Below are 72089 nucleotides of genomic sequence, written 5' to 3'. Positions count from 1 at the left end.
GGTTCAATCCCCATATGGGCCATTCACTTAAGAGCTGGACTCGAGGATCCCTGTGGGTCCCTTGCAGCTCAGAGTATTCTGTGATTCCATGATTCTATGATTCCATGATCACTTCAGTGACCTGAGATAACACCTGTATTCTGGAAGTTGCATTAGGCATAACTAAATCTCATCTTCCTTGTAAGGAACTGACTGTTAAATAAATAGCACAAGAGAAATGCCTTCTTCCAGAGGTGTCACTGACTGTTGAAACTGTTGAAACAATCAAAACATTGCTCCTGCTAAAAAACATTTTATTCAGAATGAAGCATAGTCACACAGTCACACTCCAAGCCTGCTTGGAGTCTTTCAGCAGGGAGTTGTGCCCTCTGCTGCTGGCTTGAGCATAGTGAAGGACTAGCGGTAAGAAACAGCCTGAATACTTTAACCTGAAACATGGGTAAAATGGGACAGTTCAAAGACATGTGGTAACATAACTGTTTTTATAGGGTAAGGTAATCCAAAACCAATTTGTGATATTAGTATTTTAGTCAAAATGCTACAGAAAATTCGTGTGTGTTTGTAAGTTGCATTGGGTGGCTAAGAATATTTTTTTGTTTCTAGTCCCCTGAAAGACTCAGCAGTGAAAAGCAGGAGCAACAGAACTTTCAAGAAGGATTTTTTTTTCTTTTCTCAGTGATGAAGCATTAAAATTCATTATTTCTTCTGAAACAGTTGGTATAAAAGTTCTAACTCCTCTATCAAAACAGCAGAACAAAACAAAAGATTACTGAAAAGGTTATTTTTTTATTATTGAACCTTTTTTTATCAAATGCTGCATACAACTTGATTCAAAGCTTATTTGGCTATATTACTGGATGGTTATTCTACCTCTAATTTTCCATTTTAATTTTACTGTCCACGTTGGTGATAGTCACAGAGAATAATTCCCATGAGCCAGTGAGTGATAGAGGGCTTCTCTCACAGTTTCTCAAAAAGAGTTCTTAATAACAAAGTGACAGGGGGGGAAAAAAGCCATAATTTCAGTGTTGGCTGTTTTGCAGCGATTCTAAACAATTTTTCCCTTTGAGCTACTGAAGTTCTGAAAATGCACCTGCACAAGTAACACATTAAAGTTTAGTTACAAATGTAAAATGCAGATAAGTACCTATGGAAATAAGTGTATTTATGCACCATAACTATAGTTTAACTGATTTCCATTCTTAAGATTTTATTACACTAGCAGCGTTCTCTCCTTTTATGTTCCACATTAAATTCCACAAGGTGCAAGGTATAGAAGTAGGGGAGCAAAATCCCTCCCATGGTAAGAGATCAGGTTTGTGACCACTTGAGGAACCTGAACATATACAAGTCAATTGGATTATGATATACATCCCAAAGTCCCGAGGGAATTGGCTGATGTAGTTGCCAAGCCACACTCCATGGTATTTGAAAAATAATGGCAGTCAGGCGAAGTCCCAGGTGACTGGAAAATGGGAAACATTGCACCCCTTTTTATAAAGGGTATAAAGGAGGACCCTGGCAACCACCCACTTTTCAGCCTCACCACCTGGGAAGATCATGAAACAGAGTTAAAGACAGGGAGAATGAGTCGGAGATGTGGGCATTGCCTAGGGAAATTTGAACGTTGTTGTGCAATGATTTTTATAATTCATTACATTTGAATTAAGCCATACGTAGATAATGGCTGTTCTCTGAATTTTTATCTGTGGTGAAATCAATCATGTGAATAAAGTAAAACAGTCAACAGTCCAGAATTTATCACTTTGTTCAAATAAACTAACAGAATTGAGAGTTCAGATATGTGTATTTATAGCAAAAAACAGAGTATTCAGTAAGTAACTGTGAGGGATGTTGCAAGCCGGGGATGATCTCAGCTATTACAAACAGGAGACTAGTTCTAAATGAAGAGGATTATAAAAGCTATAATTAGCTAATGCTTCCTGAAAGCCTAACATAAACTGCTGTGTTTTTTTCCATTCCGAAGTGTAATACCATAGGGAGATCACATACCATGTAGTAAATTCAGACAGAAAAACAAATCTTATAAACACAGTATTATCTGCCATTATTTCAGGTCAATATTTTAAACTTTCTGAATCAGATACTTTTGCTTTTATGATGCTGTGATTGCTGAAGGACTGTTTACTTATTATAGTGGAAATAAAAAAAACACATCACAATTAAATGTCACCAAGTTATGTTACTTTTATTTACATGCTCACAGGTGATGCTTCTTTAATCTCTAACATGTGCTGTAAATTCTGAAGAAAGCAGATGGGTTGGTGAAGAAAACAGAATCCTTTGTTATGTAAAATCAAGCTTGCTTCTCTTGGGAGTGGTTTCATTGCTGGTTTATTTATTGTTTACAAGTATTCATGGTGTTAACTTAAAAACCTGATGAAGGATGGCTGTGTCTGTTCTGCGTGAATCTTATTCTCTGTCCCCAGAGAGTTTTCAAAGTGTGCAACTATGCAACGGTTCAAACACTGACTGAGAATAAGTGAAGGGGCACAGGAGACCCTTCTTCTCACAGAGGACCAGCAAATGTAGCCTGGCCTTTGTTGTTGACACGTGGGTAATGGACAGAACCATCAGAGAAGATGGAGGACTACTAGCAATGCAAAGGCTTTTCAGGAGCGTGGTTAATGCTGTCTTACAAAAGACAGGTGGTTTGTACCATCTGCTAGAGATGCAGGAGAACACAAAATGCCTTGCTGAGACACACATTGGCAAAATAGGGAAGTTCAGGCTTGATTCTCCCAAGTCCACCCCAGCACACCTGAAGAACATCTGGTAAGTTAATTCAGTAACAAGATCAAGTTCCATTAATTTTTGAAATAAGAGCATAATTTCGTCAAATGCAAAATTTTATATGAGTTTAAAAACAGACAGCTCTATTTAGCATAAAACTCCAATATCTAGAGTAACAAGAAAATGTTACTCACTCAAACTCTGTCTATAAAGTGTACAAGTGTGAGCACCCCAACTGAAATCAAGGGGACTGGTTATAAACTCTAAATTCTTCATGTGCTTAAATTCTCTGCTAGGTTGGGCTTGTGTGCTAGATGGATTAGCTGGCCAGCAGCAGTGCTTTTTTCTAGTTTGGGAAGTAGAGGAACATCTTGCAACCATTTTGTCTTATGTGGCACAAATCTGCCACTGTAACAGTGTATCAGTGGTCCACTGAACTCCTTTTTTCTCCCTCACTGTATTAAATATATGAAAGCTTTAGTTATTATGCCATAGAAGCACATGACTGACTGAATATCTAAGTGACTGTCTAATAACAGCAAATCTTACTTTTTCTGAGTGAATGCTAACAGTTATGATATGCTTGGATAATAGATGATAAATATATCATATATCTGTGATCCATAAGGAGTTTTTCTCCACAGGGAAGATGTCTTGCCTTCATTGAGGCACTGGAGCTATAGTGGTGACTGCTGAAGGAGAAACATCAGTTTCTAATGCATCTTCTTTCTGAAAACCAGCAAAACTCTCGTAATACCAAATGACTCATGGTCAGCATAGCTCCAGCAACTGGGTTCTGCATATAAGCATGACTGACTACTAAAATATAAACCTTTTGAGGAAAAACACCTTGCTACAAATATAAGCCTTTTATGGAAAAGCACATCCATAATGTCCATTTTCCAGTATTTCAGGATGCTTAGTAACCAGTGTTATTAGTCTGTAGACTACCACTCAGAAAAGGAAAGTCAAATAATATTGCCAAAAGCAAAAGACTGCTGTCAAAGTGGATAAATTCATCACAGTTAATGAAGGTGTTGTCCTGCACATGATGAAACAAAAAGATTTAATGTAACCTTTTAAAAAAACATTTGGGATTAGAGCATTGCTACTCCATATGAGATTAAGGTCTCAGAAATTGTGTTGAGTAAGGATTACTTGACTTCATGGACTATACATCCAGTTATTGAAATGAAATTTTTTTATTTGCTTGTGGTTTGGGTAGATTATCTGTTATTTTACCATACAAAATAATTGTTGGGCTTTTTTTGCAAGATTACAATTTATTATTTTATTATATTCAAAGATATTGTCAAACGCAGACCTCTAATAAACTCAGAGAAGTAGAAATGCAATGCATTCAGCATCTCTGAATTTATAGCTAAACAAATGCTACTGGTCCTTGAATACACAGATGAAAATTGTTGGCCTGTTGCCCAATTGTGTGTGTAAGACCTATAATTGAAACACTAGGTTCACTGCCTCTCTCAAAAAGGGTATAGTGATGCAAGGTTAGAAAAATATTTTCCATGTCTAATGCCTTAAAATACTTTGCTATAATTTTTATAGAGAACCTTTGCAAAAAGTATGTGGTTAAATCTGGAGCGCCCACCAGAAGCACATGGAAGAAGACTAAATAGCTGGATAGTGAAACTAGCTTTAAAACCACTGATGTTTAGAGACACAAACTCAGAAACACTAACATGAATTTCAGGTTGCTGTGGGTGCTCAATATGCTGTTTGTTCCACCCAGTATGCTGCTTGCAGACTATAACTTTGCAAGAAAATAATGAAATGAATTGGTGATGCTCTGAGAGGATACCCAGTAGAGATCAGATTTACCCCTTTGGTAAAGGTGTTCCTGTAATTAGCATTTGTGTGTCTGTTTTGACAAACAACAGAGTTTGCAGCAACCATACTATTCATCTTTAAGAAAGTCTTGTGAGGTAGAGAACAGGGTGCTACTCTCTGCACAACTACAACAATGTGATCTCGGCCAGGGAGTGACACAATTCCTCAGAGGACATCAGTGTTAAAGATAGGACTAGGTTTAATGGTTTCTCATTTTTTGTCATACCCCTTTCATTACAGCTGGGCTGTCCTGGAGGAATTTGTTTTGTGACTAGACGAGAAATCTTGTCTGTGTCAATGTGGAATGTCTGAGAAATTGGTACATACTGATTGATTATATAAGCTGCCAGTATGGATTTGCTTGAGACTTCTCATAGGCATTTACTGATCTATGATTCTTCATTATCATATATTTAATCCTCATTTCTCCATTTCAGCCCAGCATATCTCTTAAAACTAATCCATAACATCTTCTAAGGAATTAGGTTAGTTATATTTTGTATCCAAGTTGTGCAGTAGTGAACGGGTTCATTATTCATGTCCTCTGAGAGTGCATCTGTGTGAATCCTGATCACAAAGGTTTCATTGATCTTAACTCTGAACAAACCAAAAGCATTTCACAAGTCTAGAATGATTGGTTGACTATGCAGAGAGTTACTTGACATTACTAGAATTGAGGGAAATGCATCAACTTTGCACCAACCAAATGTGAAGAATCAAAGGGAATTTTTTGTATTCTCAACCACTTTCCACAGTCAAAAATGTGTTGTCCTCCAATTACAGTGACTAGGATATGTGCCTGTGACGAGCTGGGGAGGATGTACAATCACTGCTATTGGGAGGACCAGAGTCTGTAGTTCCAGATGGTGCATGTGGCTACCAGCATGCTCAGGGTTAGGGGTCCCAAGGTAGGATAATAAAAAGCGCTGCGCTGTTCACTATAACAGATCTCTTTATGTGTTGATTGTAAGCTGTGACCATTACTGTAGTAGCAGAAATAGCAAATACCAGAGGGCACCTTTCAGTGTCACTCCTTGGTATGATGCTGCTATTGCTTTGATAAAAGCCTGAAGTGCAGCACCATGCAGCAGTAGGCACTGTATTCATTGCAAGCATGAAACATAACTTCCTCATTTACCTCTAGCTTATCATATCAAGACCCTTACTAATCTTCTCTGCAGACAAGTTAAGAAGATCTGGAGTGTTTGTATCAGAAAATATTCTGTCCTTGTCTAGGAAGAACAATTCCACAATGACATAAAGGGTTTACTAATAAAAAAGCCCTCAAAATATCTAAAAGGTACCTATTATATTGATACCCTTTACTGCTTTTATAGAAAGCTCTGAAGCATCCTTAAGGTCAAGAGTAAAGAACTTAGTTCCAAAAGGGTCTGAGTATTTTGGCTCCATACTTCAAACAAATTTCTGTACCTTAGCACTACTCTGCGTATGTAAGTTCACTGAAATGATTATGAGAGAATGACAGAGTTTGATTGGATCACATAAAATATGTCTAGCATCTATCATTAAACCAACCATGAATCTTGGCATGCATTTAGGAGGAAAAAAAAAAAGAGTAGGGTTGTGGGGTTTTTTTTCAAAATACATAATGTAAACATGCATTGAGCAACCAACATATTTGTAGAGAATGGAGAGTAACAACGCAGAGAAAGTCAAAGAAATTTGAAAAAAGTGACAGAAGAACAGAAAGACTCAGGAAGGTAGGAATGGGGAGACAAACTAGCAAAATCTTTTGTGCTGGACAAAGCACTGTGCTGAGTCATCCTGAACTGTCAGAGCAACAGCATTTCTGTTAGTTGTACTGGCAACTTTATACTGCAGATGAGGTTTAGAATCCATAGCCCAAGCCTGTATGTGGTCATGCTAGAGAAAGCTGAACACAGCATAGGAGCCCATTGAGATGTATCAGTATAAATTCAGCTAAATGAGATTTAGAATGCACAGGATAGAATCTGAGGATTTTGTTCATAAGACTGCAATTTATTACTGACTGTAAAGTGAAGTGCTGCTCTATTACTGTATCATCAGATAGATTTTTAAAGATTGCATTGTAGAATCACTGCATATCTTTTTTTAGTCTACTTCTGTGGGATTTAAAAATGCATTTGATAGATAGTAAATTTCTTAAACTCTTTTGAGAAGATCATTTACATTTCCAGCCTATATAATTTCTAAGTTAGTGAAGGCTTTTTGTTATGGTTTTGTCCCCCCTCTCTTCTAGTAAGACCTGCTCTTCAAATATGTGCATGGGATTCCTTATACTGACTCCCTTTTTATTACATACTACTTACACTTCAATGCACATATAAATGTCTATATTTCCACATGTCCAGTTACCTTTCTGTTATCTACAGATGATTCTTTCAAAGATGCTTTGTGGTCTCAGGGTGAAATCTTGACTCCATCGAAGAGAAGTGCAATTGTTGATAGAAATGGGATGAGCCTTCGAAGTGCACAAATGGTACAGATTTGTAAGCAGTGACTCTCTTGGGAACAACAGATCCCAAGGGATTTCTGGAAGATGTTTATGAGACAAAAACTCTTCTGCCTGCAGAGAGCATATTTCAAGGGCTGGAAACACATCCAGTGATTTTGTCATAACATTCTCTTTCAGGGGGATGTATCTCACTGGAAAATATGCATGAAGTTTTTCCAATTTGCTTCATCATTAATTATGTAGCATATTTCATTGAGATGTTGTTTCTAAAGCACTTAGGAACTTCTCCAGCCATGTTAGCATTCCCATAGTCTGGTTAGGACTGTTCTCAGATAGATGCTACTGCCAGAGCATCACACAAGACAAAGGTCATACATAAAACTCTGCCTTGATATAGAAGAGTTGCCAATCTGCTAGAATTTCCAAATGGGCACGTACAGATCTTATAAAAGCAAACAGTACAGGTCAAATTCTCATACTTGGATTATTTCAAGTCAGACTGTGCCAGTGTATATAAAAGTAGACAACCCAGCTCAGATTTGGATTTCAGTGTGAGTGCCATACAAGTAAATCCCTATGGTAAAAAAGAGGAGAGTCATCTTCCTGCAGAGTTTATCAGTTTATTTTTTCAGCTCTGGAAGACACATCTGAAATAGGCAGGCTTGTTTTTTCATTTGTTTGGTTTTTGGTTGGTTGGTTTTTGTTTGGTTTTGGGTTGGTTTGTTTGGTTTTTTGTATCAGATCTGTATGTGATAAATAATAAATTTATTTTTTAAAATTTTTTTTTCTGCTACTGCTATTCCTTTAAGTCTATGCTCATTTTAATATATTGCCAGAAGGAAAATTGTTCATCTCTTAGTTTATTTTGCTAAATCTAAAGCCTGGTTTATTATTTCCATGTTTGTTGTGTCTCATTGACTGAATATTAAGTTCTGGAAATAGTAATGAATGTTCTGAGCCACAACAGGAGAATGGTGGGATTTTCCAAGCAAGGTCCTAGAGTCCAAACTGCAGACTGCTGAGTTACATGCCTTCTGAAATGGAAAGATGCATTAAAAGTCTGCCTAATGTTCGTCTAGATGTGCTACACAAATAAAGTGAATGTAGCTAAAAAACTCATTGTGTATAAAACAACAAAATTGACCCAATATGCTTCTCATTTTCCTTTGGCACATCTCCCAACATGATCTGGCTGTCAGTGGGGGTTTCCATTCATTCCTACAATGTTTTCCATAGCATGGCATCTCGGCAAAGTGGAAGGCATATGACAATTTGGCTTTTTGGCTATGGCATGCCACCATGGCATTCCTCAATCAAAAGCACTGAGTGACATGCCTTTCTTGCACTGCCTGGCATGCAATGTGCAATACGTCAAAAAACACTGCTGCCCCTTCCATATTGTGTATTATCAGATTCCTTTCTGTTGTATTGTGTTCTTCCAAAAGCTATTAAATATAGTGGAAGACATTTTATATTTAGATTGGCCACAGGCACTGAGTAAATGCTTTCGCTCATTTAACAATGTGTCCAATGTGGGCACATTCTGCACTCCAGTAAAGCCCTTTGCATGCAACCACCCATGGGAAATATCCCTGATCATGGAGGAACCTGGAAAACTTAGCATCGAGCAGGGGGATTCTTGAATTACATCCTGCTGGCATATTTACCTCTATGTGTCCTCTTATAGTCAGCCATTCCTAGCTGTCATGCTGGCTCCTGGACACAGCTGGAAATTGGCATGCTGAGATGAAGCAGCATTTTGATTGTTCTAGTTATGTCAAGGTATTGGCCAAGCTAGTCATAGCCGGCAGATCTCAAAGCCACTGCAAGTCACTTTTCCATGCATCATTCTTGTGTGTGTTTTGTGTGCTCTGGGTAAAGCCATGGTTCTGAGCTATTTTCCAGAGTCTGCTTAGTCCTGCTTTCCATTCTCAAAAAAGAAAGTCTCTACAATTTAAAGTATGGTATTTTATTAAGAGAGATCAGAATGATTATGCCTTTTGTTTGTTTAGCAGAACTAAATTCTGCATCTGAACTATAAGTCCAAGGGACAGTATTCCAGAGCTACTGCATGTTATTTACTACTGGTCCTCCTGTTTTGATCTTTCATTAAAGTGACAAATGTACAAAACCCTCTTTTGGACAGAGAATCTTATTGGTTAGGTATCCAACAGGACCACCACTGATAAGCTTTTGAAGTAAACTGTTGTCACCAGGTGCCCAGCTGTGATCCTGTGACTGGGTACCAGTTTCAGACGAGCAAGTCTGCAACTGCTGTGTAGGCTAAAACCTCTCACTTTTGGTCTTATTTCATCCCACTGCATTTCTCTTCAGTTACATGGGTGGTTTTATTACCGCAACAGAGAAGCAGTTTAGCACAGAGCTTGATGGTCTATATCTGCTGAGATTGGAGTATTCTGCTTTTTGATATTACATTTTTACAGATACAGCAGGGGTAGAAAGCTATCTGGCAGGCATCTTTCAAAGTGGAAGGTCAGCTGCTTTCTTTAATGACATCACTTTCCGTGCTACATCACTTGCTTTTTACTGAAGTCCTTTCATTATAATTCCTGTATTATTTGATCATTCTAAAAGTCTCAGAGAAGCCAAGTTTAGTATTTATTCAGCCTGCACTTCACCTAGCAATCTCCAGTTGTTGCTCAGATCACTTCTGAACAACACTTCCTTCTAGCTTTAAGGACAAAATCAGAACACTATGAATGGATGAACAGCTTTCCTTTTGCAACTAATACTTTTCAGCTCCAGCCATTAATGATGCTGCTGAAATCTGCCATTTGCTTTGGTCAGTTTAATGCCTGGATTTTCCTTTTACCTTTCTTTCCCTGATTTCTCAAACCTTATCTTCCTGATGAAACAGATGTCAACTTGCTGTGTCTTACAGTGCTACTGAGTATTACTGAATACAGATACAATCTTGAGCAAGTGTGAACTGATTAAAGCATAGAGTAAGGAAGGTTGAAGTGTATTCCCTGCTGTTTTGCAGTCTTCTCACATACTCAGAGGTAAGCAAATTCAGCCAGGATTTTTTAAATTGTAGGACAACTTTTATGAAAGCCATCCTTAAAAATATGGTACCACATTTCTCCACCTGAACAATGGATATAAACATAATTTCTTTTCAGAAGATATTGTGAAGATGCTTTCACTAGTGGCATACTGTGGGACTGTGGGTAAAGGCACTGCAGCTGGGCGCTCAGAAATCTTGAAAATTTTTATGAATGGTATAGCTTAATCTTGTTATGCTCTTGCCTTTGCTATTTCAGATGGCTGTTGGCTTTTAAAACTTGTCTAAGGTTTACAAAATAGAAACAAATCACTGTAATGAAGTTGTGGATGCACTAGGTAACACTGCTCTTCTTCAACGTTTAAAGCTGTGACCTTTTCTTAGTTATAACAGCACTTCCATGACAGAAGTATTTACTTCCTAAAGGAAGCAATGTTATACAAGTTAGATGATAATTAGTTTCTGAGCCAATATCAGAAGAAAAGGATAAATGTGAAGGTAGGTCCTAAGGGGTGCAAAAAAAATGTTATTCTGATTATCTGTTATTGCAGACAAAGCTACTACTCTACCTTTGATGAGGAAAGCAACAGCAAAAGAACACATTCAGTGAGATACTGTGATATGACTCAGTACCTAGGGTTGACTCCAAGTACCTACACTGTCAATCTGAACATTTCTCACTTACATGTAAGTCACTGCCTGGAAGCCATAATATGAAGACTTTTGCTGTTGGATGGGCCTCTCTATTTATACAATAGAGAAGATTGTATAAATTGTCACATAGAGCAATGAATTTAAATACTAGGGGAAGAATTGACTTGCACCTTTTTCTGTGTAAGACAAATTATGTCCCTTACCTAAATGGCTCCAATAAGCATTCCTTGTATATATGAAGCTGATTAAAGTCTCTCTGAGACTTCCATGAACAAGGCCACTAAAGCTGTCTGTTTATACAGACAGAAAATGAGCTGTTCCAATTAGAATTTCAGGAGCTCACAAATGTTTCTCTCTAGACAGATGAGATAGAAACCAATTCAAAAGGATTAATAGCTAAGCTTTCTGAATTAAAATTGCAACAGGTGTCAACTTTACATGCCTGCCCTTACAACAAATATGACATTATCCAATTGATTGATGACAGAGTAAAAAAGTGTATTTTCTTTTGTCTCAGAGTTCTCTTTTGAAAATGAAAGATGTAATTTTTCATAACATTGTACCTAAATCATCTCCTAATATTTTCTTAATAGAATTCTGCCAAAAGAAGATATGAGAAACTACTTGTTTTGAAGGATGCTTTGTTAATGAACACATCTTTGTATCCTTAAAGATGACAAGAGGATGCTTCTAAAATACTGTGTAAGTTGCTGAGGTTTTGTGAGTTTCAGTTTGACATATCTTCTCTATGTAAACATACGATACACCTTGCTACATAAATTTTCTCAGATACAGATTCCTAAGGGACAGATCTTGTCCTACCTTTCTCTCAAAGGATCAGGATGCCTACTTCGATTAAATTCAGAGCAAGAATTTACTAAACAAGTTCAATGAAATAATTTTAGTTATTCTAAACAAAGTCCATCTTTATTAGCCTAGCTACATACATAAACGAGAAGGGGAATCTCCACCTTTACCTTCCAGGTGGTTTTGGGACATGAAATATGACAAAACTAATCTTAGGCTCTGCATATTGCAGCTTCTTGGCCTTTTTTCTGTACTTCACTAATACAAAGGGTTTATAACCTCTAAAAACTGCATGTTTATTTCCATGCTGCATTCTACTGCTGATGGGTACAAGGATTTAAACAAGTTCACTGCAACTATGTTGGAAATCTCCATGTTTTGGGATGCTTCTTGGCTGACTCCCAAATATTTATCTTGGAATGGTATTTAACTAGAGTTGCATAGTTTGAGGTAGTATTTAGCTCAAGGTAGATACAGTGGCAGCAGTGTTAACGTGGAGCCAAGGGAGATTGCAGCAAAGCTGGCATTTGAGAAAAAATCTCTGAGCGTTCAACGTAGACGTGCAGACAAAGCCAACTAACACAACCATACTGATTGCTAACTCCCCATCATCTGAAAAACAAATGCTTTCCTGACCAAAATACCCACTACTAAGTTGCCTAATATGAGAAATGGACTCAGTGTAAAGCTCCCTGCATGAAGGAGACCTGACTGGACAACATAAAAAACCTGGATTTGAGCCAATGGTCAGGAATGCGTTCCCTGGTGCCGGCTCCCCGCGCTGGTACAGCCGGTGAGCGCTCCACGCTCTCAGCCCCCCATCGCCGCGGGGCTGCGGGGAGCGGCACCAGCACCTGCCCGCCCGCGCCGTCAGACCGTCTGTCCCCGGGCTGAGCCGTGCCTGCGGCAGCGGGATGAAGGGAGCCGCGGCGTCTCGCCGGCATCCCCCTGCCTTCTCCGGAGGGGAGAACACGCGTCTGCCCGCCCCCTCGGCTCCCACCGCCCCTCGGCCGCCCCCAGCCCTGCCCGCCCCGCAGCCTCCCGCCGCCGCCCTCCCCTGCCCTCCCTCTGGGGAGGACGCGAAGCCTCGGCGGTCTATAAAAAGCCCCCCGGGGCGGGAGGGAAGGAAGGAAGGGACCACCGCGCCAGCGGAGTCGCAGCGGAGGGAGCGGGACGAGGCGCGGGTAGCGGCACCATGGCCCAGTCTGTGTGGGGCTACGACAGCGACAATGGTGAGCGGGGCTCGGGGCCGTCGGGCGGGACGGGGCTGAGCCCGGCTGAGCCCGGTTGAGCCCGGTTGAGCCCGGTTGAGCCCGGCTGAGCCCGGCTGAGCCCGGCTGAGCCGGGGAGACGTCTCCTTTGCCTTTGTACCTCAGGACCCGAGCGCTGGCACGAAAACTACCCCCTTGCCAAGGGAGACAAGCAGTCGCCCATTGAGATCAACAGCAAGGACGTGCAGCACGACAGCTCTCTTCCCACTTGGCATGCGAGTTATGATCCCGGGGCAGCGAAAACCATCCTGAACAACGGGCGCACCTGCCGCGTCGTCTTCGACGACACTTTTGATCGATCAGGTCAGTTTCTGGTTTGGTTTTCTGACCTTGCTAGGAATCGAGGTTTGCAAAGCAGAAAGCATCCCCTAGTATCCAGCCTGCGCAGGTCAGCAGAGAAAAGTAAAAGGATGCTCCTGAGGTTTATTCTGGTGAATCTGTAGGTGGGACGGGGAGACTGCAGCTGCAGGGTCACCCCTGAAATACAGACTCAGCTGGAAGGTAGACTTCTCTCTATGTCATCTCCTTCAACACAGACACCATATCCTCAGGTTTTGTGTAAGGGAAAAGCATGGTGCCCAGAGAGATTTAGAATGCTCTGAGGCACCCTGTAAACAAAAAACTTGTACATATATTTCCACTGACTGTGATCTTGATTTCTTCTGTATGGGAATTCTTCAGGTACTCCATAGGCTAAAAAAGCTATTAAAATATCATTTATGAAAATAGCATTTCATAGTTTCTTGAAAGTTATGGCATGGCATTGCTATTTAACTGAGAGTGAGCAGTCTCGTATCTTTAAGCTAAATTTTTCAAACCTTGATTCCAGAACTATATCTGTGTAGCTCTGGATGCAGACAGGCAACAACTGTCAAAATGAATAATAAATTGACAACATAATATAATGCAAAGACATCTCAAGAGCATGCAGTATTGGCTGCAATCAAATTATCAAGCAATCTAATTAATGGAAAACAGTTACTTTCCTTTGCATTTTTCTCCATCTGCTTTGATGGCATTTGTATTGGGATTTTGTCCTTAGTAAGCTATATAATTAATGAAATATATCCATATTACATTGAAAGATCACTATCACTTGTGTTATCTTGATGAGATCATTGTTTCCTTGGATTTCTTTATTTACCATTACAGCTACCTGCTATTTTTTCATATGTCTCAGATGGAATCTAAACTATTTAGGACCAGGACCACGTCTAAGTTGTGTATTTGTATGGTCCTTTAGTATTTATTACCACAATTTCTACAGTGGTCTCAACATAAACTGCACTTTTATTATCATAGAATCACCAAATGGTCTGGGTTGAAAGATCATCTAGTTCCAACTACACCACCACCACCACTTTCCACTAGACAAGGTTGCTCAAAGCCCCATCTAACCTGGCCATGAACACTGCCAGGCATGGGGCACCCACAACTTCTCCAGCCAATCTATTCCAATGCCTCACCATCCTCACAGCAAATAATTTCTTCCTAATATCCAACTCAAAAAAAAAAGAGGAACTGCATGCCTAAAACTCAACAAGGCTTTTTTTCCATCCCTCCCCTTGATGGTTGTAACACCTACCAACTAAAAAGAGAAACTGCAAAGTTAAACCTCTTGCTCTGTGTAGGTATTCCAACACATATGATATCAAGAATTCATTTGAGACCATTGGGCAAAAGAGGATTTATTATTTCAATGTTAACTTTGAACTTCAAAGCTATTGGTAGAAGTTCAAACTTGAATGCTATTTAAACAAGGTCTTCTGGCACTGCAGTTGTGAACTACATTATCAGCTTTCTGTGTAAGGAAACACGACTCATTCCAACCTTAGGTAATGAATGAAAAATACATTTGAGAGCTTATCCTCTAAGCAGTCCCTGCTCAAAAGAATCTCCAGGCTGAAAGAGCAGGTGTGATTTTTTGAAAGTCAGAGTTGATGTCAACTGCCAGACTGATGCATGATCAGCATTATTTGGCTAAAGGCAGCTGAAGTAACAGCTTCTTAATTTGTTTCATTGGTGGCTTGAGAACAATTTAAACTTTATTGTCTTCCCTGACTTTCTAGAAATAGATGTCTTTTTTTTTTTAATTTTTACTTTTTTTTAGAAGCAGCAAACTATGCTGTAACCATTGTTTAGTTGTCTGAACTGTAAAAGGTATGCCAGTCATGGACTAGAGGTACTCTTCGAAGCATCTCTGGGTTAATTTAACAGCCCTAACCCCAATCCTTCTACAACAGACCCTTTCTTGACAAGAGTCATCTGTGAAAACCTTCCTTCTCTCTCCACATCATAAACTATAGTGTGTCCACTTGCCAAGAGAAAAAGGGCTTGTTGGCCAGGTGGGGTTTGATTCTATGCTTGTCTCACAGCAGTTTCCACAGTTTTCACATCAAACAGAACTCCTGAGTGATAACAGAATTTAGACCCAACCATGTGAACTGGTGAGTGTTGTGACGCCCCACTGCAATCTGCTGGATTTAAAGGAGGTGCTCCGGCGGGTCCCCGTTCAGTGACCGTGTGTGCCAGGGTTTTGTCGGCTGGTGCTGACGCAGGTTGTCCCTTGCAGTGCTGAGAGGGGGCCCGCTCACCGGCGCCTACAGGCTGCGGCAGCTGCACTTGCACTGGGGTTCCTCTGATGACCACGGCTCTGAGCATGTTATAGATGGGGTGAAATATGCAGCAGAGGTAGGACTGATTTTTAATAGTAGTATTCAGTGTTTACTGGAATTTGACTGATTTTGCATCTGAGCAGATTAACCGTTCTCCCTTTTTCTAGTATTTAGCCATTAATTTTTCTCTGTCTGTGGAACTTGTGAATATTGGTTAGCGTGCAGTGGGATAAGTTGCACCTGCCAATAAATGTGTCTTTGCAAGTATATACTAACACAGACTTCTTTTCTTCAAGCAAGAGTTTTTATGGTATTTTAGAATGTTTTAAAAATATTTTTCATAAACCAATTGGTTACTTTCAAATAGGAAGATTTGTTTTCTGCTGCTGTTTTTTAGCTTTTAGCCATTTCTGGTATAGCTTGGGTTACCAAGTTAGTTTCAGAAAGCATTATGAATTAATAGAAAAGCTTAGTAAAAGCACATTTGATAAACTGACATTCAAAATTAGATCCACCTCAAAACTGATTCAGAGTAGGTTTTAGTTTCTGGACATCTCTGCTTTAAAATAACTGGATTTATTTTCATGAACCATGGAAAATAGATTTTTTGTTTCTTTTTTTTTTTTTTAATGTAACCTACTGAAGGACTGTTGTCCAATTTTTCTAAAATTAATGCCTTTTTTAGGCCCTGAAGACTTCTTCAGGTCATAAATATAAGAAAATTAGCTGTTGATGCTAGTGAATTACTAGCAAATGTTGCCGCCTTCATCTTATTTGAAAATAGTCTCAAAATATATATCTATGCCCAAAAAAATCCTGCAGTAGTGTTTTCCTGCCTTACAACTATACCCTCAAGGTACAGAGCTTAGAGAGGCTTTGCCCACCTGTCACAGGACAAAACTGAGGCACATATTTTCAGGATCAGTACACACAAACATTGCAGAGATGACTGTGGGTGATGGCTTGGAAATTTTCTTCCTGTTCCTTAACCGCAGCCAAACCTTGCTAGTGCTCTACTTTCTGTGGCCAACTAAACAGAGGAATTCTGCTTCCTCAAACTATTTCTTGGTTAGCTCAAGCATAGACTTTTCATGTTACTTTTGTTAGCAGTACTTGTGTATTTATTGACAGGAGAAGAAAGTCTGGAATGTATGAAATTTTCCTACATTGCAAGCAAAGATATATGGTTGCTCCAACTTTATCCTTAGCAATAAAATCCTTATCCTCAAGAGAAAAGAAACAGAGAACAATACATTAATTACATTCAGGGCAAACTACTTTGTTGTCAATTTAAATGAACTTTAAGAAAAAGACTTTTTTTCCTGTATAACACTGAGTTGCAGATGCTACTTAGTCTGAGATTCCATACCACTGCTTGCAGCATTTGTAGCTATATGCATGAGCTACAGATTTTCTGGACAGAGACTGTAAAAATTCAAAATATATCCTGAAAATACATTATTGTTGAAAGTAGACAGAAGAAATGTCATATTAGTCTCCCCACTCCTGTCCAGTACAATGTGCCAAGAGTCATAAGAGATACAAAACAATAATGCATGCACTACGTACAACCCAGTGTAAATCCTTGAGCTGATATCTGCATAACCCGAAGATCTAAAAATGTACTTGAGATGAAGTGCATGTCAGTAGGTGTTTTATACACTGAATGTGTCCATGTCATGTGCTTGGGTTAAACTACCTATAGTTGCATTGTCTGATTACTGTGTAGGAAACTTCATTTTTTTTCTCATGCTTCAATTCAATGTGAAGCAATGCTTTATAGAAAGTGTGAGCATATAGAAGCATGGAAACAGCAGTTAGAAATATTTACATAGAGGTTTCATTTTCATGTCCATTCTTTTACTTGCTGTGTACTGGACACTTTTCTTTATTTAATTTAAAGTGAAGATTGTGCTGCTGGCAATTTCCTGTATTTATAACTGAAGTTTCATTGATTTTTAGTTACATATGGTGCACTGGAATCCAAAACATGGTAATTTTGCTGGAGCTTTGAAACAACCTGATGGTGTGGCTGTTGTGGGCATTTTTCTGAAAGTAAGTGGCAAATATTCAGTCTTTATAATTTCTGTGTTTTTCATCCTCCTCTAGTACCAGGGGAAAATGTTCCCATTGTTTTATCACGCAATGCATCGTTTTGCAGGAAAACATTCAAAGCAGTTGACTTCAGTACAGACTGAATTCACACATGCCCTTGGGCATTCACACACTCCAGATTCCATGCACTAACCCATTCAGAGCTGATTTCTGACACCATTTGTGATACCAGTGGCATGACGGGTATTGAACAAGAGATCCATAACTTCAAGCCTGGGACATTTGCTAACTTTGTCCCTGATAGCTGAGCAGCCCTTTACTGTGGTGTGCATTGAGTGGGGAGGACACTCTGCACCATATAAGTGTTTCCTCTTGCCTGTTGTCTGCTAGTAGGTGTTGCAGCTGCCTCTCAGCAAGGTATGTTGACTGATTCCCTTCCCTGGTCTCTGGTTGATTCCCACATAAGCTGGGAATCAAAAGGAGTTCAATGAACCTACTCCAAAAAGAAGTAATTCATGGTAAAAGAATTTCACTGAACATTCTAACCTTGAAATACAGCAGCTCCGTAACAAAATAACTTCGCACCAGTATTTCCTAACTGATTTTTTAAAAAACTTAACAGAAAGAAAGCAATCCTAGTATCAAATCTGCACATGGTCTAGGACATTGAGAAACACTAACAGGCACACAGCCTAATAGCGATAAATTATGCAAACTTCAGATATGTGGCTGTCCTTTTACCTGCAGGTGGGCATATCAGCTTGAAAATACCATCAGAGAATAGGTTTCCTTTTATTTTTTTATCACCTGTAATTGGCATTTGCACAAGCAATAGCAAGGGGATGTAATTAATTTTGCCACAGTGTCCCTGGACAGACTAGATACAATGTCATTTTAATTCTGTTATACTGTGAGCCAGCCTGACCTTTTCTCTTGTGGTTAGTTTAAACTGAAGGTCAGCACCTGTCCAGATTCTCCCCTATGATTACATCCTTGGATTATTCTTACTTGGTCATTTCTTTTGGTCTACTTTAGACTAAAGCACTGTCTTGTAAAACACAGATTACAAAGCATTACACTGTGTTCTTAATAATCATATTAAGGTCAGATAAAAGGTCTAGAAAAGTGGTATCGTTATATCTTCTCTGGTCTTCTTTCCCTCTTTCCTTCTTGCTCTTTGGTAAAGGAGCCATTGTTTCTCACTGAGTTTGTTATGTTCTATTACTGGTGTTTGGAATACTGCTAAAACAGGATTGAATTATCTCCTGAAGAGTTGAATTTCATCTCTTTTGGGAAAAAAAATGGCAATTACAGCACATCTTAGGCATACTGTCTTTACTCTTCTGGGATGCAGAGCCATGTCAAAGCTTTTGGAAGTGCTAAATGTCAGAAACACAAGTAATAAAGTGACCTCACAGCTTGAGGATATCGAGACATAAATCTCATCATATGTCTTATGTCAAGTCTGATCTGCAGCATATGTGCTGCAGAACATTTGAAGTATCTGCAGGAACTCCAGCTCTTCAGACCATCAACACTTCGCTGAGTGCTCATATGTCTCACAGTGGTTGTGGGTTGCTTTCAAAGAAGGGCCAAGGGCAAGGCCCTGGAGAGTGTAGATCACACTGTCTGTGTAGTTCATTCCTCAGACAGTCGGTGATGCCTTGCAGAGTCCTTCAGCACACGTTCCAATTGCAAAGTCAGTTACTGCAATCTGCTATTTTGGATGCTCTTTTAACACGTCATTTTCTGTCAGTCTCTACTGGATGCTCTGAGAGTGCTGCTGCCTAATGTGACAGATGGGATATGCTGAAATTCTTTCAAATACTGTGGAACATGATGAAAAAGATACAGTACTTGTGCTTTGCCTTACAGGTTGGAAAAACTCCCAAACCAGAGATGAAGAGAATTCTTGAAGAAATTGATAACATTAAGACTAAGGTATCAAAAGAATTTTGGTGATATAATGTAGCTGAAAAGCAGCAGAAGTAGAAATCAGAAGTTCAGATTCACTTTTTGGCATCATCTTGCTGCCTAAGAGTAACACCAGAGGTGATACATTGGAATGTAGAGCAGGATGCTTTCTTTTACTTAATTAAACAGATAACTCCTCACTTCTGCAAGTATTCTTGTTGTAGAGGATTTTTTTATCAATCCTTGCATACACCATTGATAGTCTTATTGGTACTGCTCTGTAAAAATAGGCTAGTGTGCAAATAGCAAGAAGAAATGAAAAGGTTTTTGAATCTGAGGACAGCAGTGGCCAAAACATATGCATATAAAGGAGTCAGAAACTTAGTTAGCCTGAAATGAGAAGAAACTCATAGGAATGATGGATGAGGCTCTCAGTCTATGTAGAGGAGATTAAAAATGTTATTAGTTTTAAGACGGAACTGTGTTTATTTATAAAAGGGATTACATGGTACAGTTTCTGCACCAGTCCTCTCTTCCTGTGATACTAACACAAATGGCATTGCAAACATATTCTAAACTATTTTCTAGTTTAATTAACGATCTAAGGCTCACAGTCCTTAGCGATTGCATAGATACCACTGCAGAAGGGAGTTATTTGCAGAGAATTGAGATATTGCATCTACTGGTATTTAGCATTGTTGTTAATATAAACCCAATCTCTGGGTATACTTTAGCAATTCTACTTCATGATAAACTTTATACTTCTAATAATGCTGAAAATCCCTTTTTTTATTTGACCTTGAATATATCACCAAATCACCAGGGCTAAATTTTACAAATCTGTAAGCATTTTCTTGAAAATTTAGCAGAATTTTTTGCATTTGATTTATGTATGTGTGTACTGTCATTGATCTGAGTCAGAAATCTGTTCTCTCCTAACTAAGAGTCATAATAATTTTATTTTTTCAACGTTTCTTAGTCTTCAAATACAATTCTGTTCTTTCTTTTGAGGGAACTGAAGGTTATTTTTTTTTCACTCTACCTATTGCTCCCCTGCTGTGTCAGTGGTATCTGTCTTGATACAGATTTGGCTTTCTCTCATAATCCCTATAGCATTTTTTGGCCGTTTGCATGCAGAAGAGCTTTGCCACAGTTATTAAAAAGTTGATCAATCATCCTATGAAACTCTGTGTCATACAATGATGACAAGATGGCAGTGATATCCACTCCACTGCATTCTATATGAGACTATCTAACTGAAGATTTTATAACTTCTAACAGAAAAAAAAATAGAAGTCTGATTTCCTACATACAGATGTTCTCTGTAGTGGTTCTGGAAAAAGCAACAGCTGAGGAAAACCAGAGCAATATAGGTGCATATGAAAATGACAGCTTGTATTTTCTCTCTTATTTTATTTTCTTTCCTGTCATCACATACATTTTACCAAGATTACTTATTTTTCAAGAAACAGTAATGGATGGCATCACTGGTGTATTTATTGCACATGCCATTTCAATTGCTCTGATGCATTACAGGCAGAGGAGTTTTTGGACACTCTTTTTATTGAAAAATCACAATTTGTTTTGTGAAGTTATCTGCAAACTCATATTGAACTTACAGAACAATTTTTCCTGGAAGATATAATTGAAGACTTGATGTTATTCTTTCTACTCTGCTTGTGCAAGGATGTATGGCCTGCCATTGCACTTTTTCTCTGTTCCAATCTAGAGCAGATTCTCCATGTTAGGAGGAGGATATAGGAATAAGAGATTTCACTTTCCAGAACTGCATCCTAAATACCAGTAGAGAAGTGAACTGGATTTCCTTGGTTAATTTTTATTGCCCAGAGGGAACAAGGAAGACTCATCACAGTCCTCCTTTCCAAAGTGGAGATACTATCCTATTCAGTGGCAAACTTCTCAGGAAATGTTGTTTGGTGTCTGCTGTTCTCCCTTGTCTGATTGTAATCATCTTTAGTTGTAAGATATTTACGATACAGTACTCTTACAGGAAATATTTTAATTTTTTTACATTAAATGGAACAGTCCCAACAAAAAGGTTGAGAGTGTCACCATAACAATGTAATTAGAGTACAGTCTTGTGAGGAGACTGTCTTTCAGACAGAAGACTGTAACGAATCTGGGATAAATGCCTGGCCACTATTCTGCTGGATAAAAAGGGTAACAGTACCTGCAGTGCCACAGCCTTTAACTTTTATCCCAACTGACCAAAAATAAAACACAATTTTGATAGTTCCAGAATAGAAAAATGTAAAACTGAATATCTTTGGCCCCCACAATTCAGTTTGTAATTTCTTTTAATTTATTTATGTAATCACAATGTCAGTTATTATTAATTGCCAGGAAAATGCTTGAGAAAGAGGAGATTGATTTCTTGCATGAATCTTGGTATTTAATTATTCCCTTTATAACAGCATAGATACTGATGTCTTTTAAGATGCATATCCCTGGATTTACTGCAGAATTTTTTTTCCTCTAAGGGGAAAGAGGCTCCTTTTCAGCATTTTGATCCTTCAATTCTTTTCCCCAAATCTCGGGACTACTGGACCTACCACGGTTCATTCACTACACCCCCCTGTGAGGAGTGTATCACTTGGATTCTCCTGAGGGAGCCAATTGAAGTCAGCTCAGATCAGGTAAACTCCACCTAGTTCTACTCTTTTACCAGTTCTCAGCAGTGTCTCAGTATGTCAGATTTGTGAGCTCTTGTGTAACCTTGCCCTTTTTGATAGGGAAAGCTTTAGCTGAGGACTGTGAGAAATTGCCTGCAGATTGGACTGTTGAAATGGACTGTAAAACCGACCTTGAGAATCAGGCCCTCTTGCTAGACACCTCCTGGAATAGCTTCAGCAGGAGTGTTCGTGGGATCCTGAAAACATGCTAAGGCAGAAGTGCCCCCGAGCCACAAAATTCAGTCATCACAGCGTCCTCAGTTCATTCTGTGTATTTCACCACTAAGTGGCGAGACCAACATTTCACTGGTTTCCAAGTTTAAGAAATTGCTGGTGCAGATCTTGACTTCCTAAAAGCTGTCAGTGAGAAGAATCAAACTACTTACAACTTGCAAAACTGAATGCTAATACAAAGTAATGCATTAATTGTATTCATATAGCTCAAATGTGCATTTACAGAGAGGAAAAAAAAAAGAAAAAAAAGAGAGCCAGTCTGGATAAGGTTACCTTTTTAGTGCTTCAGCAGTTTGAATCAGGGTATATCCTTTTTACTGATTTCACTGTTTTCAGAATGGATTTATGGATGAAAGGTTAACAATTTACAAAGCAACACTGAATTTAAGAACAACAGCTAAGTGATGAATTCATGATTGAATTTAATCATGAATTTAATCCAGTTGGCATACACTTCTCTGCCTTACAGAACAAAATACAAACTTCTGCACCAGCTTTTTCCATCAGACTACCTTGCATAAATGTAGATGTGCATCCTCCTTCATAGACAGCCAATTGTCATTGCCATTGTGTGCCTGTCGTTATATAAGAAAATTCCTTCTCCATCTCAGAGTTTGTTCTAGGCATTAAGAACCACAGTGCTTCCACACGGACACTTTAGTTTTTCTTCTTTGCAGATGGCAAAGCTCCGTAGCCTTTCCAAGAATGGTGAGAATGAACCGGTGAACCCACTTGTTGATAACTGGCGTCCACCTCAGCCTGTGAAGGGGAGAATAGTGAGAGCCTCGTTCAAGTGAAGTCTCAAGTCTCGCTCTGCTGAACCTGAGTGAGAAAATCCCTGCATCACAACGTATAGTTAGTTTTTGCTGTCTACTGCTTTTCCTCTGGATCCAGGTCTGTGTTTCTCAGCTTGAAATTCTGAGTGGCAAACTGAATCTGATTTTGGAAACAGAAAAAATACTGTATGCAAATACTAAGCTTAATGAGGAATTGTGAGATATAATGATTCTTGATCACAAAGCCTCAGCATTTATGATAGTGTCACTTCTCTGCCATGTGGTCTTGGAAGAAAAATGGGCTCAGTTTCAACATGTAAAAGTCATTTCAAAGAAAATATAGTAAAGGCAGAAAAATGAACCAATAGCTCAGGAAAGCAGGAGATGGACAGGAGGCAAATTGTCTATTCCTACAGAGTCTCTAGTGATCTTCCTCAGATATCCCACCAACAGTGTTGACAACCAAAGAATAAGTAACCCTTTAACATGCCAGATTTTCCCTTCCCTCTCTTGTTCATAGTTTGTTATCCAACACTGGATTAGTATTCTGGGGATATAATCAGGCATACTCAACTTCTGTGTGTGAAGAAAAAAAAGATATCTTGCTGTTATTTCAGCATTTGCTATCTTTGCCATGTCCTGCTGCTGCCATTGTTGATCTTTTCTTCTTTCACTGCTGCTGCTACTTCACCCATCCAGTGTAGAATCCTGCTGGTATCATGTCACCTTGTATTCAGTACAGCAGCTTTAGTATTGCTGAGTGGGAACTACCTTTTTTCTCCTGCTCTATGTTACTTATGTCACCCCGCAGAATGATGAATTTTTAGTTTTGACGCTCTGCCTGCTTTTTATTTTTGACATCTTAGCCTGCATAGCAATGGTTTTAGCTGTGAGGAATTTTGTTTCATATGGAAAGTATCTTTGTGAATGATTCATGTGTGTCACTTGTCATTCCCACTACTGAAAAATCCAGGTTAAGTCACCTAAGAGTTTTTTGATTGTGACTCTGTGTATTTGGAGACTATAAGTGGACTCTGTTTGGCCCTGTTCCTTTCTGAGGAGACACATCAGCTTGCACATATGATCCAAGCAAGGAATCACTGGTACACAGAAACTTCAATCAATTAACCTCCCCTGTCCTTCATCATACAAACTTTATCATTTCAGTGTAACACAAGTAGGTTGAATCACATCTAGGTTGAACCCACATGTGAGTAAAGATCTGCTACATTATATTCACCATCAGTGTGATTGTTCCGTATTATACATACAGGAGATTGGGTGGTCAAAGATATTGAGTAAATCCTCCTACAAAGGAAGCTTCTGGGTTCTCTGTGTTCCTCTAACTCATCAGTAGGTAACAGTGGGCATTCTTCTAGATGTTGCCACAAACATGTTCGCAGCAATATTTATAAGGGATATGTCAAAGTCTGAAAAAAAGCAGGTTACAAATGGCTCCTTAACTGTTTCATTTTCCATCTTTACTAGAAAAATGTTGCTCCAACAGGGAAGTTATGAATGGGAAGCATTGAAGAAATTCTGCCATTGTCAACAGCACAATTCAGTGAGAATTCAGAAATGAAACTGAGGGCAGAGTTTGATCCTTTGTATTCATTTAGAAATGGTCTAAGAATTGTTGAAGTTCCATTGAAAGTAAATATTTCAGTTTATTAGGAGTGTATTTTGCTTAGTATAAAGCAGTTTCTTTTTAAAAACTAAGTTCCTGTCAGCAGAAGCTAAAGTATTGATTGAATCTTGTTTACAAATGTTTTGGCATTGGCTTAATCTTGCCAGAAGATCAGCTTTTCATATTATGAGTGCAGCATTTCCAAAAGTATTGATTTTAAGAGTCCCTTAGATTTTCTTTCCACTCTTGAATCTGTACATCATCTCAACACATAAAAATGTTACTACAGAAAGCTCATAAGCAACATTTTTTTCTACTGTACTATGTCTTACATATAAAATTTCTGCTCGTATCCACATGCAGTTGATCTTGGTGATAAGAAAATTTTAACACAAATTACTGAGACAAGAGTTTGAGTCTTTCTACCTGAAAGACATTGACTGTGATGTTTAAATCTCTCTTTATTGGGGCAATAAAACAAGATTAGTTTCCTGCACTTGACATAACTGCTTTTATGTCTTCAAAGAACCAATAAATTGACTTAAATGAAAAATTGTTTGCCGGTTTTATTTCTAATGCTACATGATAATTGAAAGTAGCAAGAACTTACTAGAAAACATTTGTATCCTTTCTTTGATACATATATATAGGAGAATAGACACTCTAGCTGTTGGAGTTTAATATCTCATCCTGGTTTCTGTGTATTCAATCAAACAGATCCTCAAAAATATCAGGATTATACAGTATCACTTATTCTCTGTTTTCAGGTACAAAAAAAAGTGTTTCTTTCTTGCCTGCACACAAACATTCTCTTACATCTTACCAAAGTTCATGCATTCATATTTGACCCTGAATATCACTCATTTGGATATGAATTTTGTTTTCTTGCAAGAAACACGTGGATGGGTTAGCTGAAATGTTACATAATTCTGATATTTCCTGATTAGTTTATACTTTTCAAGCACACAAACTTGTGAAAGAATAATTGCCTACAAATCAGATATTGAGTGCACTTTTCTTTGCACGTTTCCTCTACTGCTTTTGAAAAGTAGAATAGGCAGAAGTTTATCAACTACTGAAATAATAGTTTTGGTTCCAACACTAAACACATGGAAAGCTTTTTTATTAACTGAAACAGGTGTCACCATCTTTCAGTCAGGTATAAATTTATAACCGAACTGTGAATTCCTGCTATGACCCTCAGTATACAACCCATATGGTTATGCATTTCTACCACAAAATGAAAAGAATATATGTCTTTTTTACTATATCTCAAAGAAAGACACTTCTGAATCTCCTTGCTGGTGAGTAATCAGAGTTGAAGAATGTTCATACTGTCAGTGAGTTGAACAAAGTAAGACAATATCTATTTCTTCCTCAGGCATTTTCTCCCATTCCTCATCAAAGGGAGTAGCTGTACAGCACGTGTTCCACCTCATCTATCTGCCTTTCATCTCAGTAAATTCTGGCATTTATCATTGTCAATACTGGAGTACATAGAATGTATTCAAGAATTATTTCCAAACCCAAGAACTGATCAGAACATTTTATAACATTGCCCTGTCCCCCAAAAGGTAATGTACAACCAATGATGAATTAGAGATCAAATTAGACTCACCTTTTCTTTAAGAACATATTTTTTAAAGTATCTTCTTTTCAGTTAGGGCTGCTGTACATATTGATTTTCAGAAATGTGCAATGAAATGAAATTAACCAGTTCAGGATTATTTGTGAGGGAGAGACAGAAAACCTGTAAAGTTTTGTGTTCATTAAAACATAGAAACAGATTTGAACACACATGGAGAACTTGTGGTATTACCAGGAAAATAAACACCAACAGAGTATTATTATTAAATTAAATACAATTAAATTAAAAAATTAACTTTCTATGTTTGGACTGGATAGAAAAATACTTGCAAGAATGACCATGCACTTCAATGAGCAAAACACTTCTGTTGAGAACTCTGTTTAACAAGATCTCCCTAGAGATAGCATTCTGTCTCTCTAGGAGAAAATCCAACAGGAAGGTTGGAAGTGATGATGCCACTGGGTATGCAGAAGAAGTGGTTCAGTCACTACTGGATCATACTTGGACTTCGCACAAGCAGGAGCAATTGCATAGAATGTTATCTGTATGGGAATTCTAAAAGTAAGTCTCAGTAATTGTGCCACTAATTCTCTAAGCCAGAGGTTTACATTAACTCATGCCTTTGCTGTTCTGTCATGCCATCAGTAAGCAGAATATGTAGTAGGTGTTAGGAAAAAATATGCCTTTGGTGAATTTTAGTAGCACACTGTCACTCTTTTACTGTTACTAATATCTTGGAGAAGATCTGTCAGAAAACTGTTGAAGAACTCTCAACTCTTTCCTGGAGCTAGAAGAGCTTCCTTGCTGTGCTAGACCAGCGAGACCACGGGCCAGTTCTCTCAGATCTTTATGGCAGAGATAATAAAGCTTTACTAGATTAAGATTATTAATTCTTCCGATTCCTCCCAGTAATTTATTTTTTTTTACTGACATTTCCACTATTCATCCTACCTTTATCCCATAGACAACACAAACATCTTTGCTGAAAACTAAAGTGAAGGATGCTGCTTCCTTCTTGGCCTGTAATGGTCATTTTCCAGAGCCCACATGGTGGAGCCAGTTTCTCAGCAGTCATATTCCTGACACCAGTTTCCGCTCACAGGAGGCCTGAGCTGCCACGCTGTGCAGATTCCTCTTGCCCTGAACTAAGCACTGAAACAAATGCAGCTTATCCAAGTTATTCTTAAACTATAAGATTTGATGCTTAAATAAATGTTGATAGTAACAGACTGGTATTCATTTCTATCTAAAAATCTTTTATATTTTTCTGCATGTCTATTCATGCAAAGTGTAGGTATATAAGTGCATCTGTAGGCTGAGAAAAGTCCAGCTAATTCCATTCCTAAGTTCAAAAGAATCCTATCACAGGGTAAGAGGAGTTACAGATGAAAATCTGCCACTGGTATGTACTGAATTAGTTGCTGATTTGAGTAATTATGAGACTAAGACTGCAGGACACGTTACCCTGCATACTAGCAATATCCCACCTGAATAGCAATTTCAGTCTACATAGCCCTTTTCTCTCTGCATATGTCTCAATCATCCTCCATGGTTATGATAATTTCTACACTGAATCAAAAAACAAAGACATTTCCATTAAAGTTTGCATCTTTCAGAGAACAGTGATTTTTCTTTTCTTAACCCTGCAAGCTGCCAGCCATTAAGCCTTAATTTAAGAGCTCCCGCAGTGTTGTGCATTGTCTATATAATAAATCTGTTGGAGAAAGAGTTTAATTACGAAATGTTTTTTCCTGTCAAACATCATTGAGCAACAAATGGCAACAGTGTCAGCAGCCTATCTAAATTTACAGCTAAACAAATGCTACTGACCCTTGAATAAACAGATGAAAGTTGATTTGCTGCCCAATAGTGTGTAAGACCTATAATTGAAACAATGATTTCATAGCCTCTGTTGGGAAAGGTAGGGGATGAAAGTTTAGAAACAACACTTTCCATGCCTAATGTCTTAGTTTAGCACTTTGTTATAAATTCCACCACTGAAAAATTCTGCAAAGGCATAGAGTCAGTGTAATCTAAATACACTTACTAAATACAGTATGGAACATTTGTTCTGCCTTTAAAGTAGTAATTGTGTCAGGATGTATGGTATCTTCCAGGTATCTTCCAGGGATCTTTCCCAAAATGCCAAGGTGGTGGAAAGGATTCAAAAGGGTTTATTTCAGAGGCAAAGACATTAAAACTTACAAACTTCATGGTGCTGCAAGACAGCACCAGGTCTCAGATGTACGCTCCCGGGCTTTATCATCACTGGGCCACCCTGACTCTCCCTGGGCTGCAGCAGTCCTGTAGCATTTCTGTAAGCGTTATCTCTCTCCTCTCACATATCAGAGAGGCTGAGAACTTTCCTTTGTATGCAGTAGGGGAGAGAAAGAGTTACCTTTTAGAAAGAGTTATCTTTTAGGCAGAAAGTCTTCCTAAGTAAAAACTCTGGCTTCTCATAACAAAATCTTCCAGAAAAAAAGGGTATTCTATCCTCACAGGATTTACATTAAAGACAATATGGTATAGTATTAATTAACATCTTGAGCCCTGTGGTCTTCTATACTTTCACAAATAACTTGGATGCAGGACTGGAAGGGCTATTAAGCAAGTTTGCAGATGATACAAAACTCGGAGCAGCTGTTGACTCCCTTGAAGGCAGGGAGGCCCTGTAGAGAGACCTCGACAAATTAGGGGACTGGGCAATCACCACTCGTGTGAAGTCAACAAGGGGAAGTGCCGGATTCTGCACCTGGAATGGGGCAACCCTGGATGTACGTACAGACTGGGGAATGAGATGCTGGAAAACAATGCTGTGGAAAAGGGTTGAATATGATTAGCAGTGCCCTGGCAGCCAGCAGAGCCAATCGTGTCCTGGAGGGCATCAGGCAAAGCATCACCAGCCAGTCAGGGGAGGAGATTGTCCTGCTCTGCTCTGCAGTGGTCTGGCCTCACCTTGAATATTGTGTGCAGCTTTGGTCGCTGCAATATAAGAAAGATATTAAGCCATTAGAAAGCGTCCAAAGGAAGCCAATGAAGATGGTGAAGGGCCTTGAGGGGAAGCCATATGAGGAGTAGCTGAGGTCACTGGTCTGTTCAGCCTGGAGAAGAGGAGACTGAGGGGAGACCTCATTGCAGTCTACAACTTCCTAGTGAGGGGAAGAGGAGAGGTAGACACTGATCTCTTCTCTGTGGTGACCAGTAGCAGGACCTGAGGGAAGGGCCTGAAGTTGCGTCAGGGGAGATTTAGTTTGGATATCAGAAAAGGGTTCTTCAACCAGAGTGTGACTGGGCACTGGAACAGGCTCCCCAGGGAAGTGATAACGGCACCAAGCCTGAAGGAGTTCAAGAAGCATTTGGACAGTACTCTCAGACACATGGTGTGACTCTGGTGGATGGTCCTATGCAGGGCTAAGAGTTGGACTCAATGATCCTTGTGGGTCTCTTCCAACTTGTCATATTCTGTGATTCTGTGAACAGTGAAAATAATTGTGTTCTTATATAGATACCCATCATCAGACTATACCAATGTCACTGTAAGAAGTCCCGTAAAATATTTTGAACATTCCCAGAGTCCCTATATGCTCTTCCCATAGCCTTAAAAATCAAAATTCATATTGTTTGCTGTGTATCCAGGTATCTCCTCCTTGTCTTAGAGGTGATGGGGAGTAAAGGTCCAATGCAGAGAATCTTGCCTGGCAGTCCTCTACAAAAGCAACATCTTGCTGGACTCTGATTGTGACCTTTTACCCAGGGATATGATCTGGGTTACAGTGAGGTTTGCTTTCTGTTTTATACTGCAATCAATTTGATCTTTTATTGGTTAATATTTAATAGTATAAAACAAAAATTTATTAAATACAGTCAAAGTAAGCATTGCCATTCAGTATTCATTTTTGGAAACCTGACAAAATCTGCTGCTTATGCTACTTTGCTGAGCTTGGCTGTCCTAGTTACTCTCTGTCATAGATGGCGGAAGCACAGTGTTCCCATATTACAGGGTCTGACTGAAGGGCTTGCCATTTTTATATCAGATTCTGGTATTCGTTTGCTCTAAATGTTGAACAAAAAGCAACACTAGATTAGAGCTCTCCATCTTCTCCCCCCCCTTACTCTATTGAAATGTCTTAAATCAGGAAATGAAGTCCCGTAGTTCAGAAAGGATCTGCCTGGAACATCTTTACAATAGCATCTGGGCAACACTATGTGCAGAACCATAAAACTTCAAGTTAAACAGTGGATCCATTATTTGTGTTTGTATCTTCATATCACAGGATGTAAGGTCCAGTTCCAGATGCACCTGTTCAAGTGAATGGCCTCTTCACTTGGCAATATTTACTGCAACTGAGCTGTTGAATAAAAGACATGCTCTAAAATTTGTTGCCTGGATAGACTTCATGAATGTAGGTGCACATATTTTCATGTCAGCAAGGGAACTCATGGAGTAGATTAATTCCATTTATGCATGCATAGGGAATAATTTGTGACCAGAAAAATAAGCATCATAGCAATGCATGGTTGTAACCAATCAGAAGAAGACAAGCTGTTGAATATCTCTTTCCCCCATCTTCTGACTCACTGTCTAGTCTGTCTGGTGCACAAAAAATGTCAAGCTTCCCTAGTTGGAACTGGTGGAGGGAATTTGTGAGAACATTCACATCTTAAAGTAAGATGTGGAGTTTTGCCAAACAGCCCAGATGGAGAGGGCACAAGGCAGTATTACCTGCATAAAGCTTTCCAGTCTGTGCCTTGTCACTGGGAATCTCTGTATAATCCATCTATCTTGTTAGTACTTGCTGGAATTTACAATCTAGTTGCATTTTTTCCATCACTGTATGGACACTTAATTAAAGCATGCAAATAACTTATTTACACTTACTCTGTTTGAAAAACACTCCTGGTAGCATCTAGGGAAGGAAATGGCACAGTGTTCACAATAACAGAAGCTAAATCCAATTCCATATACATAATTACACTGGACACAGCCCAGAAACCCCTCTTGATCATGTTTCCAAAATAATCTATGGCTCAGTGTTATGTAGCCACAGCATTAGGTCTTGCTGTTGACATGGTTCCTCCTCATGCTTCTCCATCTATATGTACCTGATGACAGAGCTGCCTAATTTCCTGGAGTTCTTCATGAGGTCCCTGCACCAGGCAGCCACCTGGTTGACCCATCTCATGAGCAGCAGGTAGACTTTTGCAGATGAGATCCTTCTACAGAAATGCATATTTCTAGTTTATCTTGCATTACCTTCTCCACTGTACCAACGGTACAAGCTGTTATCCTGAACCTAATACGGCTCCCTGCCCACCTAATAATATACTCCTTGATCACGTTTCAGTTGTATAACCTAAACTGCTCTATATGCAGTGAAGTAAATCTGTTGGCTCTGACAATTAAACACGGGTGATGAATGTATGTGTTTGCATGCTGAAGCAACTCTTTTCCAGGGCTTTGAAAAGAATTGAAAGGTAGCAGGCAAAACAATGCAGTTGACAGAAATGCCTGGATGGCATTTAGAAAGTATCCAAATGAGCTCACAATTATGTGTTGTAGCTGTACTGCATTGCAAAGTGGGTAGATGGGAACACATGCTGAAATATGGCAAGTGTTTAACCCACATTCCAGCCAAGAGTGCCAACATATTTTTAACATTCACCTAGATATGTTTACTTGTGTTTTTGTTTTTTTAGTTTATCAACACATAAAAACCTTTACGTAAAAATGTGACAAAATTACTGATACTAAGAAAATTTGCACTTTTTCTTGTTTCAGTATAAACTTTTGTCCATGTGGACTTATAAATAATGTAAGTGGTGGAGCAGAGTATGCCATAGCAGCTCCGGGCTTTTATAGATGAGTAGCAATAAAAATAAGAGTAAATCCTGGCAGAACAATATTTTGTAGAACTATCTGCTCTTAGTCTGTAAGTATCAGCTTCTTGACAAGAGAAACTGTGGAAAAAGTGGAGATGGTGACATAATAGCAACACAATTTAACTCACTGTGTCACTTTTTCTTATTTTGCAGACAAAGATCTGGTTGTTGATAGGTTTCCATTCATGCCTACCATGTTTTCCATAGCCTGGCATGAATTTCAGTGAAGTGGAAGGCATATGACAAACTGGCTTTTTGGCTGACATGTCACACCAACTATGGCATGCTCAATGAAAAGCACTGTGTGAATGTCTTTTGCACACTGCCAGGCATGCTATGCACAGTCAGCTGCAAAACAACACAGTGCTTTCTGCAGCTTCTTTTTAGTTGTATTATTTTCCATAAATTCCTTATTAAAATAGAAGGTATATTATATTAATATTTGCACTAAGCACAAAACAATCATTCCAAAACAGTTCTGTAATATGGTGCAATGGCACTCTGGCACTGCAGTGAAACAGAGTTAAAGCAGGCACATCTTAGCCTGTTCTACTGACTGAACAAATCCAGAGCACTCTGCTTCTCCTTGACTGTGATGCTCCAGACCACTGTCTTGGTGGTCCCTCATTGCACTTGTAATGCTTATTCAATGTTTTTCTTGCAATACCAGGTTCAAAACTGGACTCCAGAAGCACTTGTATGAGTGTTGAAAATGGAAATTAGCACTCCTGTCACCCTGCTGGCTATGCTCTTTTTAGTGCAGCTCAGTGTGTACCATAGCAAGGGCACACCACTGACTCATGCTCCATTTGTTGGCCACTAGGATCTCCACGTCCTTTTGTGCGAAGGTGCCTGCAGACCAGTCAGTCCCAGCCCATCCTGGTGTATGGGGTTGTTCCTCCCAGAGTGCAGGACTTTGCACTGCATTTGTTGAACTGCTTCAGGGTCCTGTCAGTCCATTTCTTCAGCCTGTCTGGGCTCATCTGGATAGCAGCTCGTGATTTCATCCTTGAACTTGCTGAAGGTATATTTTCTGCCACTGTTCGGGTCATTAAAGTTCTGCTAGTAATAAGACAAATGAAATTTCATTTCAGAACAATAATAGATACTCCAGTGCACCAAATCTTGTTCGTAGTATCTGAATAAATTTAATCCAAATTATCATTATCTTTTTGACTTGTCTCTTTCTTTTTGATCATAGATATACAAAATTTCAAGGAAGGGGATGCTGTGTATACTGGAGGATTGTACCAATGCCTCACTGCTTTTTTGGGGACATAGTTATTGACCTCGCCATTGGCTCTTGTTGCTTCTTCACTCAGAGACATTGTAAGACTTTTTCTCCTTTCTGTTTTATGGACTCCTGGCAGCCAGTCTATCTTCTATCATGCAAATAATTCTTGCGCCACAAATCTTTTCCCATCTTTTTCTTCTGTGCTGTTTCTTCCCATTCAGACCCCTTTCTTTTTTCTGCCTGCTCCAGGAATTTATATCAGTCTCAGTAATCCCTTTACCATGCTTAGCTCCCATTCTCCTTACAGCAGAAGTTCCATATGTCCCTTGTCCAAGCCATTCTCCTTGTGAAACAACAGAGGTTCATATCCTTCTTCTTCCCGTCATTTATTTCTTCTTTCTTCCTATTCAGCCAATAAACCATTCAGTGATTTCTCAGTAAATATGTCTAAGTGGGAAGTTAATAGGGAAGACATTCAGTTTATAGCTGGGCAGAACAATACTAACTGGTGTGGCCAACTGGACGTTTATTTGATCTGCAGAAAACTGTAGAGGTATTTTAGCTACTGGAGTGCTATTGTGCTGCCCATTCCATTGTTATCACATTACTTCCAAGCAGACAAATGTCATCGAAATGATGTCATAACACTTAGCCAACTGACTTATGTGATGCTGATCCCAACACATTTTTGAAACATGTTGCAGTTCTGAGGCTGGATCTTTCTGGGTTAGTTTTGGGCAATCTTATCTATATCAAGCAGCATCTACAAAAATGCCTCCCATTTGTCAGCACAACATTTCCCTCTGTACTGATTGTATTGTATTCTATTGCATATGCACATTTTTCAGATTTACTGAATAACTTGCCTACTGTAGCACTGCAGCTGACCACTAGTTCAGTAGCAGCTAACAATACTGAGATTTTATCCCCTTTGGGTGCTTTTCATGTACAGATGCAAGACTAAGATGTCACTTTCTGACTGCATCCTTTTGAAAAGTGGTGTTTCATTCACTCCCTTAAAAGATCGTGTCAGTATCAGAAGCAGTATTTTTTATTAGTTTTGAATAGAAAATATTAAATTCTTAAGGTATCATTTTAATCTATATTTTATCATGAATACACCACTATTATGAGTCATAATAGTTCAGGCTCAGCTCCTGAGAGCAGTGCTTTTCCATTGCATAGTTCTCCCTTGTAAAAACAATGTAGGATGAGGAGGAAGAGGCAAAGAGAAAAGGAAAAAAACCTATTGTCTGGGAAAAAATGCTTGAATTAGTGACACAGTTTGTATCAGTGCCTGTGGGAATAAGCCAAAGCTGGGGCTGAGGCATGCTATTTAAATGGCAGCATGCGATGAAAAATAAGTCTGATCTGACTAGCAATTGTTATTTATCTGCCTCATAATGGAAGAAGGAATTTTTCTGTTTTAATAGTGGACTTAATCACTATGTTTCTTTCTTCACTTACTTGTAAAAAACCCAAACATTCAAGGAACAAGATTCTTTGGATGAGAATCCTGTAATAACCTAATGCAGCAAGAGCTGATTCTTCCTAGACCTCACAACAGAAACTACAGAAGTACCATAGAACTTTCCTAAACTTTACTCTTTTGTTATGAAATAAGGTGGCTGGCAATTGCATTCTATATAATTATGGTTACACATTAAAAGTCTTGTCACTGGTTCTAAAATTTGACCCTCTCTGTGGCTGGCTACTGCCAGAGCTTTGTAGCTTCTTTCTCATTTTTTCAGCAAAACGTCAGTATGTGTAATTTCTGTAGCTAGAAATGAATCATAGATGCTGAGATTTCAGAGAAATACATGAATAACTTGAAAGAATAAATTTAACTTTATATTTATAAGCAAAGTAAAATGTATACATTCTGATTTGATGAGTTTTGGAAATGCACACGTCTAAATCCAGGAATGATGACACAATTATACACAGAGAAATGTAGTCATTCTTAGACTGATGAACGTATCAATCTGATTTGAATGAATAGCTTTTTATTAAAGCATATTTGTCCACGCCTTCTACCTTAATCGAGAAGGAGATTCAAAACATTCCTCCATTCCTGTTGACAAAGTCCTAGTTTTAATAGTGATTACTGTTATGTGGAAAAATATCTATCTGAAGTGTAAAGTCCAAGCATATGTATGAGAAGCAAATACAACTGCCCAGCATAAATCTCTTGGTCAACTATGTGCCTTTTCCTTTTTGAATGAAAATTATTCTTGTACTTGTTCAAAATCAGACTACATGCTCTTGGGTTAATGATCTTTTGTCTTACACACCTGTTAGGAGAAATGAATAATCATGAGGGGTGGAAACAATATAGAAAGGTGATAGTTTGCTAATCAGTCAAGGACCTTGCACTAATTCCTGGTCCCTTGAGCAAAGCCTAAATAAAGTCACTTGGAGGTAATCGCTATGTCAGGATTGCTAGAAATAGCAACCTCCTCCACTCTCTGGAAGTGAGTTATGAAACATGAGCAAACACAACCTCTTATCTATTTCTGGAAGTCGTTTTTGTATCTTTGTCCCCATCACCACCAGTAGCATCAAGGCTTTGGCTCATGGATCATCACAATTGCAGGTCTACCCTCCCACTGTGTTCCTCAGAGTTTTAGTTTACTGATACAGGTGATGCTTTTGTTGGGCATTTCTCCATGATGTAAGGAATATCAACTCCTTCTGTGCTTTCTGTCCTAGAATTTTACCTCTCACTAGTTATACTGTAGAACTATATAAGTTCTGAAATACTTCTGTCCTTCTAAAAAGGTAGGTGAGGTGCAGGATCTGGACCATAATTCTTAAAGTGTTCAGATTCTTCTTACATCTAAACCATTTTATGGAATATTTAAAGGCATATGAACCATAAAAGTCTTATGATAGACATGCTACAGCGAACATGGTCAGAGAAAGAGTGAGAGCTGCGGCATTTTAGACTGGAAAATGGGACTGCTATTTAAGTTTATGAACAGTGTAGGTTTGTCTTTCAGACCATCCTTATGTGTGTTTGGATCTAAAGACTGAGAACTTTATAAGATCACTTAATGCAAAAGATTAAGAATACATGGTATGTATAAGATTTAGAAAATTATCCTGGTAAATATAATCACATGTTTAACATTTGACTAGTCCTTTTCACTTCAGACTTACAGTTTAAGGTTGATGCAAATATAAACATTTATGCTTTTAGGAAGTGATGAGGTCAAATTCTTACTTTTCTAAGCCTCAGTGCCAGAGCACACATGAGCAGATTGCTCCACTCTTGAACTTACATTTCAGCATATATGCCATCTGGGCAATACTTACAGTAACACTGTAATGGTTATCTAACTAGCAAGTTTATAAGATTCTGTGTGTTGAATTTACCTGTTTATTATTCCATGGATAGCTGCTGTCTGGTGAATTTTAACCTCACTTCTTGAATGCTTTTCATCTCTGAACTCAATTATTATTCTTTAAATCAATTTTAAATTAGAGACAAAGCCTGTCTTACATTTTTATTTTGATAAGTCTGACTTTATCAGCAGTAGATTTATTAGTTACAACACAGACATGGGACCAAATTGTGACCTGTGGTTTCCTCTGAAATAAATTTCTGTATCTCATCAAGAAATTAGGACACCAAAACTTGTTGGAAGTCAAGGTTCTAGTGATTTTGGTGTATGTAATGAATCATAAAGAATCCTGGAATCCTATTTCTGTCTCATTTTTCTGCTTTGTAATTATGAGCTACTCCCAGTGCTCCTGCCTCTCTTCTCTTTTCAGACCCCCTGTACTTTAGATCTAATTCAATTTCAGCTGCTGTCTTCTATGCCATCTGCATATTTTCTTAAAACATTTCTCTTGTACATGAAACAAACCACATTCAGTAATGAAAAGCCCAGCAAAGACTTCTAAAGGCTTTCTTTTACTGGAGGAGGAGACCAGTGTTTTTAAAGGATTCTACACAGGGCTTTTTAAGAATTAAGCGATTGAGTGCTTCGTCTGAAGAGAGGTGTTGATGGACACAGTATATTCAGGCTTGAGGAAAGGAGAGAAATACAGAGGGAAGAGTTAAGCACACTGTCAGGAACAGGAAGACGACCAGAATGGAAGAAGTCAGAAGGAAGCCTACTGTCTCATTTGGTACTCTTGATGACCCACAGAAAAAGAGCTCAGTGAAAGTAGATATAAAAAGGACATATTTTTTTCCCTCAGAAGTAACTTGTTTGAATTAAAGGTTTTAAGTTAGAGTGTCTAAGCTTATAACTTCTTCTTAGATTGCTTCTTCCTTCCTTTCACAGCCCCTTTTAGGTTATCTAAATGCCAAGGAGTTCAGAACAAACATTAACTCTGGAAAATTGCTATGTGCCTGAGGCTCAGGACAGAAATTTCAGTATTTACTGAGTCTTCCTACCCAGGCAGTAAAGTACAACCTCAAATTTGTCCACTTAAGTAGGTATAAAAGATATAGTGCTTTATCTATTACCTGCTCTGAATCTGGAGATTTGGCTGTGACTCATGGCAATGAGAAGATGTCAGGAAATGGAAATGAAAACTGAGGAAGAAGTGGGAAATAGGAAATAGTATGTGCTCTGTTTGGATTAAATACATAGCTCCTGTGTACCTTGTTCTCCACTTTTGATATTGCAAAGTCACTGGAATACCTTGGGTGGTTCCAAACCTTCATCTGTTATCTTGCCTCAAATTGTTCATGGCACAGGTATAGTAATTGTTCCTTGGCTAACACTGTTCTTTAGCTTCAATAACTCTTATCATTTGTTGGTGTTTACCTCTCTGATAATGTGTGTATACAGACACCTGTCACTTCCCATCTTACCATTTGTTCACTATGCAAAGCACACTAAGCTTTTATAGTCTCCTCTTATAAAAGAGGCTCTTTAATTCCCTTGTCTCCCCTGCACCTGTTCCAATTCATCCTAATTCAGCTTTATGAGGCCAACAGAGTTGTCTCAGAGGAGGTCATACCATAGTCTCTCCAGCTCCAGTGACATGTCCTCAGATTCTTCCTGGATTTTTTTGTGAGCAGTTCCTGCCTGGTGATGCTTACTGACATGTTATCACCAACTCTTCCTTCTTCTCTTTCACTTCCTCTTCATATGACAAAAAACGTATCAGCCAGGAAAATGATTCAAGACCACCGTGCTGCACTTTCTAGAACTAAATTTCACCCACTGTAGCTTATACAATGTTCAGGGATGCTGAACTTTTCTGTATAACTCCACACTTTCAACCTGTGCTATTTGCATTTTTCTTTATCCAACCTGTAATTTTGTCCTCACTTCACTACTAGCAAATAAAATAATCTCACTTCTTCTTATTCAGAAAGTCTACTAAAATTTAAATCACAATAATTCACCCTTCAGTCCAGTGTCTTGTCTTCTGCTTAGTCAGTCCCTCAGCCATTTTACACCACTGGTGCTAACCTCTGTCTTCTCTACTCGCCTGGTAATTCCCTGTGTGTCAGAATAACAAATATTTTTAGAAGTCATTTGATTTCTGTGTGTCACATAAGGAACTACGGAACACATGCACGCTAACAAGTATGTTTACAATTTTAAGTGCAATCTGATGCATAACACCGTGCTAAATGAAAAGAGAATTAGAGCTGAAGCAAAACAAACAAATCCTACGCTTAATTTGATAATAAAGATTTTATCTGGAGCTGACAGGAACTGGATCTTCAGCTAGTTTAATGATCTCCAGTTTCCCAGAATCCTTGCAGTAGAGGAAGCAGCGCCTTTTTAAAGGCTGGGGCAATTAATGCCACGGAATTCTTGCAGGGAAGCTGTTTATGAAAGCAACGGGAGACTGCACAGCAGGGAGCAGTGCTGGAACCCATGCGCATACACGGGAATTCCATAGGGAAGGGTGTGAACCTGTGATAGCCGTTTGCACGCAGAAGCTGTTGGACTCATCCCCTCACCCCACATGTAGTGGGAAACACAGAATATGCCTAGTTGGAAGGGACCCACAAGGATCATCAAATCATCAGCCTTAGCCCTGCGAAGGACCATCCCCAAGAGTCACACCAGGTGCCTGAGAGTATCATCCAAACGCTTCTTGAACTCTGTCAGGCTTCGTGCTGTGACCACTTCCCTATGGAGCCTGTTCCAGTACCACGTCCCCAACACAATCTCCTGTGGAGGGACCCAGCCTTTCCGAACCTGACGAGGTCTTAGGGCAAATAGGCTTTATACAAACAGCCATAAAAAGCCCGGGCACCCGTCCTGTGACCTGCGCATTTAATGTCAGCAGCCAGCCAGGTTAAGCTTCCTGGTTTATGTGCATGTCCGTATGCGCACATATCTTACTAGAACTTGAAAACTATTCCTATACTGCCTGTGCGTAGTGCTGGACACTCATGCTTTTCTATATTCCCATTTCCTCGGCGCCGCGGCAGGCGGTGTCAGCCCCCTTCCCCGCACCGGGCATTGCCAGCACTGTCCCGACCTGCCGGGGCAGCTGAGGAGCAGGGCCGGGCTGGGACGGCGGGCGGGCGGTGCGAGGCCCTGCGGCTCTCCCCGCCCCCGGACAGCGGGGTCTTGCCGGCTCCGCCGGCGGCGGGGAAGGGCATGGAGTTGGCGGGAGTCTATAAAAAGCCGCCGTGAGACGAGGCCCCCGTCCTGCCGGAGCCGCCGGGAGAGGCGGGGGCGCGGCGCCGTCCGGGCACCATGATCAACCCCAGCTACTACCCGTGGGGCTACGACGGCGACAACGGTGAGCGGGGGGCCCGCCCGGCCCGGCCCCGCCGCGGGTCGGGGAGCACAACCCAGGAAAAACGGGGGGCCCGCGTCCCGAGGGAGCATGACGGGAGAATACGGGCTCCAGGCGGGCCCGGGGCTGTGCAGGTGGCGTGGCCGTGGCCGGCTGGTTGTCGCTCGCAGGTGTGGAAGAGGCGATGGTGGTGGCAGGAGAGGTCGGTGGCAGGAGAGGTCTGTGGCAGGAGAGGTCGATGGCAGGGTGTCTCTAAGTTAAATAAAGTCAGTTTTCCTACTGTTAATGTAACTTAAAATTTGACATAGCAAGTGTCAAATGTAAGCTAGCCTTAAGTTGGGAGTGCAGTGCAGCCACGGTCCCTCCTGCCTGCAGATGTTGGGGACAGGCGTGCCTTCTTGTTCCTGTGCTTTTGCTACAGCTGAACCTCGGACAGGCATAGTCCACATGAAGTTACTGGTGAAACCATGATGATAATTAAATCCATGTTCCAAATTCCTGGCTTGTTCAGGGATTGGTGGTCTTTTCTCACTCCAGATGAATACACGGTGCCACATTTTGTGTATATCCCATCATATTTCTAGCCACTGCTGGACTCTGAGTATACACCTCTAATTTCCTTCCTTGGTGTATTGTCAATCTCCTAATAATCAGTCTCCTAATAAGTCTTGAGGTTGCTATCGGAGTTTTAGGTTCAGTTGAATGACTTGCAGTATCCGGTATTCCAGCTAAAATAATTGGATTGCATTTTATACAGTCAAACTCTTGACAGGGCATGAATAATAATAACCAGGCAATTAGTAACCTACTTATTAATGCACTGAATTGATGTTCTGTACCAAAGCAAAGCCAAGCTTGCGTTTATTGTTACAAAAGTATAATTTATACCTAGTTGGAAAAGGTTTTCATGATATTTCTCTGTACTTTTTTCTAGGACCAGATCAGTGGCACAAAAATTACCCAACTGCAAAAGGACGCCATCAGTCACCAATTGAAATCAATAATAAAGAGGTGCATTATGATAGTTCTCTACTGCCATGGTTTGCTAGTTATGATCCTGGTGCAGCTAAGACCATCCTCAATAATGGGAAGACCTGCAGAGTTGTGTTTGATGATTCATTCGATAGATCAGGTCAGTTTTGTTTGCATCTCTGACTGTCATTATATATCAGTGATATTTCTCAATTTGCATGGAAGAGCCTGCTCTGAATGCTCAGGCTGTCAGAAGGTCCCTGTGTACTGCCTATGTGTGATGTGCAGGTTTCTGTGACTCCAGTGCCCTGCACTGCTGCTGGGAAAGGCCTGGGACTACTTTTAAAGTCTATAGGTAAAATCCGAGGGAGTGTAGAGAGCTGCAAAGAAACATGGTGCAGGATGAATTACGGTGTAAGGTGGTTTTCTGAGTTTGCAAAAAGCCATTGCAGTTGTGTTGCTTTCCAGGAGCTAGAAGTCCAGGCTTTATGTGTGAGAGCTGAATTCCATTTAAGCTGTTTGAGATGCCCAACAGAACATCTTAAGTTACAATATTTAAAAACTCTATTCATGTAATTTCTGATCAATGAAGTAATGAACCAGATGTTGCCATGAAGTCATGGCATTCATGAGATTTTGTCTTAATGAAGATTATAGGGCAGAGAAATTTCAGTGTCTCAGGTCTAATGTCCAAAATCTTTTATCCACTTGTATCTGTGACAACATACAGTGCACAGACTTATTTCTTAACTGCATTAAAAGTTCCACTTTCTATTACAATATAACTAGGATTGACAGCCATAATTACTAGGAGGAATTTTACTGATAGATTGTTTCATGTTAAGTATATGTGGACATGGATTTAATTTAATGGATTTTAACTAATGACTTTGGTTTCATGAAAACTGAGGATCAAAATGTATGTAAACTAGTTAATATACTACCAAAAGTCACAAATTACTATGCAGTCAAGAGATTGGTTACTTTTCTAGCAAAGTGGGAATTTTTAATGTTATTTAAAGAAAAATATTATTCATGTCAGATAAAATGATACGTAAAGAGATGTAGCTGTGGCATAGAAGAAGACCTCCATGACTATTACTTACCATTTTTTACCATCTGTTGTATTTGTTAGAATAGCATCAGATATATCATCTACTGCATAAATGCCAAAGGATTTTGAAAGGGAGGGAGTATCCAGGCGCAACAATCTACAGCATGGACGCAACACTCACCAGAAAGAGCAGAAAGTTTTGGCATGTTCTGAATATTTTTTCAGATGAACTGCTCAGTAACTGTTGTGTTTTGATCTCAGAAGTAAAAAGTGAGTCACTGCAAAAAAAGTAGGTGTATTTCTCAACCCTTTGAAGTCAAGAAACATGCAGTGTTTGCTGTTACGTCTCCTTTGTTATACCATTGCCTTCGGAGACTGTGGGTGGTGTTCCTTCTCTAATATAATGCTAATTGCACGACAAATTCCACTGTGCATACTCCTACTGACTTGAGCATGTTTTAAGCTTCTTAGGATATGTACAGTGGCTCATTTTTTATGTAAAAGAACCGCCAGCTGCATAATACATACATACGCAATAGCAATCATAGAGGAATAAAACTTTTATTCCTTTGGAACAAAGACATTCGTTCTGAGTATGTCTATATATGTATCTACCACTTTATCTGAATTATGTCTGAGTTAACCAGAAAACTAAGGGCTTTGTTTATTTTTTCAGTTAGAGTGGTCATATTTACATCAGCACTTCTATTTAGATTTCCATTATTGTAGATAAAATAGATTGCTGAAAAAATTACAAGGGTCAAAAGGGTGATAAAATTAATTACCTTGGATGTCTCCAAGTTTTACATCCATTGTGTCTTTTCAGCCAAGAACACTTGGAATATTCACAATTGGAACAGTTCCTTAAATTGTTAGAGAGAGTGCCATCCAATGTAATTCAGGTATTAGGTTAAATAAGGCCTTATTACTGTTATCTTTGGAGTTAGTCTAGTGGAAGGAATTAGAGAATTTATTTCCAGCTATTTATAAAGCCCGTTTAAGAATCTGCTATACAATTGAAGGCCTAGCTGACAGATAGTTGCTTTAGGAGTGGTGTCACGCCTCTGCTGCCTGCCTGTACAAGTTAATGGATTGTTGTGGACTCAGTTTCCTGTCTTACCAGACCTACGTAGAAGAAGGGCTTTATACACTGTAAAATCATTGCAGGTGGAGGCTGGAATCTCAAAAGCCAAGAAAGAACTGGGAGCTGAAATCAAATCTCCTACGTGGCTGGGCCCGGTAAAACACATGCCAGAACTTGGATACTTTGGCATCCTACCACTGGTATGTTTTTTTGGCCTGAATGGCAACTCAGATACTTTTTTAGATCCATCAGTGACCTAGTTTTGGTTTGAATTAGGGCTGCAATCTTATTTCCACTAGCAGAGTCCATTTTTTTTCTAAAATTCCAAAAATATTCATGTCAGAGAAGTGTCCTGAGAGAATCTACCTCGTGGGACCACTGTCATGGTGCTGAGTGAGATATATAGCTTGTAACTACCTTACAATTAATTACTCTTCGGCTTTCCTTGTAATGCCTTGGTTAGGTGGGTATATCATGGTTTTTGATCATTTGAGAAACAGTAAAGATACATAATTCTGGTATGGAGCCCAGACAGAGCAGCTGGAGAGGGCTACACTAAGGCTATATCAAATGGATGCCTTTCTTTTTCTCAATTTGTTGTTTTTGTTGGCATTTTTTATGGAAGTTCATGGACCAGCAAATTTCCAAAACTGGAAAAGATGTGTTACAAGGTAGGTGAGAGTGGGAGGCAGGCTGACAGACTTCTGTCTGACACTTCTCTTTCCCAGTCTTTCCCTGTAAGAGTAAATAGTTCAAATAGAAACAAAAATAATTCTTCTGCATACCTATTCAGTGCTTGCTTAAAAAAAAATTCAGTGAGAACTGAAATTTGAGTTCCAAAAGCTTTTAGAAAGTACCCTTTATCCTGCAGTTAGCCAGACTGTTTCAGTACAGAAATCCTCTTATGAGCAGAGGCTTTTTTTAGACATTTAAAATATGGCACTGAAAAAGCTGTGGTTTCTGTACTGCACTGTTCGATTCTGTTATAAAGCAGCATAACAAAGGTAATGTGTCTTTTCAATTGTCATACAGTAATACATTACTAATTTAATTTCACTGTGGTTTACCAGTTCATTTTATGGATTTGGCAGGATGCAGGATCATAACTCTTGTAAGAACAGTTACTTCTTGTCATGTTTATAAACACAACTCATGAGTGTTTTGTTCTCCTTGCGTTTTTCCACCTGACTTTCACAGTATGCCTTCATAGCAGACAGGGAAGGCATTTGGGTAGGCCGAAATTTGCCAGTTTTATAGTGAGAGGACACTTGACAATTGACATGAACACAGATTAACAACCAGACCCCTACAGAAACTGCTCAGCAAGTGGATGCACTTATTTCAAACCCCTCTTGTCACATTTCTATTGTCAATGACACTGAGCTAGCTAAGGTAAAGTGACTGAGTGGCCATCTCTGCTTGAACTGCATCACACCTTAATTTTGCTGTCTGTACACAGAGTGAGAGACAAGGGTTTTATTGCCTTAGTTACATCCTTCAGTGCAACACTTGCCTAGTGATTACATTGAGAGTGAAAAAACCCCATTTTTTTATTAGCCAGTTCTGTCTCATGCTGCTCAGCTTGAGGCAGATCAAATAAAAGGTGAACTTTTTTCTGGAATAGATGTTCATGTGTGTGTTCATGTAGGATTGCTCTGTGATAGACCATTCTTCTATGTGGATGAGGTGGGGAACAGAATTTGAGCAAAACTGACATGACATTTCTATGTCTGGTATCGGGTGCTGATGGAGGGTGATGTGGAAACTCATATAGTCGGTACTGAGCAATGGAATGAGAGTTTGCAACAATAAGGCATCAAAAGGAGTGAATACTTTTCTACATTGTCTTCCTGGGCTGGTTTGTATATTCCTGCACCTGGCCCACGTTACTTTAATGACAGCAAGTTTAAGGGAGTTACATTTTGGTAACTTGCTGTGACCATCCTGTTACTTCCCGTACAGCAAAATAAGGAACAGAAATGCCACGTTTCCAATATTCAGAAGTAAGTCCAGCCATTCAGCTAGCCATATGAAAAGGATTACACAGTATTTCAGAAGACTTAAGAAAGAGAAGAGCTGGCTGCCTGTGTATCAGGGATTGAGTCTGCAGGCTCCTTTTTTCAACCTTTTGCTTTTTATTTCATACAGTGGCATAGGTAGAAGCTCAGAGTAAGTCATGGGACCTTCTGGAAAAGCATCCTGTTGTGTTTTGTGATAGGAAAACAGCTATTACAGCCTTAAAACTGTGAGTCTCAGATATTTAAGGTGAACATTTCCTGTGTAATAACTGTTAGAATAATTCCTTGTTACATATAAATATTATATATTAATACTACTGAAAAACAACGTGAAGATACCACCGCTTCTTTTATAAACTTTTATTTCATATTCTTTGTCTGTTATATGGTTGTGTATTTATTTGTGTGGTATTAAAAACAAAAGCCCCGGAGGATAAAAATACCTTTAGGATTTAGGCTCCAAGACATGTTTAAAAAAAATAAAGATTTCTTTTACTAATTTTGAGCTATGTAGACATAGTTTGAGATTTTTTTGTATTTCACATATTGGAGAACTTGATTCTTGTAATTGCTGTGTTTACTTTTATTTTTTTTTAAAATGTAGTGAAATTTCATTCATGTGCATTGTCATTTCATATATTTACATGTTTAATACTACACACTTGCAATTAAAAGAAAGGAAACACCTTTTTGTCCTTCTAGAGATGTTGGTTGCATCATTCTGTCTCCTGAAATTGTACTAGGTAAAAGTTGCTGTCTGTTTATAGATGAGTGAAGCTGGAATGTGTTGGCACGAGGTGATGCAGAGCTTCACCTAACACCCAATCAAAAATGTCTGCTGATGGCCCATCAGTGGAAATAATGACATGGTTTTACCTTAAAGAGGATTATTTGGTCTTACAGATCTATTCTAATGGAGAATTGATGGTCTTGTCAGCTACTGCTGTTACCATGTCTGCTTCGGCCACAGTTCTGAATGTCTGTGGGAAGAAGTAAAAGGAATTTGTTGAGAATAACAGCTTGCTGTGCTCTTAGTACTTTATTTCTTGACATGATAATGGATTTAATTCCTTTTCAGATTGAAGGATATTTTTCTCTGGCATATAAAGACCTGTTCTTGAGTACTGCTGAGTACTTTATAGGAATGCTATGACATCCATCCTCAAAAAAAGTGATTGAGAATTGAATATCTTTTAGGTTTTGATGTATGTAAAGAATTTCTTCCATTTTTATTGATCCTTTCAAATACACCACCTTCATTTACAATATTATTTAAAAATGGTAAGATTATTTGGAATACTGGGTATCATTCGTCACTGAATTCATCACAGGCTGAACTTTTCTTTAGGACAATAAACTGCATTCTCAGTGATTGCTTCTCTGGCTCATTTACTGTTTTCTTTCTCCTCTTCTATAGCCAGAGGGAGTAGCCATTATAGCAGAAGCAGCATCAGTAATTTCATAGCTTTTTAAAGAAATAAGTTGTAGCCTGCAGTAAGATACACAATTTTGTAGTGTTTTGTGGGAATTTGTTTATCATCTAGCACTTCAGTAGTTGATCTCAGTTATGGTTATGTTTGTGTGCTTTCGTATGGGTAGATACTAGACTGAATTCAGGGAGAGATTAAGACATCTAAATTTAGGTGTCTTATTTTGGGATTTTAAAAGTTGGTGGGTTATATCTCTAAACTGCCATTCTAGTCAACAGAGTTGGAGTTACCTTTAATCAATGGAGTCCAGAGAGCAAGTCAGGTCACCATCTGTTGGATGTCTACCTTAAGGCAAGCAGAATTACTCTGGAGACTTGACTATTCTGATTACTTCAGTTGCCCAAACACAGGCATCTTGCAACATCTTTGATAACCTAATCTATTTCACCATGCCTCCAGATACTGCTTTAGAAATGTACAGTTCTTCTACAGATCCCAGATCACATCTTTCAGTCCTGTCCAGGTGTTTCTGGAATATCCCAGAAAGTACTAGATGCTCATTTATGCAACTGAATTAAACCAATGATCTCTAATGACTGTAATGGAAGCCTAGACACAGAAAATGTTCATCTGCCTATAAGTGCATATAGCTGAAGATGGTTGCCTGAAATGCTGCTAAAATCAGTGCAGATTTTCAAGCGGCACTCAGTTCTGTCAGCATCTGTAGATGCATCTGTACAGTAAATATGTACAGTAAATATCTTTAAAATTTCATTTAAAAGAATTGGAAGATGCTTGAGTCTGATGCTGTTGCAGATTATCCATTGCAGTGCTGAGAGGTGGGCCACTTCCAGGAGTCTTCAGGCTACGTCAGCTGCACTTCCATTGGGGCTCCTCTGATGACCATGGCTCTGAGCATGTTGTGAATGGAGTGAGGTATGCAGGAGAGGTAAGACTCACCACTTTTTACTTTAAAACAGGGTGTAAAGTAAAATTTGTCATTGTTGTTCAAATGAGACAAAATTTGCCATTTGTCTGCTTTTCAGGTAGTTCTTTCTATTTATTTATCTGCGCCATTTTATTCTTACTCCCATCAATTCTTATAAATTTGAAGTAGGCTGAAGTAATTCCCACAGCATAAGAAAAATACTGTGTGAAACAAAAGTTTCCGTGTTCTCAAAACAATATGATTTGAAACACTATACAACAAGACTGAATTATTCAACAGGGCAAACTTACTAAAACAGTATTCTCAAAGTACAGTCTTATAGCAGAAGTATAAACTTGCAGTGGCAGCAAGGAGGAAGAATGTTATTTTGATTCTCTGCCACTGTAGGATTGTAAGTGAAGATGAGAATTGTGGACTAACAATGCACAGAGCTTACATTCACATGGATTCCTTGCTGGAATTGGCTGTAATTTGAATGGAAATTAATCACATATCAGTAGATGACATCTGAACTATGTGTTTTACCTGCTTACATTAGCATCTTATTCAGTTTTAAGATGAGATTTCAGTTATAGTTTTTCAATTTCTGTATTAAGAAGTTTATAGTTAATTGTAAAGCAAATAGTAGTAGAAATGGTAATATATGACGGATATTACTAATATATGACTTGCTGTCCCTTTTTTCTTTTTCCTTTTTTGGAATGCCTAATCATCATTCTTTATTGCCTCAAACTTGCTCATTTATATGATGAACTGTAAATTCAGCCTCTGATGGCTTGCTGTTCAATAATCTGTTCACTACATGTTTTTCTTTGTTTCAAGCTACACGTGTTACACTGGAATCCCAAATACAGTAATTACCTTGATGCTAGGAGAAGAACTGATGGGGTAGCTGTTTTGGCCATATTTTTGCAAGTAAGTAGAAGCATGTAACCCTTCATTGTTACTGCTACTGTAGAGTTTTCTGGTTTTAGAGAGTTAGAAAAAGCAAAAACCTCTAAATATATGTTCTAGCGATTCTACCACACTGAAGGACTTGACTTTTGATAATGTATCCTTTTCAAGTTATAGAGCATGAGTCATGTTATCTCAAAAGGCACCCAATAGTACACACACTTGTCCCTGCAGCTATTGTGTGACTATGTGGTTGGTGGAATGGGGACATGTGTCAGAAGTGGCCCTTTGCCCAACAGCAGTCAGCTGTCTTTTGTGCTAATCGTGGACAGATTTCAAGGACAGATATCTCTTCTAGGATTTTCATGAACTATCTCCCAAACAATACATGTAACTCATCCTTTTTTTAAATCCTTTTGGGAGCATGCAGCCTTAGCCTGAAATATTGGCCATTGCTCTCTCTTGTTTAATTAATATTCACTAGAGATAGAAATTGATGATCTCTTTTTTGAGATCATCAATTGCAAACAATAGATCTGACCATGAAATCTGTTTTTAAACTAGAATAAAACTTTTTTCCAAATTCTGTACTTGAGTCCAAAGAGCTGTTTATCTTTGTTAGGTTAAAATTTAATGTCAACAGGAATAACTATATTGTGAAATTACCTGTTATGCTCTATTTCTGTACTGATAAAATGTCTCCCTTTGTATCATAGTATTTGTTGGGGTACAGGCAAAGGGTACAAAGAGAAGACATTAGCTTAATAAGCTGGTATGGGCAATGGGTCGGATTAACGTGTTGTAACTTTATAGTTGATGTATGTTTAGATGCACATATAGAAATATAGGAGAAATAAGAAAGCTGATTAAGAAGAACTCTTTGCTTAGTTCATACCTTCTTTTTAACAGGTAGGGGAAACTCCTAAACCAGAGATGAAGAGAATTCTTGAAGAAATAAATGCGATCAAAACAAAGGTAATGATATTGGGCTTTTCATTTTAGGAAGATTGCTGCAAAGTCTCAAGACAAAAAAAAAATCCACATGCCTGACTTTCTAGCTTTTAAATTCTGCTCTGCAACATTGCCAGAATATATTTGTAAATAAAACCATGGGCAGCTTTTCCTTAACATGAAGAGTCCTTTCTTCCATTTACATATGAGCCTTCTCTGGCTTTAGTGGGCCTTTTAAATTTGGGAAAATGAGACATTTTGCTAAACTTTACTCACCTAGGCATGGAGTCTTATTCCCTCAGTGGTCAGTGGCAAATGAAAGGCACCTTTGGAAATTGGTCCGTTCAGTCTTAATGTAGGCTGCCTAATGGTCCTCTGGAAATGTCACTGACTAGACATTTGTGTCTCAGATAACATTATGTGATAAATCTCACATTTCGTAGGCTGTCGTGTTCGTTATTAGCACAAATATTATAAAAGTAGTACCTGTCTCACTTCATTTTATGGTGATCCAATATTCAATAGATAGGCAGAATTTCCATAAGAAAGGAGGCCAGAAGGAAGAGTATTTCTGCACAGAAGTGAGTGAAACACATTGGTACTGGATGCCGCTTCACATGAGTTAGCTCAGATGCAACAAGTAGCATCACGGAGTTTTACGTTGTGTCCTGCTTCTCTGGGACCATCTGTGAGGGTTGTTCAGTTCACTTATCTTCACACTGCATCATTATGTCTTGTGTAGATCTGTGCTTAGGTTCCTTAGTTCATACCTTTGAAGTCTCTGTTTCTTAAAATAGAGCAAATAGACTTGATCTGTTGATGAGCTTTCTGTTTGGTTTTGTTGTGTTGTTTTGGTTTTTTTTTTTAAAGGGAAAAGAAGCTCCTTTTCCAAACTTTGATCCTTCAATTCTTTTCCCGAAATCTCATGACTATTGGACATACCATGGGTCTTTCACTACTCCACCTTGTGAAGAGTGTGTCACCTGGATTATTCTTAGAGAGCCTATCATAGTCAGTTCAGACCAGGTAAACTTCAAATTGATAATATTTTACCCACTTTTTACTTATATGTCACAGCCTGATCTTATTCGTTTGACAAGGAAAATGTTCATTGGGTTTGTGAAAAATTACATGATTAAAAGGACACTGAAATACTAGCCCACATCAGACACCATGGTAGGTCAAGTCCACAGACATCAGAAGGCTTTATTAATCAGTAAAAACATAACACAGTGGAGATGGTAAGAGATTATAGCAGTTTGGAGTGTGACTGACAGCAAGCTCTAGTTACTGTAGATGAGATTTCTTGCCTCCATGGGCAAGACCACTCTTGCAACATCAACTAAAAAAAAGAGTAGTTCTCTCTTTGTTTCTGTAATGGTTTGAGAGCCTTGTATTCTTACAGCATTAACTCTTGCTAGTAGGAAAGGATGCAGCTGGATATGGCTCATACCTTGTATTTTACACAGAGCTCAAAACACTGCATTACACCAAGAGCTCCAGCCATTAACTTGTATTCCTCTGCAACCATTTAAATCAGAACATTGACACATTTAGCTAAAGCATATTTTAGGTTTGCACCAAAAACTTTGATTATGCAGGATTTTTTAAACTGTTTATATTGTCTCAAACTTCTTCCTGTAAAGTGTTCATTGCTGACCATGATGAATGTTTGAGGGGAATGACCGGATAAATTTTGTAATAAAGTCCCTTGAAAAAGTGACCATCTGCAATTGAATGCATTGGGGCAGTCAGGTACCCTAATGACATTGCACACTGAAGGAAGCAGGAGTCCAGTGATCTTACATAATGCAGCTGAGCATTTACAACTTGCAAACATGTCTCTTAAAGCATGCTGCTTTCAAAACCATTGTCTGTCAGAATACAAATGTAATGGGATTGGTGATTCTGTCTCCCCCATATTCTAGATGGCATCACGTAACCAAGTAAGTTATTGAATCAGGTGCTTGACACCTGTGTTTCTGGAAGGCATACGAGCCAAGTCATAAACTAGAGCAGCATCAGACGACTATAATTTATTGTTAATGTGAAAACCTTCTTTGGTCATCTACTGTAAAGAAGTATTTATTGCTAGTCCTCATTTCCCCTCAATCCCATTTGTAGGAATTTGAATGCCCTCTTTCATCACATTTCAGGCTATGATTCTACTCATACCACACAAGTCAGTTTTCTCATCTGAGGTTACTCCGCTAGCCAGCAGACTGCAATGATACGATAGCACAGATTCCAAGACTCCAGGACAGTAAGCACATGAATATTAATCAAGGGAGTGACATATTATGTAGATATAGGTAAACACATAACTTTTCATTTGAGGTTCTCAAGGTGATAAGGTGTTTCAGTGCATTGATTGATGTGCATGTATCACCAAAAATAATTTCCATTTTCTAGTACTTTGTATTTATGTGGCTCTTTCTTTTAAATAATACAACTCAGGTATGATGAGAACCTTAGCTGGCAAGAGAGGAAATATGGTAATGTATTCATATAACCTACAGTTTAATTTTTTAGTTTATTGAATTAATCTGCCTCCCGTTTCCTTGCCCATCCAAAAATTAAAATATGGGGGCAGTTTTGAAGTGGGTACTTGTGTGAAAACTACAAATATGGTCTGACTGGTTTCCACAAAATGAATCTGCTTTGATGTTTATATTACAGAAGGTCAACTCCAGATTTTGCTGGGAAAAGTGTAGTCCTTACTGAGCATCTCTAATTTAAAATCCATTTTTAAAGGAATAACTAATCACATCATTGATCCAGCTTCATGAAAAGACTTTTTGGACACTGCTGTGTTTGGGTCATGGTCTTTTTTTCTGCTGTTCTAAAGTGAGTGAGTTTTGGGAAACATACAGACTGTTCTTTAACTAGCCCTCCTGTAGAAAAAATGAAGCATTTAAGGTAAAGGTGAAATTATTACATACAGACAGGACACTGGCTCTTATCCTGAGGTAACTGCTTTTCAGGCAGAATTGGCAGTGTGTGTGAGTTACTGTATACAAATACAATAGAAAGCCTTCCCTCACTCCAGAGGTCCTGCAGTCTAAACAGCGTATTCATAAGAGGATTGTGTTGCCAATTATTTCTAATCCTAGGAAATGTACTACCATGGCAGCCTCATTAATAGTGATTATTTTAAGTGTGTGTGCATTTGCAGTGGATTGCTTGGATGCTTTTGCAGCCAGATGGTAACTGTATATTAGCCACAAGGGTAAGTGCAGTGGCTGTGAATCAGTTCTCTGCAGGAAAAGTCTATTCACCAGAAATCCCTGTGAGATGTAGAGTGGGTGGCCTAGCTGCTCAAATTACTTTTAATGAAAGAATAGGAATTTAACTGTGGAATAAGTCTGTCCAATTGCAGACTTAATTTTTTCATCTTTATGTAGTTGTAACCTGAATACATATTTTTTTACTGAGTAGAGCAGATCTTCCACAAATAATAATATTAAACTTCAGCACCCTTCTCCAATAGTGCTTTGTCAGTATTAACAAAACTGATGAACTATTTTCATCTCTTACTCTTCCCTTACAAATTATTCTTCATCTGAAATCTGAAATTTAATTTCAGATTAATAATCCATCTGAGGCATATTATACTGGTTATAAATGTGACCTCATCATTTTCAGGCAGACTGAGATAGCTGGCTTTTCTGAACTTTGTAGTGAAGAACAATGTTGAGATGCCTGAGCTAGCTCAGTCCATAAACTAGAACTAGTATAATCACAGTGCACCCAGGTTTTACAACCCAAACCAAAGTTCTGCTTCTATTGGACTTGAAGTCTGTACTGGAAAAGGTAGATATATCAGCGTATTGAAGCTCCTTGTGAACAAAGGTGATGCATGCCATCCATGGGGCTACATTTTCAAGTTTACACATGGAAAATGTGTGCATGCCTTTTGTGGTAAATGATTTAAACAGGGAAGTGTCAAGTGTCTGAGTCAGAGCTGATGCGCTTTGGGTCTAATGTTGTGCATAGTAGGGACAACAAATGAACATAATGTATCTGTAAGTGGGCATATGTGTTGTGCCCTCTGAAAATCAGAAAGGAGTAGAGGAAGAGCATTATACGGTTTTGAAGAGTATGGGCAGAACTCCTGTTATGGCATCCCTCAAAAAATCCCATACCTTGGTTAAAAATAAATGGCCAGGGAGAGTCAAGCTGCAGACCTTGTTTACAAATAATTTGAAACCTTGACCAAGTCATTATCCAGATTTATACGGCTGTTGTTAATAATGAACTTTGTGTCACTGCAGCAGAATATATCCTCTGCTACAGACCTACCATGAAAATGAACAACTGGTTTATAATTTAGCCTTAACACCTTGCAATTCTAGAGGCATTAAGGCAGGGTTAGAGTAGGAGAGGTTTATTAGAGCACGTTCTGCTCTATTTGCATTTTCTGAGTACTTCCCACAGTTTCTGTGGCTTTACACAGTCCTGTAGACAGTACATAAATTACACTACTTTTCACAATCCTGTTCAGATAGGACCCATTTTTCCATCTCGACTATTTCCAAGAAGAGGAAAAGAACATGAGTATAGTTCTTGGCGGGGGGGGAGGTGAAGGACATCTTCAGAACTTTGAAGAAGATTTTCTCCACAGCTTCTGGGGCTGGACCAGCCTCCTTGCTTTAATTGCTGGGCTGTGGATTTGATCCCAAAGGATTCCCATCAGGACATTTCAATTTTCACTCTTCTGCAGATGGCAAAGCTCCGCAGCCTATCCAAGAATGCCGAGAATGAACCTGATCACCCCTTGGTTGATAACTGGCGCCCGACTCAGCCTCGGTATTTCAGGATGGTGAGCGCATCATTCCTCTAGGACCTGGCTCATGTTGGGTGGCTCCGAGTGAGGCGACCTCTAGAACTAAGAGATGTTTTTGTTTTGTCCTTTGTTGCATTTAGACAGAACTCTAGATGTACATCTGGAGGCTGAAACTTGAGTGTGAAATGTGAATTTCACTTTCAGAGGATAACATTCATTTAGGCAAATCCTGTTGTTAAAATGGAAGTAGAGAATCTGTTTGGTTCTTCATAACTGCTTTAACATTAGCTTTTGTTAATAGTAAAAAGGAGGAAAGAAGATTCTACTAACAATTACAAAACAATTTCCTATTGCCCACATGTCCCTTGATGCTTGCCTTATTGCATGCCAAAGAGGTTGCAGTTAAGAGAATTGTTTTCACCATTAAAAACTTATTTTTCAATAGTTGTTTTCAGCAATATCCATATCCAGCTCTCAGCTGCACCAGTTAATGTACAAAGCATTCTTGGAAATAAGTGAAAGCACTCTTTTAGTGTTTGATACTTACATAAAATATGAAAGGATAGGAAATTGTATTATAATCATTGATAAAGAACTGAGCTTTTAATTTCTTACAGCAATGGACAGGTGAAACAGAAGTCTGTTCTGAAAACTGTATTCACTGAGTTATATGTAGTTAAAACAATGGAAAAGGGAAAGAGCTGTTTCTGTTTGTGTCACAACTGGTTGCCTCTATTAAAAGACTAATTTTCCATTTTAATGTTGTAGCAGTCAAAGTGACATGAATTTTGTGAAGTTGGTCCTCATATCTTGAATATATATTTTCTTCATGTATGCAACTGGCTTTTCTGTGTAAAAAGGGTGTTAAAATAAGAAGAGTCCTTAATCTTTTTTGTGGGTTTTTTTGAGACAGATTCTCACTTCATGGCTGTCAGTGAAATTTGTGCATAAATATCTGAAACCACATTTTGGCTCCTGATCAAAATGCAGTTGACCAGGATGTTCTCCTCTCTTGTTTTGGCATAAACAACAATGAAACAGGATTGTAAGCCTACACCTGAAATAACACTATTTCTGCATTAAAAAATCCAACAATAATAAAGATGTTTACTTAAGGGTTTTTTTGTTCTGTGTTTTTTTACTATTTAGAAACATGTAAAAAGAACAGAATTTTAAAGAAAGACTTATCAATGTCCTCTGTAATATACATTTATGGAAACTGATGATGGATAGCATCTTTTTCAGATGCTTGTTTGAACTACAAGAGTGCTGACTGCAAGCAAGGAAATAGCATCTTAAATAGCTATTCACTGATACATCCATATCTATTCTTTTAGTGAGATCACCTCTATTCTGACAGTGGCTTTTTTGCAACATCATATGAATCAACTTCACAAGTTGATTGCACAGTGGAAAAGTTCAGTCTGTATCTAAAACCATTAAGCTGAATGGTAATTTATATTGAGCTCTGGAAATACAAAGCAGATACTGCTCTGGCAGTGGCTGGACTTGGCTGCCATGTTCTCTAGAGCAGGAGGATTTTGCTGAGCTTGGTGATGGGACATGGGTTATATTCCTCATGTACAGGTTCCCCTCTGTGAAAGGTTCCCCTCTGTGAGGACTATGTCCTCACTTTGCTTTCTTCTTTCAAATAGGTAGTGTTTTGGCTTGAAAATTTCATTTAGTTATTGTTAGCGTTTCCCAGCTAATTTCCCAGTGGCTTGTGTTGTGCTGTTCATGTTTGCACTTTTTCATTTGTAGCCTTGTTGGGAAATGATTCAGATGAGTTAACATCTGTTTACATTGCATGTACATATTGCTGACCTGTCTTACATATTTATAATTCCACTTATTCGGATGAATGGCTTACACTAATAAAGCCTATGCAGGTCCCTGTGTTTGAAAATATGGTTTTTAAGTACATAATTAAATTTAACTTATTCCCAGCTGGTTTGTTCCAGGATATTTCAAAGCATAGCTTTGTGTTTGAGCACCAGTACCCAACACAGTGTTAGCTGTAGGGTTAAGGACATGCTGCTGGATTGTGCTTTGTACTTCAGAGGAAGATTTAAATCTTAAAGATTTCTTTTGCTCATAAACATCTAAGTTAATATCCAAAACAGCATCAGGAAATATTCTGTATCTGGTAACTGATGTTATTCTGAACACAAATGCAAGTCACAGAACACCACTGGTGATGCAGGACAGGGTTCTGATAGAACCAGTTCTTCCTGCTTTAGCTGAAAATGGCAATTTCCTGATGTGTGAAAATATGAGAAAAAAATACTATAAACACTTTTCTAGTTGTTTTTTTTACAGTCAATTCTGCAGTATATATCTGTCTGCTTATATGTTGCTTCATTAGCAAAAGGAAAAGGAAACCAAAAATTGATTTTCCAAAATGCATAGTTTGCTGTTAATTACAAGGTAAGTTATTTTATAAGGTGCTTTATTAAACTGAATTGCATATCTTAGAGCTTAGGGCTTAGGGCTTTTTTTTCTTTCAATTTATGGTATTGCAAATCTGGAACATGAAATCTCAGGGATTTTTAACAATATAGTGGTTTCCCAGTCATGCTTTGCAAAGGAGCTGTCTGGGTGCTGTAAATGAAGCTGAGGTAAGCCTCATCCTCCAGAGCCATGCTTATTAACTTGAAAACTTAAAGTAAAGGTAATCTCTGTAAAGAAAGTGTCATTTGACTCTTTCATGCAGTTGATTTCATATAATCTGTATTTATAATTAGTAAAAGGTAGACTAAATTAGGCCTGGGACAGTTGCAGATAGGAGGAAGTGTGTGAAAATGGGGTTTAGCAGTTGTTTTACAGACCTCCTTCCAATGTTAAAGGACTGTCAGAAGTAAGCATGACAGATCAAGGAAACAATGGTTCAACAGGCTTTGGGGGGAAAATGGAAAGAGTAGGAGTAGAAGGAAAATAAAAACCCAAAAAAGGGGGGGGGGAGACATTTCAGGGGCACTGTGAATCGTGCTGTAAGCTGAACATAGGAGGAGATTAGGGAGAGTTTTGAAGGCAGCAGAGAGAAATGAGGGGTGCTGTGAATCAGTGTTTAGAATGTGCTCAAGTCTGATACAATTTTCTGTTCTCTCTGGCTGTGTTCATTGTTATTCTGCAGAGGTTCGCACTTGCTTTTAGCTTGCAGCTTTCCCCAAATGCAAGAAAAATTCATCACTGGTATGACTGAATTCAGGTCACCGCAGGCACTGTAGTAATAACATCCCACACATCTCACTTCTACCTGCAAAGTTCTACAGTGTGATGTAGCTCTGTGCCCAGCAAGGGCAGATCTGGATTCCAAACTACCTGTTAAAAAGGGAAGACATTAAACTTTCATGTGGGTGGGGTAGAAAACAATGAGTTACTACTGTATTTGACTTTCATACCATATATGCCTGACTATACTTGTTGACATCAGTGCTAATTAGGAGCAGCCCCTGTGAACATAAGATATGCAGCCACACTGCATGGCTTGTTGGCAGCCTCTTCTCCAAGTTACTTTTCATCTGCTGCATATGTCAAAAATAAATGACTTGGCCATGCTCTGTGGTGCTGTGAGTCTTCCTGAAATTTGAACCATTTTAAAGGGATGGCTGTACCTGCATCAGTGTCACTGGCAGTCTTGAGCATGAGTACGAAGGAGCTGTGAAATGAAATACCAGCAGAGATATGATTATGCTCTTCAACAGTCTTTAGATAAGATCTCCCCTTCTAAACTTTGTCAGACGAAAAGATGTCCATGGTAAACATGGAGGAAGTCGATTTTCTCATGTTACTCAGTGGGAACCTCTTCTCTAGCCCCAGCATCCTGTTGATCAGAGAAGCTATCCTTAGGGTTACCCCCCCTGTCTGCAGCTGGGCAGGAATGATCAACCTGAGGACTCCCTGAAGCAGACAAGAGGATATATATAGATATCAATCTAAAATTTTATATAAAAATAGACGTGGGTTCTAGTGGGGAAGAAGAGTCAAAATCATTCAGGTGGTGGATATTTTTTAAAGAATTTATACTTATCAAATCTTATTTAGATCAAGATGACAATTAAATCTGTTTTATTCTATATCCTAATTTATGCCTTGGAGATTTCATTAGAGTCATCTTTACAAAACTGGACACATCTTTATACCCCTTCTTTTATGATAAATAAGATAGTATTTTGCAAACTATATGCATGGCTGTTGAGACCGTGGGAAGAATTCTGAACGATTTTGCTCAAGTTTCAGATTTAATAGAAAAAATAAAAAAGTTCAAATTTCACCTCAGGGTGAAGGCATCTTAAAAATTTAAACAAATATGGTAATGTCTGAAACAATACTGCAAAAGATGACTTGCTTATTTTGTGTTATTCTGTAAAAGAATAAAGAGAGGTTTTCTATTACATTGTTTTGTCAAAAACACAGTCTTTATGGATAGAATCAGGCTGCCATGCATTTTCCTGTAATAAAGCACCATGTGGAGAATATTTGGGATCACAAGAGATGATTAGCACAGACTCTGTGGCAGCAATGACACCTCACTGGAGCTGAACTCCAGTCTGTCAGCTGGGGAAAGCCCTCTCTCCAGAAGGACACACAGTGAATCCCTAACCATCAGGGATTACGGGACGCACCTCTAACAGAACATGCTGAAGTTTGGCTTGTTTTGTCCCTTGCCTCAAAGCCTTTTTCCCCCTGAACAGATCTAGGCCTCAGTGTTTTTGTAGTTTACTGTCTGTCTGTATATATATATATGCATATATGTATGTATGTATGTATATATACATGTATGTATATCAATATATACTCAAAACGTATGTGCTATGTAAATACACAGTCTGTTATTGTGGTGTTTTTTTAATATGAGATAGCATTTTGACTGAAACTAGAACTGATTTCAGACTCATAGGGGAAAAAGCATCCTTCTAGAGAGAAGTTAAGTTTTGCTTTTACCAAACCTGTCTCTGGTTGACTGCCTGCCACATCTGGCTGTCTTCCAGATTAAAGTAGCTGAGGAAATAGCTCCCTTTCCCCCCCTTTTCCAAGAAAAAAACTTGCTCCTCAGCTTGGAGCAAGTTTGATTCTTTCTGAGATCACTGGGGCCATTAATGACCTTTTCTTGCTTGAAAATTCTTGAAAACATAAATGGACCCTTGCTGATCAGAGACTAGAGATGGCACTTTGTTTCCTAGTTTCAGCTAACCCGTCAAGAGAGAGAAGTCTCTGACAGACCATGAAACTCACAGCAAGTTGTATGTGTTTAATGTGACAAAAAAGACACCTGGGATTCAAAGAGGTGGTGACACAATCCAAAGGACAGAACAAGAAAATGATCTTTGCAAACAGCAGAAAGGTTGTGTTTGATGGTGTTGGAGGAAAGGACACTGCAGCAATGAGGGTGTGAGACACTGAGAGCCTCAGCTAATTTTTATCTGGTTGGAAAAATAGGCTCTGCACCCAGCATCTTGACAGAAGGAACTGGAAAGATTGACATGTTGTTTGGATGAGGCCTAGATCATAGGCTCAAATTATTACTTGTAACTGGTATTATAAAAGACCATTTTTCCTATAGTGTCCTTAAAATTAATAATCAGAAATCTGGTAACAGCCCAAGATTTTTATTTGGGCAGAAGACATAGCTCTGTGAAGATTATCCATCTGAATGGGTATTTAGAGATAATGTTGGATTTCCATATATGAGAGATGTGCAAGGGAGAAGGAAAGGGAAAAAGATGAGAATTTCAAAAAGCCCTTACAGAAGCTGCAGGAGATAAAGAGCACCTTCCAAGGAAGAAATTATAGGAAATCACTTACTGGGGATGAATAAACACAAGTTAAATTCTGTGGTTTTCCGTGTTGTGCTATTTTTTATTAATTTATTTGGCAGTTTTGCAATGAAAAATACACATCGGTCTGTTTCTTCATCTGAACAGCTCATTTGGGAACTTCATATGTTTTTTACTTCAAAAATCTATAGCCATATATTTTCTGAGTATCCAACAGTAGTTGCCAATGACATGTCCAAGAAATGCTAGGTAGGAAATAAAAAAAATGTGTTCAATATAAATATGAAAAATAGCCATGATATTTGTAGAAAACCTTTTAGAACTGCATATACCCCTTTTACACTCACTGTAGCTACAGAATGAAAAAATCTAATTCTTAAAAATTCTTAGTTTAACCATGTTGCCCAGAAATTATTAGAGACCTTTAACTAATCTTTCTTCTTTCTGGATGTCCAAAATTATCCAGTTATGTATATCCAGTATACAATTCTCCAAAATAATAAAAATTTTATTATCTTATATATTAACTGTCTTTTCCAATAGTAATTCACGGCACATTATGTGTGTCTGATGGCTGTATATGCTGTTGATTTATGCTTATTAATTCCTAATAATCTTTTTACCACTAGAGAATGGCATTTTGGAACTATGGTCTTCTGTGTATACTTGGATAAATTGGCAAATATTTAATGATACCTTCCCTGAGGATCAAGGGAGATTTTATTTTCTAATACCTATTCTGAATGTCCTACCATTTATTCAGAACATGTCGGTTTGACCAAACTTTTGATCTGGATATGGGAGAGATGAGAACAACATTCAAGGCCAGGTTGGATAGGACTCTGAGCAACCTGGTCTAGTAAAGAATTTCTTCCTAATATCTAACCTAAACCTACTCTCTTTCAGTTTAAAATAGTCTGTCTCACGTGAGAAATCCCGTTACCTTCAGTGGAACTAATGACATTCAAATACAGTGATAAGGGAAGGTGCTGTGTCCCAGTAATACTTAAAATAATGTGTATGTTTTTGCCTGTATCTGTATTAGAACAAATTTGTATATTTGTATATTGCATTGGAATATTACCTGACCTTTAGAGATAAACAGATTGGATGAGGCAGTACAACATTATGTTGTTACATTTGAAGAGATACACAGAGAAGCACGATCCAGATCAGCATAAGGCTTTGAGAGATCAACCAGCTAAGCACCTGAGAAGGATGCTATGTGTTTGCTCAAGACAACCCTTGAAACACTTCTGAATTCTGAATTGCTCCTCTGTAAGCTAATTTCAGGCAGGAATATTCACAGAAGTAGAGTATATGAGTGTGGTGGTTTGAAACTCCCAAGAATCTAATTTCTAAGTTCAAGCCCCCCCCCCCTCCCCCCAGTTTGCCCCTGTGAGAGGGTTTAGTGATGGTATGGACTTGATATTTTTTTTCACCTCATGTGGAGAGTTTTCAGACAAAACACAACCATTTGTTATTGGGGGAAGGGGAAAATATTTACAAAGGTTTATTTACACACACATATATATATTTACATTGAATTAAATTCCTCTTTTCCTTCAATAAAAGTCTAAGAAGAAAAAAGTCTTTCTGTCACTCCTCAGGCCACAGTTCCTTCATTTCAGTTTTTTGTGGCACTGGTTAGTGTCCTTCATTTTCCTGAGGCAGCAGATTTAGGTATGGCAGTCAGGACTTTTCTTACTTTGTGGAAATTCCAACCCCGAGCCCGAGCCTTCGGGGGATTTCCTTGTAGATCTTCACTCCTCTTGGGTTAGAACATTGAAGGCAGCTTTCAGTTCAGTCTTACCAAAGCTCTTTTGCTCTGTCTCAGCTCGCCAGCATGATAGAAGCAGCAGCAGCAGCAGAGGGCCCGGCCACCTCCTCCACGTTCCATCCTGGCTCAGCTCTCAGGACGACTCCGGGTCTTTTCAGCTCCTTTCTCTCTCTCTCTCTCTAGCTGCTGCTGCATTTCAGGACTCCCTAAGGGTTTGGAAGTCCACCCCTCCTCTTCAGGAAGTCTCTGGGTTTTGGGAAAGTAATACAGTCTTACCCCAAAACAGCCCCGTTGAGTTTTCCTCTGTTTTGTTGTGTGGTGGTTTGAAAAACCTTTTCTCTGAGGTAGTAATGGTTTGCCCCACTGATAATACTGGACCAATCAATAGTCCACGTGTGCCCTACAGAAATTACATACCCACAGAAATGGAAGAGAAGGTGGTGAAGATAGTTTAGAAGGTAGGTAGCCATGATCTGAGCCATGAGGAGGCAGGGGGCCAGTGAACCCCTCTGGGGGCCAAGGGCCCCGAGCCCCCAGCTGAGGCTACGGGAGACCTGGTATAGTGTCAAAGCTGGACCGGGTCCCGTAATCAAGGGCTGGAAGAGTTTCCTTACTGTCAGCAGCAGCAGAAGACATTGAAAAGCAGCAGTCCTGAACAGAGACAGCAATGGCTGAAAGCCAAAAAGATAGCCAGTAGCAGCGAGATAACGTGAAGCCAGCTGAAAGACGCAGAGATGTTCCTGCAGGAGGGAGAGCTGGCAACTCTCAACACTGACTAAACAATTTCATTTTCAAAGTTATAGAAATGGTGTAGATTGTTATCCTACATATGGATGACTACTTTGTGATGCAGAAAAGCACAAAAGCTATTTCAAGCACCTGGCATTTACAGCCTCTTTGTTATCTGGCATGTGCAGAGAGGAGGTGAAAATCTCCAAATAAAATGTCTTCAAAGACAAGATATCACATTAGCCATAAATCAGCTAATTTTTCATGTCACTTGTATGTGCAATACTTTGATGTAAATCTGGAAGCCAAAAAAAAAATTGACTTCTCAAATTCTGTTTTATGTTAAATCATCAACATCTTAATAAAAATTATGCAGATACAGTTTATGGGAAGTCAAATGCCATATTTAACCTTTACTTGGTTATGACCAATTGAAAAAATGCTGGGATTTAATTTTAAAAATGAAAGCAGAAAAGGAATATAACAATTTCCAATATTTTCTAAACATCAATACTGCTGCTGAAAAATGTTTGCTTCTTTGCTCCATTACATTCCAGAACTTCGCTTCTGACTTGGTTGTTTTTTGGTTTTTTCAATTGTAGCTTCTCTTCTAGCAGTTCCAACCTGTCCTTTGATTAGATTTTATTATTCTCTCAAACTAAATCTTATGCCACCTTCAAACCGCACGTCTTGGGGTGTTACCACTTGGCATTACTGTACAGGATCATGTTCTTAGGCATCATCTTCCATTCAAGGCAGAAATTGTTACTATTTTTTATTTCCTGTTCCATTGCTTTCTTCTGTATCCCCATGTAAATGACATCTAGGAGGGACATTCAAAATCATGAGTTCATTTAGCCAATTATTTCTTCTTTCCCATTCAAATGCTGAGAAAGACATAGAAATACTGTTAGTTGAGAAAGGGCTAATTTCCTTATTGACTGATGTGTCTGGACCTGAAATACTGGGAGGTGAGTCAGTTGAAAGTTCATAAACCTTTCAACAGTGGTCCAGTTCCTGATTGAAATGCTCTGACCTTTGCTATCATGTTTCTTCTGGAATGTTCCTTATTAGATAACTTGCTGCTTTAAATCCTTGATGAATTTAATGAAACAAGCAAAGTGCTTCAAGTAACTGAACTTTCTATTTAAATTGACTAGTTTTGTTCATTCAGCTAACAGTAACTCCTGCAGTAAGTTGACATGCATGATGATATTCCTAATAGACTTCATTAAAAGTGGGTAAAGTAAGTTGCAGTTCAAAAGTAACTTATAATAAGCTTCAGAAAGAGTAACTGAAGAGATACATGCACAGGTGCTCCAGAAGAAATATTACAGGCACCTTTATATACAGTTTAAAGTGTAATGCCTTTATTTTGTCCATTTAATGATAAAGGCAAAACCAGAGACAGACAAACTGATAAACACTCTGTCAGTGCTGTCCCATGGCGACCAACCAACCCTTACACACTTACTTACTGCTTTGGTACTGATTGGCTTTTTGTACATCTCAGGTGAAAGATAACACTGCTGGGCTATTCATAGGTAATTCATTTTGCAGTGAATCTGGATAAAATCCACTACATACAAATACAGAAACCTCTGTGACCTCTGAGAATTGTCAGTGGGAATGACTGGTCTCTCCTGTCTTTGAAACAAATGACTGCACAGAAAACCCAAGAAAGGTTGTGGCCCTTCCCCAGAGGGAGCATACATGGGTCTCCTCCGACTTTCTCAACTGCTTCATGGAGCCTGCAGGAAACAAAAACTTTGATTACTCTATCAAATTTGGCCAACAGATTAAAACATGGAGGGGCCAACTACCAGACACATTCACATACGGATATGCACAAGAACATTTTGGTTTGGTGAGCAAAACTACTTGTCAGGCTTAAAAAATGAAATTGGCCTTTATAAAGAACAGAAAAATATGAGCCTGTCCACATGAAATTTCATGATCACAAAAATGTTTCTTATAAAGTGATAAATACACTATTTCTGTGGGCTTACTGTTTTGCTAAAATTTATGAATTCAAACTGTAATAATATACCTTCTATAGATATGATCCGAAGACAAAGAATGGGATAATGCATTTAATTGATGGCATATAATAAAGAATGAGTTTGTTTTGGTCAGTGATTCTTGTTTGAAACTGGTAAATACCTGTTCTTTGTTATTGAGATTTTAAAATCACTCTGATTTCTCCACTGCCTGGTTCTCTCGGAAGGAAATAATGACATTCTTTAGAAGAGACCCTGGTAATAGATAGATCTTTCTAGATCAGTGTTGCAGGAGATGACACTTTCCAATCTATTTTTTTTCATAATAAAAAATATTAAAATCAGGACAAATTCTTGGCTGAAGCACATACTTCAATATGAAAGAGAATGTGTGATTAAAATGATTAATTTCTTGTGAAGGTCACCTATTTTTTACTTTTTCATAAAAAATTTTCTACTATTTGCATCTGCATAAGGCCATTAAGAAGGAGGAATGAATATCAGTAGCCATACTCTCCCCTATTACAAGCACTTACAGGCTGCTATTTGACCCTCCACTCTGGCAGACCAGCTCTTTTATAGCTTTTTACTCATGACATTGGTGTGGGAGGTTTCTGAGGCCAGAGCCCAATGTGTCTGAGCAGCTGTTCTGCTAGGGATCACTGATGATCTTTGTGTGAAAAAAGGTGATTTACTAGAAGATTAAGTGTATATTTGCCCTACATACAAGTCACATAACTGACATATATCTCTGTGTTTATTCTGGCAGACCTATGAAGAGATACAGATGGGTTTCACCTCAGATACTTCAGTGTCTCCCCAGGGTCTTGCTCTGTTCAGCCAGGCCAGGATAGGTTTCCCACAGTGTCTTTATAGAGTGTAACATAGCCCTCAGAGTAACACTGATATTAGTTCTTGCATTATAAAATTATTCAGTCAATGAGTGAAGCTCAGTAGCTCAAGCCACTAAGGTACTTCATGGCCTTTGGCAGATTCTTCTTTTCATCTTGAAGCTGGGACACAAAAACATGTCCTAGAAGAGTCATGCCAATGCTTGGCCCAAGGAATGACTTATGGTAAGCAGTCACTGAGTATAATGAACACAGCATCTCTGTGATGAGGAACACATCACGTGGGACATGAGTCTCCTCATATCCTTGTGGAAATCCCAACTGTCCTAGTAAGGTAGTTGAGGATCCTTTTTTTCTCTCTCTCTCTAGACCCCTGAATACTTCAATTTTTTCTTCAGGAGCTCAGCAGCTTCAATTCTTGGAGGACGAAGAATCTCTAAGACCTAGTTATTAGCACATTATCCTTGGCTGGCAAAAATCTTATGTCTGAACTCCCTTTGGTTGGACAGCTGCAAGGGCTCATGTATGCATTGTCCCAGCAATCCTTTTTAAAGAACAGTGGCAAAAATTGCTTTGGAGAAGATTTTGTTCTGAACTTTGTATTAGTTTTGCTGAAAAGAAAATGCTTATCATTTGGCTTCTTCTTGGGTCTAGCAAGAAATATGGCAAAATTCTGAGCCTAGGGTATGTTTATTAATTTGTACACTGCTCAAACTTTAGTTTACCAGGGTACCTGTCATTTGAGATATGAAGGCCTTTCTATGTTCTCTGCAGAATTATTTTTATTTAAATTTTGTACTTGTGCAGCTATATGTAGCTAAGATTAGTTTAGTGTTTTGGTATAAACAAATAGATGAGAAGAAAATTTATCTTTGATCTGATACCAAATAATCTCCCCTCACATACTAGAATAGCAATTGCATTTTTTTCAAGGTGTTACAAGCTTTTAGTTTATGGATTTTATGTACTCTATGTCTAGATGAGGTGTGCATTTATAACTGTTTGCATCATGAGTAAAGTTATTAGCACTCAATTGCTTGGTGGACTATAACCCCTGTGTCCTGAGCATAGTCCCACTGAAAGTCTTTAAGCAGAAAAGCTACTTCAGGGTTTCTAGGAGTGTTCTCCTCCTCCACTCTCCAGTGGTGATATCCACCCTGTGGTCACTTGTTGAAAATGGTTTCTCTGGACAATACTCTCAGGAACGTGGTGTGACTCTTGGGGGTGGTCCTGTGCAAGGCTAAGAGTTGGACTCCATGATCCTCGTCAGTCCCTTCTAACTCAGCATATTCTGTGATTCTTTCTGTGAAGTTAGAATCATGCCCCGTGGTTTAGCTGTAACCCCTAAGGGGACAGTTCTCAGAGAAACAGTGGAGAGTTTCACCTGTAGAAATATTGGGATTTAGCTCTTCTGTTCTTACTCTCTTCAGGGGCGCACTACATTGAGTGGTTTTCCACAGCAAGTTGGGAGTGTGGGTTCACTTTCTTGTTACCAGCTATGCTAGAACTGTCTCAGATCTGACATATTACGGCCTTCTGTATTCAGAAAGGTAGGGAAGACACATGAATTGGAGTACTATTCTGAAAATTGTTAATTTTATGTTTGCACATAAATTCTATGTGTCTCCTAACAGATGTTGTACTGAAGAATACCAGATACGCTCCTTCTGATAGAAAATATGGATACTGGCACATTATAGAAATAGATTAGAATTTGTGATAATTTCGTAAGTTTAGAAAAGGTTGTTCTTCTATTAGTCTCAGTAACCACCATGGTCTTAAGCCTGTTTTGACAAATCAGTTGGTGCAAAGGATAGTGAAAGAGTTATAGCCTTGCTTGCACTCCTAGCCTTGAAGTTTCATCCCAGGTCTTTGCATTCCTCATTTTCTATTTTGTTCCTTTGAGCTATTCCAGTGTGACTCAGTATTCCCTTCAGACTACAACTGAAGGTCAGCATCTGTCAAGCTTTGCCTTGGGAGAGTCACCAATCTGCTGGAATTTCACAGTGAGATTGGAGCTGATAAATAAGCTTAGGTCAAACTTTTATTCCTGGATTACTCCAAGCAGGCTGTGCCAGAGCACATTTGTTCAGAAAGCTCAGATCAGATTTTCATTCTTGACTGGAACCTTGAGTTTCAGCAAGCACACCATTCAAGTGAGTTCATATGAAAGCATGGCAATAATCACCTAAGGAAAGAGAGTATGCACTGTGCACAAGCCCTGCATGCTTTTGTTCTAAAGGAAGCAATTACAAATGAAGTGCAACACTGTTTGTATAGAAAGGTTGGGGGTCACTGATCCCCAGGAGAGACAATGAGATTGAATAAATATTTAACTATAATTTGGGGGGGTTGTTTATCTGGTACTGACATTTACAGTGATTTATGTAGTGCATGGCATAACAAACCCCAGACATAAATTTTCTTCTCAGACACTTATCAAGATAGCAATGAGAGATCACGTTATTGCTAGCAGAATTCCCACATTGGTATGGCAGCATTCATCATCTCAGTTCATGTGGGTCACATGAATTGCAAATAAAAACCTTAATACACACATATATAAACATGAACATGCATATTAGAGCACATAGGTATTCTCATTGAAATTCTCAGGTTTTTAAAGATAAGTCTGTACTATTTTATAATAATTGGTTTTACTTATTTAAAGTCACAGATATAAAGCAACCTATTGAACAACAGCTACATCTGCCTTCCTTTCTAATTTATAGATCCTGAATCCTGTGGTAGAAGAAGAGATGGAGGGAAGCAGGGAGATGCAAACTCAGATAATTATAACGTAAGCTACAGGACTGAATTCCCTTGGATGATCATCAGGGACCTGGTGTAGCTGTATCAGAAAATGAAGTAGGAAAAATAAAGGAAAAAAGTTTTCATTTTCCTGTTACATTCAAAACTCCTAAGGAAAAGCCAGCAGAGAAGTAGAGCAGGTTCAGCTCTCTGTGCTGGCTGGAAGGACAGTCATGCAGATGGGATCCAATGTCCCTTTCCTGCACATGGAGACAGAGGGAACCACTGGGCTTACCTAGGATGGGGCATCTAGCTTGAGTTGGTTATTAATTACTCACATCTGTTTCTGCAACAGGTGGGCCTGCCAGAGGTCTCCAACACTTGGATCCAGGAGGCAACTTTCATGTGTGCTTGCCTTTAGTATTTTGGTTGTGTTTATGCCATCTCTCATTTCTCTGACAGAAAACGATTGTATTTCAAAACAGAAAATTCCATCGGCTGCATGGGAAACTAAATGGTAGCTAATGTCACTGCTATTTCTCTTGTCCCTGATCAGGGAGGGAATTGACATTCAAAAAGTACTGTTGCAGACCGAGAGAGATCCAGATAGGCTGCCCCTCTCTGAATCCTTGACACTAAAACTTAGTAGTGGCAGAAGAAAAGCAGTTGGTCCTGCCATGAGTATCATGCGAGTAGCCCACTGGGACCCATATTGTCCCATGGGTATGTGACCAGGCAGATCCCTGGAGTGACTCCCATTGACTTCAGAAAACTCTGGATGAAGCCTGAGGGCTGTGCACAAGTTCCCTGATGATCACAGTTTTCCACAGAGCTCAGTGTAGCTCCAGTACTCCAACAGATCGGCAGGTGGGTTCAGTGTGCAGCTGGCTCCTGCAAACCCCCATACTGAGGCTGGCACTCTCCTGCAGGAAGGCATGGGACTCCCAAATAGTGTCTGGAGGAGACAAGCAGGCTGCTGCCAGACAACATAAAGCTGCCTAAGGAATGGCACTGGAAAAGCTTAGACATTGCACTTCGAATAGTCTGTTCCCCAGTGGAATACAGATCTCACTTTGTGACAGCATGCCTAATTTGGTGACTCACGTGTAACAAGTGCTTGTTAATGTGTCCAAATATTTTCCATTTTCTTCACTCCCAGTTTCTCCAACTCCTCTCACTTGCACACATCTGCCCAGACACATTGCTGCAGAGCCAGGCATGAGGCTGCTGTGAGCTGGAGAGTCTGGTGGCGAGGAGAAGGTGCCCACAACCATGTGGAAGAGTGGGACAGCCTCTCCCCCACCCCAGGAAAGCAAGACTGTCTGGCACAGGGGGACAAGATGCTAGGAGGAGGCAACACAAAGGAGCTACCTGGGATGTCAGCAGTGTGCTGGGAAATCAGGAAAAAACCCCTCAGGTTGCGAGGATAGTATCACCTCAATAAATCTGTTTTTTTTAAAAAAAAGAAAAAACCCTAAACAAATCATTAATATACTACAGAACTAGAGAAAGACTCCATAGGAGTAACTTCAGCTCAGAAAGAAACCAGTATCTCTAGTGGAGATCAACTGGGAAAAATATGCAAACATGATGAAGAGGAGACCTGACATTTCTGGGGATTCGGTAAACCTACCTAGTGCCTGACATTTGAAACACACAAAACTTCAGAGATTTCAGATAATACAGCACATAGGTGGATCTGAGGCCAGTGTGGGCTACCCCAAAGTGGCAGAAGTGCTCAGCTGCTATGGCCAGTGGGCATGTGCCCCATGGTGCCCTTTATCATTCCACCTCAGTCTTGTGTGAATGAAATCTGCTGGCAGGAGCAGCAAGGCATGGACACCTCACCTTTCCGGACCTCTGCCAAAAAAGGTCAGGTCCACATCATGCCCCTGGTATCCCAGGAGTCACAGCTCAGCAGGAAATCAAGACAATAAAAATAAATTGGCACGTACAGCAATAAGAGTCAGAAAGCACTGATGGAAGGAAGGAATAAGCATGATCCTTTTGCCCTTTCAATTTTGATTGCTGATCCCTGAAAGCTCCTTTTCTCTCTGTCTTCTCTTTTTTTTCCCCTGGTGTCCTTTCACTCCCTTCTTCAAAGATCTGTTTTATCTTTCTGGTTCTCTGGTTTTCATCTTTCTGAAAAGAGCCTGCAGACCTTTCAGCAGTATTATTAGATACATAAAGCCATGGTAAACTTCAATTAATCCTTACTTTAATCAAAGCTAGCTCATTTTACTCTCTTTCTGTTGATAAGCTATTCAGTTCAAGACACATGAGGGAGCCTGCCACGGTTTCTGCAGTGACCAGAGGCAAAGCTACAGGGACCTAAAAGGAAAATGTACAAGTTAGCAGGTGGCAAAGGCCTCTCTGGAGTAGTACACTTCTGCTTGCCAGATTCCTACATTAGCTCTTAAAAGCAGATCACTTGGATTGGGTTGCATTATGGTCATTTTGCACAGTCCCCTATCCCAGAATAGACTTCATGAAGCTCTGATACAGTGGGATCTCAGCTCAAGATTTCTGAGGTGGACAGCTACAAAAAGAACAGCTCGGGACCATGGCACAAAGTGCAAAGGAAAGCCTCCATCAGCCTTACTCTGAACTTCTGCAGAGCTGCAGACTGATAACTTTGCTTGGTCAGCAAGAATGAAGTCCGTCCTTAACACACACAAGTGTAGAGGAACGTCTCTGAAGAGGGCCCACTGTTTCTCGCCGGTGTTAGTAACATGACACTCATTTCCCAGTTCACACTTTTCTGTTTTATTTCTGTTCTGGAGGCACAAGTTCGAACCATTCAGCACCATCACTGTAAATGCTCAGTTTCTGCCTTACTGCCTGTAACATCAGCCACGACCGGACACTCATTCCCCTCCTTCTGAAGGGGCCTCGCTTCAGAAATATGACCAGGCTTTGAAAAAGAGTCAACATGTCCTGCGTGGTGTGTGGAGGGAGCCCGGCTCGCAGTCATGAGTGTTTCCGTGACGGTGCCTGTCCAGCCCTGCTGCCCTCGCTCGCTGCCCCCGGTTCCCGCAGCCTGTCCTGCCCTCTAGTGCCGGCCGTGTCGGCTGCCTGTGCCTCCCTGTCCCGCTGAACCACACTGGCCATGGCTCTGGGCAGGGACAAGATGCTGGAAAACTCAGGAGCCCCGCAGCAGAGCCCAGGGCACACTGCCAGCTGCTATGGACTCTCAACCTCGGTGTCTGGGGACGGTGAGTTCCTGGATGCAGAAAACGTAGATTTGGGAGGCTGGCTGGAGGAGCATGGCTTAGGGATGGATTTAGCCTTGAAAGAGGGACAAAGGGTCGAGCTGCCATCGGAGGGGGGGGTGGGGTGGTGGTGGTGGAAAGGGGCTGTCGATGGAAGAGGGAGGCTACAACTCCAGAGTTAACATGTTTCCCCTAACCCTAACCTTAGACATTTGCCACAGCTGAACTTTGACCCAGACAGTTGCAGATGGCCCTCCTGAAGGATGGTGTAAACCGTGGCACAGGTTGCCCAGGAAGGCTGCATAGTTCTCTATCCTTGAAGACATTCAAAAACCTGAGTAGATGTGGTACTGCACAACGTGCACTGACTGGTCCTGCTTGAGCAATGGGATTGGACTAGATGATCTGAAGAAATCCCATCCAACCTAAATTTTCTGTTATTGCTGGTTTTTTTGCCTAATTTACCAACATCTAATAAAGTAATTTCTATAATTCCATTTGCTTGAAAAATCCTATCATCAGCATTTGTATGTGTGTCAGTGCCTTTGACTTGGTGTGCGTGCATGTATATCTTTGAAACACTTCTTTTAGCCTTAGATTAATGAAGTCTGAGGAAGCTTTTCAGGTTTGTTTGTTTGTTGTGTTTTGGATTTTTTCCCTCTTTTTCAAAATTTATTTATTTATTT

The 72089-nt window shown here is 39.3% G+C and overlaps 2 protein-coding genes and 1 long non-coding RNA gene across 6 annotated transcripts; all 3 read left to right on the top strand.

Moving 5' to 3' along the window:
- Positions 1–2758: 2758 nt before the first annotated feature.
- Positions 2759–7200, top strand: LOC116793596. Its single transcript, XR_004359532.1, has 3 exons — positions 2759–2796; positions 5389–5513; positions 6981–7200. It is a non-coding gene; the product is annotated as an uncharacterized LOC116793596 (long non-coding RNA).
- Positions 7201–12683: 5483 nt separating this feature from the next.
- Positions 12684–25276, top strand: LOC116788374 (carbonic anhydrase 3-like). Its single transcript, XM_032691170.1, has 7 exons — positions 12684–12781; positions 12926–13123; positions 15393–15511; positions 17398–17490; positions 19366–19431; positions 21906–22061; positions 23009–25276. The coding sequence occupies exons 1-7, from the start codon at positions 12745–12747 to the stop codon at positions 23126–23128; spliced, it is 789 nt and encodes a 262-aa protein (XP_032547061.1). The 5' UTR covers positions 12684–12744; the 3' UTR covers positions 23129–25276.
- Positions 25277–39944: 14668 nt separating this feature from the next.
- LOC116799446 (carbonic anhydrase 3-like) lies at positions 39945–55409 on the top strand. Of its 4 annotated transcripts, XR_004361060.1 has the most exons (8): positions 41191–41297; positions 42278–42480; positions 47540–47672; positions 48495–48587; positions 49476–49541; positions 50388–50543; positions 51642–51829; positions 54241–54340. XR_004361060.1 is itself a non-coding variant. In XM_032712595.1 (7 exons), the coding sequence occupies exons 1-7, from the start codon at positions 40123–40125 to the stop codon at positions 54358–54360; spliced, it is 798 nt and encodes a 265-aa protein (XP_032568486.1). In that variant the 5' UTR covers positions 39945–40122; the 3' UTR covers positions 54361–55409. The 4 variants fall into 4 exon arrangements, 3 of the variants coding, with proteins under 3 accessions (XP_032568486.1, XP_032568500.1, XP_032568509.1); XM_032712595.1 differs by lacking the exons at positions 42278–42480; positions 51642–51829 and adding an exon at positions 39945–40168 and having other exon boundaries at positions 41100–41297; positions 47554–47672; positions 54241–55409; XM_032712609.1 differs by lacking the exon at positions 51642–51829 and having other exon boundaries at positions 41183–41297; positions 42273–42480; positions 54241–55409.
- Positions 55410–72089: the final 16680 nt, after the last annotated feature.

This window comes from Chiroxiphia lanceolata, chromosome 1 (genome assembly GCF_009829145.1).
Source record: "Chiroxiphia lanceolata isolate bChiLan1 chromosome 1, bChiLan1.pri, whole genome shotgun sequence".
NCBI classification, from domain to species: Eukaryota; Metazoa; Chordata; class Aves; order Passeriformes; family Pipridae; genus Chiroxiphia; species Chiroxiphia lanceolata.
Note: the sequence above shows the minus strand (reverse complement) of the source record. Positions and strands in the feature narration are given on the sequence as shown.

Excerpts from the sequence above, each read along its gene's own strand:
- LOC116799446 (XM_032712618.1), top strand. The coding sequence starts at position 41,184 with ATGATAGTTCTCTACTGCCATGGTTTGCTAGTTATGATCCTGGTGCAG. Across the intron at positions 48,588-49,475 it reads TTTTGGCCATATTTTTGCAA|GTAGGGGAAACTCCTAAACC; the intron begins GTAAGTAGAAGC and ends TCTTTTTAACAG. Across the intron at positions 50,544-54,240 it reads TCATAGTCAGTTCAGACCAG|ATGGCAAAGCTCCGCAGCCT; the intron begins GTAAACTTCAAA and ends ACTCTTCTGCAG.
- LOC116788374 (XM_032691170.1), top strand. The coding sequence starts at position 12,745 with ATGGCCCAGTCTGTGTGGGGCTACGACAGCGACAATG. Across the intron at positions 12,782-12,925 it reads GGGCTACGACAGCGACAATG|GACCCGAGCGCTGGCACGAA; the intron begins GTGAGCGGGGCT and ends TTTGTACCTCAG. Across the intron at positions 19,432-21,905 it reads TTGATAACATTAAGACTAAG|GGGAAAGAGGCTCCTTTTCA; the intron begins GTATCAAAAGAA and ends TTTTCCTCTAAG.